The 72,089-nt window shown below is 37.8% G+C and overlaps 2 protein-coding genes across 2 annotated transcripts; one reads left to right on the plus strand and one right to left on the minus strand.

Moving 5' to 3' along the window:
• The first annotated feature begins 30,740 nt into the window (after positions 1-30,740).
• On the plus strand, positions 30,741-33,158 carry LOC107803603 (NADPH--cytochrome P450 reductase-like). Its single transcript, XM_075236841.1, has one exon. It carries the CDS (start codon positions 30,789-30,791, stop codon positions 32,847-32,849), a length of 2,061 nt encoding a protein of 686 aa, XP_075092942.1. The 5' UTR covers positions 30,741-30,788; the 3' UTR covers positions 32,850-33,158.
• A 5,495-nt stretch (positions 33,159-38,653) lies between these two features.
• LOC107810164 (DNA mismatch repair protein MSH7) lies at positions 38,654-54,392 on the minus strand. Its single transcript, XM_075236842.1, has 17 exons — positions 54,022-54,392; positions 52,671-53,223; positions 49,693-49,788; positions 49,524-49,579; positions 49,027-49,093; positions 48,410-48,505; positions 48,028-48,159; positions 47,863-47,896; positions 47,714-47,761; positions 45,601-45,800; positions 45,390-45,516; positions 45,004-45,281; positions 42,353-42,544; positions 40,985-41,398; positions 40,799-40,895; positions 39,939-40,066; positions 38,654-39,383 (listed from the first exon to the last, which is right to left on the minus strand). The coding sequence occupies exons 1-17, from the start codon at positions 54,282-54,284 to the stop codon at positions 38,901-38,903; spliced, it is 3,264 nt and encodes a 1,087-aa protein (XP_075092943.1). The 5' UTR covers positions 54,285-54,392; the 3' UTR covers positions 38,654-38,900.
• Positions 54,393-72,089: the final 17,697 nt, after the last annotated feature.

The raw sequence follows: 72,089 nt of genomic DNA on the forward strand, positions 1-72,089 counted from the left end.
AACCAGGCATACCCGTTCATATGCGTTTTTAGCCAATTTATTTTGAGCCTTGGCTAGTTCACTTTCTGCTTTGTTCAAATCGAAACTATAGTCACTTACTTCCTGCCTTAGGTTAGCTATGAGCTTTTCATCTCTATCACTTCGGACTGGATTTTTTGCCGCTACTTTCAATTTCTGAATTTGAGCTCGAAGGGCCTCATTTTCTTTGGCTAGCTTTTTCTTTTCTCCTTCGCCCGCCGCCACTTGCAAGCTATTCTCGAATTGAAGTTCTCTGACTTGCTTTTCCAATTTGCTTATGGTAGCCCTATACTCGTTTTCTTTGGTCAGCTAGTCCCATTGCACCTGAGCTCCGTCGGTGTATTGCTGTACATGGGGTCTCTTTGCGGGACTGTCAGGCTCATGTTGAACTCGGGATCTTTTACCATACCAAGAAATATAACTGGGCTCCACCTCGCCTATGGATAGGTCTCGTACTTGAGTGTTAGGCCCTAAGAATCTGCACTGATGCCAAACCCGACGCACTTTTTCTTCTGGGAAGGCCGCTTTTGGCATTAACTCAATGACTTGCTGACTCAGATCTTCATTGTGCGGGATGGTCTGGTATCGGCCTAACTGACGTAAGACTCTGTGCGGAGCATAAGTCTAGATACTCCGTAGACCCATCAACAGCAAAAAACACACCTCAGCCGACATATAGATTACTTCACTAACCGAAAGCCAACCAAATGTCCATTCGATCTTATTTGCGGTCAAAGATCTCAGATGAGCATGCCATGCTTTCGTACCATCTGGAAATTCATAACCCTCTACTCGCTTTTCATGTTTTTTGATGCACTCGAGGCCAGTCATACCGCAATTCAAGTATCCGGGACGGTGGCAAAGATGTTCCTCTATCCATATTTGTAACAGCATATTGCACCCTTCAAAGAACTTTGCTCCTTCTCGACAACGAGTAAGAGATCGGTAAATTTCTGCCAAGATCAACGGCACTATAGTCCCATTTTCCTTTTTCATCATAAAGTCAGCTATCCCTACTAGCCCCATCTCTATGTTCCCGTCTTTTCTCGGGCAAACCAAAATACCCAGGAACGCCACTATGAAAGCTAATCCTCTCCGAGCTTCCCACTTGTCTTGATTTCCAGCGTGAGTAAGACCGGTATCAGGCATTTCGAAGCTGTGGGGATTCCCGTAACGTCGATACAGAAAGTAGAAGGTACAAAATCCTTTGGCCAAATTTCTGTCTCGGATGTCCCGGCTGATGCTTAACAAGTCCAAAAATTTGTGAGGGGTCACTGTTCTTGGTGCTACCGGGTACTGACTTCTGAGATTCCCTTCGAACCCGGCATAGCCTGCTATCTCTTCCAGCGTAAGAGTTAACTCGAAATCCGCAAAGTGGAACACATTATGTGCTGGGTCCCAAAACGGTATCAAGGCCTCAATCACATCTTTTCTAGGCTTAACCTTCAAAAGCCCAATAAGACCGCCCAATGCTTTTGTCACAACTTTCCTGCTATCATCCCCCAAATCATGCCACCACATATGTAGCTCCAAAGGGATCTCTTCACGGACTGAGAAAGGTTCATTTTGATTTCTGCTCATCCTGCACATTTATTAATGTAATTTTAATTAAAAGAAAATTATGACTCATTTTGACTTAAGAGAAAAGACCGTTTTCAAAATTTTCCACAAAACATCCGGCCTTGCCAACACGGCCTTTCAGCACTTCAAAACGAATATTTTAAGGTTGTGTCAGCTAACCGGCCAAAACCTTTGAAAGTGACAAAAAGTGGTTATTCTGGCAAAAACAGCCTTCCGACGCCCTTTTAGGGACATTCGGTTATTTCTAACGAGAATGGCATCACCCTAATTATTTTCAAATTAAAGTAAAAACATTTCTGGCTATTTTCGCAAAAGGAAGTTGGACCTAATGAGGGTTGCCTACGTATCTCACACCCTATGAGAATCAAACTGGCGTATTCCGGGCAAATAAGACAAACTATTTTGAAAACAAGAGTCTCTCTTCTTCTTTTTTTATAAATAAAGCCATTTCTGAAAACAAAAACATTTTTTCTCTCATTAAAATAAAACAGGCTATTTTGAAAACAAAAGCCTTCTCTTTTCTTTTTGTTTTCTTTTCTTTCCCTTTTCATTTTCTTGAAAATTCGGCAGAGTTTCGACACTATTTGGACAATGGTTTTTCTTTTTTTTTCAATCCATTAGGCAAGCGCCTAGGGCTAGTTTTTTATTAAAAATAGAAAAGAAAATACAATAATTAGGAAATTATCATTGTCTTCCTTCAATGAAAGGAAATAGACTTTGCACTCTAATGTAACGTATTATCAAAATTGAGCATAATACTCCAATTGATATCACATTATGCCTACTAAAACTTTGTAGTTGTCAAAACAGTCCAAGTGAGTCCATGTCGACGTTGTATCTCCAGTCCAAAGCGTCCCAGTTCTAGAGTTAAATTTGATTTTCGTGAATAGACCCTTTTCAGCAACTTCACGTCGACTCCACCAACTTCATTGTTTGGTATTTGAACCCATGCTTCACATGCTTTTGCTCCTTTTGATACTTTTGTATTTCCAAAAAATAACCAGCATCTGTAGCATCTGATTCCCACACTTGATCATGTGATGTCCCCTTGAGATTCCCCCACTATTGAGGGGGCCAAGGTCCTTGGCATTTGCACCCAATGTAATGCACATGCCTACAATGTGCTTGTCTGCATTATCAACTTCATTATTTGGTATTTGAACTCATGCTTCACATGCTTTTGCTCTTTTTGAAACATGAGTTTGTATTTCCAAAAAATAACCAGCATCATGCTAATGTCTTGATGTCCTTTCCATGTGCTGCAAACTTTTCCATTGCATTTCCAAAGAATGAACTACGAGCAAATGCATGTCCCATTTTTTTTTTGTTGTCGAATCCACATGCGCATGCCTTCTTTCCCATGTGTATGCCAGTGTGCAAATCCTTTCGAAAACAGGCATGCATCCCTGTTGGAATTTAAACTGTCCTCCCAATTGTTGTAGCTCGTCGACCGAGTAATCTCCAGGACCCAAACATCTTGAAGCATTCATTCATATAGTAATGCTAGAAGCATGCGTGTATTCCATGTCTCTGATTACATCCAGTTTTGTTATCCCAATGCGCATGCCTTCATATTCTCTCAAGCTGTTGGACGCGTGCTTACAAAAAAAACTCAAATTTTGCTTCCAACGATGACTCCTCGATCCCTGTTGTTCCTTTTGTCTTGATGGAAAACAAGACATTCCCAAGTCATTGCCCATTGGCTTTCTGAAAGCATATGATAATATACTCGTAATGGCACATGCACGAGAGAAAAGATAGTTAGAAATACCAACCATTATATCCTCCTCCTTAGGATTTGAATATATTGGTCGATTAAGTTGACATGGCTCCTGCTCTTCCTTTTATCTTTGCTTCTTATCTCCTGTCCACCTTCACCCTTAGACTTGGACATTGCAGCTTATCTTCATTAACTAACCTCCTTCCATGTGCATCTAGATGCCAGAATTGTTGGCATTCTATTTCTCCATGATCTAAAGCATAATTAGCCAAGTGATCTACCAGCTTGTTGCCCTCCCTATGAATATGAGTAACTGTGTAATTGCCCCCATTCATTAGTTGCATAATTTCCTCTACCTGCTCAGATATGATCCATGGTGGTTTCCAGATCCCATCCATTATCTTTTTTAATAACATTGAGTCAGTTTGAAGCCATACATGAGAGTATTGATGAAATCTGCAGAACCTTAGTGCTTCTACCATGGCCTTCGCTTCAGCTACTGTGTTTGTTGTCTCCTCAATCTCCTTCCCTACTGACTTGACTATGTCACCATTTTCATCTCTTATACAAAAACCTATTGAGCTCCTGCCTGGATTTCCCCTCGATGCACATCCGTATTAACTTTTAGCCATCCTGCACTTGGAAATTCCCACATGACTTTGGTAACCTTAAGTTTAGGAGTGAAATTTTCCATCATAGCTAATAGATCTTGCCATTTGTGAGGTACCATATCCATCCCAGGCTTTCTCACTTTCACCAATGCTTGGAGATTTGATGAAACTTGATAAATCGCCCTGCTAGTTTTCACAGCATCACCATACTTCATACTATTTCTTCTTTTCCAAAGTTCCCAGACTACACATAAGGGGAGTGCTTGCATTATTGGTTTGAGCCTTAAGCACACATTTGCAGTCCAACATTTTGTGATTGCTTGGTGCAATGTTAATCCCTCCACAGCTATTCCTGCCCTCGATAGAAAATACTTCCAAGTTGTCCTTGCAGTTTCTGATCTAAAAAACAAGTGCTGAAGAGATTCCTCGTCAGGCTGTACACAACACCAACATTTTGATGGCATGCAGTAGCCTACCCTTTTCAAGAAATCATCTAAAGGTAGCTTTGTTTTCCACACTTTCCACATGAAAAATGCTATTTTAAAAGGTTGTCCCTTTACCCAAATCATCCTATAAGCTGTTCTTGGTTCGTCTCTTCTTCTCGTATACTCCCATGCTGACTTAACACTGAAATATCCTCTTGTTTCCAGCATCCAACAAGGCATGTCAAGAACCTGCTGAGGTGAAGGTGGTTTGATTTTCTCCAGAATGTGTATTGCTAAGTTTTCAGGAAGCATTTCAAATAGCCTGTCCACATCCCCCTCACCATCTAAGGTAACATCATGTACATTATGTACAGTTTCATCAATGGCAAAGTCCTAAGGAACTAAAAAATATAGTGCCCCAAGACCTGTCCAGTTTTCAAACCAAAATAGTGAGGATCCCTTTTTTGTTTGCCAAAAGATTTGATGTTTAATCAGAGCTCTGCATTCCAACATTTTTCTCCAAATGTGAGACCCCCTTTTCCATGGAACAATTACAGAATTCAATTTTTTACAGTATTTCTGACATACGAAAGAGCTCCATAGGCTTGGTTTTGTTCTGAAATTCCACCACAACTTGTTGAATAATGCCTTTGCTACATCATGCAGTGACCTGAAACCTATTCCTCCTTCCTCAACTGGCATGCATAAGGTATTCCATGAAGCCCAATGCCTACTAGTTCCTCCTACAGAGCTGCTCCAGAAAAACTGAGCAAACAATTTGTGCAACCTATTTATCACATAATTTGGAGGGTTTACAGCTGATAATAGATGCATAGGCATGCTTTGCAGTACATGGGATATGAGAACTGCCCTGCCCCCTACTGATAATAACTTACCCTGCCATGATTGCAGTTTGTCCATTACCTTAGTAATTAGGGGCTGATAGTATTCTAGCTTTCTCCTTGCATAAAATATAGGACAACCTAGATATATGATAGGAAAATCATTCCTATGAATGCATGTGATCCTTTCCACCTTGCTGACCACTTCCATGTCTGTTAAATGATACAGGTACACAGCTGATTTGGTCTTGTTAACAAGCTGCCCAGATGCAGCTTCATATGCATTCAGCACTTGCATAATCAGCATCAGAGATGTTTCATCTGAGGATGAGAAAATAATCATGTCATCTGCATATGCCAAATGATTGATCTTTGGACTCCACTTTGGCATCCCAAATCCACAAAAATACAGGTTAGTATGTAGTGCATTGAGACCCCTAGATAATGCTTCTGCTGCCAATATAAACAAAGTTGGAGATACAGGATCACCTTGTTTTACTCCCCTTGAGGACTTTAAAGAACCCATGAGCTTGACTATTGATTAGAATAGAATACCAATTGTTTGAAACTAATCCAAAGACAATCCCTATCAACCTTTCTATGAATCCCATCTTTCTCAGTACCTTGGTTAGGAATAGCCAAGATAATCTATCATAAGCTTTGGTCATATCTAGCTTCAGGATGACATTAGGTCCAGCCTTAGTTCTAAGCCTAATGTCGGTCACTATCTCCTGAGTTAGAAGGATGTTTTCTACAATATTCCTACCCTTAACAAAACCTGACTGTTCCTCCGATATCAGACTTGGGAGAAATTTCACTAGCCTTTCATGTACCACCCTCGATATAACCTTATTTGAAAAGTTACTGAGGCTTATTGGTCTTAAATCAGAAAAAGTGGTAACTTCTTTTTTCTTTGGTAGCAAAACTAGGTTGGTGTGTGTTACACACTTGGGTAGCTCCTGACCATTGAAAAGAGCCCTCACCATGTCATACAGGTCATCCCCTATTATGTCCCAACAAGAATGATAGAATTTGCTTGTCATACCATCTGGCCCCCCAGCACTATCACCATTAAGTCCGAGTACTGCCACTTTAACCTCCTCTTTTGTTGGTTGCTTAATCAATTCTGCATTCTGCTCAGTGTTAATCAGATTAGGAACATGCTCTACGATATCAAATGATGAAAGAGTAGTTGCTTCTGTGAACTGTTCCTCGTAGAATTTGATAGCCTCTTCTGCAATTTTTTTGTTCTTCTTCAATCCAGGTTCCTCCACTATTTTGAATTCTGTTAAGCTGAAGTCTTTTTCTCCTACCTCTCACTTGTGCGTGAAGAACTTAGTGTTCCTATCCCCTTCCTTGAACCAAGTCATGCCTGCCTTTTGTTTCCAATATTTCTCCTCTAGTGCAAGACATCTGATCAATTCTGCCTGAACCTTTTGTAGCCTTTCCCTGTTCATCCCTGTAGGATTTGATTCAAATTCTGCTTCATGAACCATCACTACCTCCTCCATGCTTGCTATCTTTTGGAAAATATCTCCAAATGTAGCCTTACTCCATAATGAAAGGGCCTTCTTTAATTTTTTTAACTTGTGATTAAAAAGAATATAAGGATTTGCACTGAAATCAGCAGTCCAATTCTCTTTCACCCCATCTTTAAAAGTTGCATGTTCCACCTAAAAATTCAAGAACTTAAAAGGGTTTTTTATTGGTGGAGTCTCAATATCACACTTCAGATACATTGGACTATGATCGGAACCAGTCTTTGACAAATGTTGCACCTCTATTCCTGGAAATGTTTGTTGGAACTGAAGATTGGCCAAGCATCTATCTAGCCTTTTGAATATACAGTCTTCCTCTGCTCTCCCATTCCACCATGTAAATATGCTACCTTTAAATCGAAGGTCGAAGAGATTGCAAGTGTTGACGCAGTGTCGAAAATCATCAATTTCACTCAATGACACAGGTAACCCACCAAACTTCTCTTCTCCGTCCCATATTACATTGAAATCTCCTCCTACAAGCCATGGTGCATCCATATCCCTTGTCATTGCATATAATGAATCCCATAATTCTATCCTCCCAATTGCATCACATTTAGCATATATCAATGTTAGGACAAACTCCACATGCGATTCAGTATGAAACAATCGTAGTGTTAATTGTTGCACCATATTGTACATAATAGTTACCTCGAATACCTCATCTATAAAACCCCAGATCTTGTTGGAAACATTTGAAATTGCTTGTGCAAGTCCTATCTTGTTTCTGTACCTTTCCAGTTTTTTTGCTTGTTGCTTTGGCTCCATTAATCCTACAAATTCATAGTGATTTTGCCTGTGCATTTTTGTCAACCTTTCAAAGGCATGCTGTGTGTTGACTGACCTTATATTCCAAATGAGAGCATTCATCACTGATTGTTTGATTTAGTTAGTGTTCTCCTTGTGTGCACCCCAGGTTTTGGGGTTGCAAAATTATCTTTTTGTTGCTTCTTCTTACCTTTTGCTGCTGATTTTGCCTTTTCCACTTGCGTAGGTGATAAGTCACCTTTCCTTGCAGCATTCATAAGGTGTTGGGTAGTTGATTCGTGATCCATGTCGTATCCTGATCTACCAGGTTCTTCTCCTTCTTCATTGTCTTCCTTCCCTCCTGATGTAGCTCCAAATGCATTCTTTTTAGGGACCAAGGCCTTCTCTTCTCCTCGTTTTAACAGCTGCAACTGCTTTTTCTCCAATGTAACAGTAACATTTACTATTTCTATTTTTTGTTTTGGATGTTTCTCCTTCTCTATTGTGTTGTGTCCTTGTGGGTCTTCTTGTGATTTCTGAAGTTTATCGTCTTCTGTTCCTCCAGGATCTCTTACCTTGGGGCCTCTTCCTTCATAGTTTCTAATTTCTGTGACTTCTGCTATCTGATAATTATTGTTGTGCTCAACAATTTCTGATCTTCCCATTATTAAAAAATTACCAGTTGTATTGTTGTCATTGGCATGGAGCTCTCCATTTACACTTTGCTCATTTACACTTTGCTCATCTTCTTCTTTGTCCTTCTCATTTGGTTCCTCATCAGCTTGTGCTCCTAGTGGTACTTCGTTCTCCTCTGAATCGTATTCCCTTTGTGCATCCCATAGCCTGCCTCCACAGCGTTGCACTCTTTCTTTAAATGTAGACAATTTTGACCCTTCTGCTTGAGAATTTGGAGTTTTATTAAGTTCCTTGTTCACTAATGTATCTTGTGATGGGATTTCCTGGCATGATGTATTGATCTTCACTATTCCATCTCCTGTTTTATCCTTGAAACTTCTTTCTACCCATTGTGCAGTATCGTTTTTTGCTTTTGATGCCTCATTTCTATTGACTAGACCATTAGTCGAACCAATCCCCGATGAGTTAAGATGAAAAGCTTGTGCTGCTGGATTTAGCTTTCCCTCATTATTGACCATATGTTTTGGTTTTTGCTTTGTAGATGCTTGGTTATGAACTGTTGGACTGTTTGTTGCTGCATTAGCTGCCACCATTGCCAATTGATTAACAGGTTCTTCCTCTTCATCCATCCCTTGTAATATTGCAAACTTGTTAGCTACTTGAACATGATCATTATCTTCATTGTCTACTGCCACCAATTCCTTACCACTGTTGCTTTGTGCTTCTGCTTGTCTATCTACAGTGCTTGTACCCTCCTTGTTCTTATTGTTTTCAAGTTTCTTAGCTGGTGCCATCTCCATTCCATTATTATTGAGACTAGTATTTTGATTTACTACATTTCTAACTTTGTTGTCCTTCACTTCCTTCCATTGCTCTTTTGCTGTAACATTCACATTACCCACGACCTTTCCACTAGATAAAATCATTATAGGCTGTGAGTTACCTATGTCCTGCTTCTTAGCTGTATCTGCTTGGTTAGCATTCTCCTTCTCCACATATAGTTCAGGGTGTATCCTCCAACATTCAAATTGATCATGCCTTTGAAGTTTACAATATCTGCAATATTTAGGCAGCATGTCATATTGAATTCTCATCCATTCAGTTCTTGTTGTTCCATTAGCTTCATTGAATATGTCCATCCTCACCTTTTTAGGCAAATATGCAAGTAGATCAACTAGTACCTTCACCCTAGCACAACTAGGTCTAGTTTTATTAATTGTTGCCATGTCTAGATGCATAGGTTTACCAACTGCTGTAGCTAGAGAAAATAGACATTCCTTCACAAAAAAGGTTGGCAATAGACCTGGGAATGAAATCCAAGCCATTGCCTTGGGTGTTTCTTCATCTGCTCTAAACTTTGAGTCGTAAATCAATGGCCTAAGCTGATATTGATAGTCATCCCTGTCCTTTATGTAATGAGTTTTTGATAAGAAATGAAGATAGTCCTGCCTTAACGTCATTCTAATCAAAATGTGCCTATCCCTTAGAAATCCAATGTTACACTCACCTTTAATTCCGCATTGAATTGGTATTAGCTTACGCAGTTGTTGAATTTCTGGGCTGCCATAAGAACATTTACCAACTATTGCATATTGTAATCCTTCGATGATATCCATCCTTTCTACTTTTGCTTCTGTGAACTGAATAACATGCTCTCCATTCAATATTGTAGATGGACGAATGGGAATTGGATCAACTTCCTGTTGCTTATGCATTGCAGCATTTAAAGTGCAAGGTTTCAAAATTTTGGAGTAATCCATCAGTTGTTTGTTGTTATTTGTGTTCTCTAATGTTTGTGCAATGTTTGGAGGAGGTTGGGTAGGCAGCGCAGCCATAAATGGTGGCTGGCCACCTGCTTGTGTGTTCATTACAGTTGTAATTCTTTAGCACTTTAATTACATGACAAAGGTGCAGCAGCTTTGCAAGAAAACGATGCTACTGTAATTCGAATTAGCTTCACGTTACTTACTGCTTATGGCTGTGAATCCAATTTCACAGTCCAAATTGTAAAAAACAGTAATTTCAATTTAAAATGAAGCTTAGAATTCAAACCAATCTTAGAAGAGAAGAGAACACTTTCACGTTATCAAAACAAGTTGTTGTGCTGAAAAGTAGCGCTGGAATTAGCTGAATCGCTAAAATTGAATGAATAACACTGTCTGCTACAGTAACTCGTGAAAATGAAATTAAGATCTAAAAAAATTGACTATAGATCTGGAGTTGAAACCAATTGGGTATTATTCGTAAGGAAATTATGTATCTTTTGACACCAAGTTTGGTTAGTTCCACCACCGGATGCCGGAGTTATGACCGGAAAATGATGATGAAATTACTATTCCTTCTCTTCCTAGAAAGAAGGCAGAGAGAATAGCAAGGGGGTTGCGGTTGATGGAGGACATTGGTTTTTCAGAACAGGCGATTAACTCTTTTTACCCCTCATACTGCTATTTCTCTTTCCTCGACTTTTCTCAATATTCATAAGCCAGTCAATATGCAAGTCCGAAGCAAATAAATGCACAAGTAGCAACTAGGATGCATCAGGATGGTCTTTTTGTTTCGGGTGCACCTGTCCTAGACAGACCCAACCCCTGTGTTGAGTCTCCAAAGTCAAAATGCACATGATGTAAACAAACGTTCCTACTAGGGATCCGGGATGAGGTCTTGTTATACTAGGTTTAAAACCTAGGGTTTATTGTTCTATACCTGGCTTACCCGAGCGGACAGCTCGAGCCGGGGGGGGCAGCGTACCGGGAATACAGAAGCTTCACCGGCTTTGCAACTTGTCTGAACCTCGTTCTAAATTTGGAATATGACTCTAACAGAAAAGAAGTCACACGAAGTGCACACTTCTTCATGATTTAGAGGACTCAGAGAGAAGGGGGATTTCGCAACAATTTATATACAGTTCACGGGATATCAAAGCGGTAAAAGTAATCTATTAGCACATAAGGCCCAAATAATGTAACAAAATCAGATAATGGATAAAGCCAACTATAACAATTATTCTAAGCTCGAATTCTTGAACCCTGAACCAAAGATTCTGGGTTCGATCCCCAGCAGAGTCACCAGAGCTGTCACACCTCCTTTTTACCTACACCCCGTAAAGGGCTATAATATAAAGGAGTTTTTCCAATTAAAGGACAATCGAAACAGAATTTATTGTTAAAAGATTCAGAGTCGCTACTTGGGAGATTTATGGTGTCCCAAGTCACTGGTTGAATCCCGAATCGAGGAAAATATGACTCTGTTTAACAGTCCGCGAACCGAAAATCCGGGTAAGGAATTTTGTTAACCCGCGAGAAGGTGTTAGGCATTCCCGAGTTCTGTGGTTCTAGCACGGTTGCTCGACTGTTATAATTGGCTTAATTATCTGATTTTAAGCAATTATGAACCTATGTGCAGATTTTAAACCCTTAACAACTTTTAATTATTTTTTAAAGAAGATTGAACGTCGTTTAAAACACGTCTTTGGATCGCGCCACATGAAATGCACCCGCAATCCTAAACATCTTTTATACAACGTTTTAAGATTGATTTGGGTCACATGAAATGCGCACCCGAGTTTAAGAAAGTAAAATTATTAAATAATGCGCCCTAAAGCAACTACGCGTTTTTAACTTTATGAGGGCCATGGAAAATTTGCTAAATGGCACGCCTCGAATTCTAAGGATTAAAATATAATCGGTTACACGAAGGCCATGCAATTGTCATTTCATTTGGGATGGCACACCTTAACTAATTAATGAGAGTAGGTAATTGATTAAAGGACATAAGGGAGGTTTACTCATTTTTTAGCCAATGTTTGAGTTAAACTTTAATACCTAATGAGCTAGCAATAGACAAAACCGATGCTAGATTGTTGAAGGGCTTGGACATGGCCGTAGCCCAACGACTGGCCGCCCAGCACGAGAGACAATTGGGCTCAATCCTGAAGCCCAGATCGATAATCTAATTGCAGAAGGTGAAATCAATCACAACTGGGCCAACGTTGGCAGCCCAATTTCAAGATCTAAAACTAATACTTGAAGTAAAATACATTGTTATGGAGATTTAGAGTTTGAACAAACACTAATGACCTTAAGCCAATGCAAAACACATTCCGGATGCTAACATACATGCTGAAATGAAGTTACAATTCCTGATTATCAACATCTCACATGCAAGTCGTTTCATCATTGAAAGCCACCAATTCGAATTTCCAGCAAGAAGAAAACACTTTAAAGTTTCAGAAAGACTTCATTTATTACTAATCAACAATTTAAAGTCACCAATGGACTTGGAGCTGCCTAACTCTAAACCTTGAAAAGAAAACAAACACAGGCTATTTCACTTAAATCAAGTAAGAGATTTTCCTGTATTGTAACATAGCATACTTCATGCTCAAAGAACAGCCAATCTTATGCATCTTAAAGTCATAATTACTACTAATCAACATTGAAACTAAACAGGGGCTTTATTAAAGTATTACAACCATTCAAATCAGCTATCAAAATACAGTAACATGCAATGAATTTGTTCAAACGCCTAAACCAAAATCTGGACGAGGTAAATAACCACAAGTTAATTAACAAGGGTCACATGAGTACAGAACCTAATAATCAGAAATAATCTACCATATAACATGGTATCATCAACATTCTCATTTCCATTTCAACATGTCATTTGAGGTCGAATGAGTACCAGGGAACAAGGGGAAAACAAGAAGGAGTAAGGATCAGTAGGCAGCAGCGACAGAACAGAGTCCCAAATTCAAACAGTAGGACAGTGAAACCAGCTCAAGAATAACCAATGAAAGAGTAACCTTGACCCAGAACTCAACCCCAGACTTTAAAAGAAGAACAAGTTCAAACCATCTCATACACCCATTGAACCAAAGATTGCCTTAAGCAAGTTGGAATTCAAACAAAATCAGAAATGTATTCAATGGAACAGTGACTTTTTTTTCAAATTTTAGCTATTCTCTTTTTCTGAGTTTCTTAGTTCTCTCCCCTCTACCTTGAATGGCAAGGAAAAGATGCCTTTATAGGCAAGCAAATAGGGCAGACCTAAGGAAATGTTTTTTGCCATTCAGTCCTTTTTTTAATTTTGCTTTTTGCTAACTAATCCTTACCTGATTTTCCTTTTTTGCTGAATTACCCTTAACGTGATTAACCAATTACCAAAACAGCCCCCACCCCAGATTCCTAGAAGCTTCCCCTTCTTGTTACAAAAGATTCCCCTTCCTCCATTTCCTAAACTATCCCCGAATGCCCTATTAATTTACTCTAGGAAACCAACTGGGTCAGACTGGCCCGATACTTAAACCAAATTTTGGGCTAAATTCTGACCCAATGACCCAAATCAACCCCTTTGGGGTGAGGTTTGCAATGGCTTCAAAGCCCAAACTAAATCAAATCAGTTAACAAACAGAAGGCAAACACTTGAAAGATTTCAATAATTAAAACCTACACTAGTCAACTGATCATTATACGCAAATAAGAAAGAAATTAGCCAAATCATTAAAATACCCCTAATTTAACTAGGCGACTAAACGAGAGATATGAATAAGAGAAGGACAATGAACGGAAGACCAATTCAAACTCGAAAGATTAATAGAGTTTCAGCCGAACTAGACTAAGCTAAAGAAAAAGGGGAAGGAGGAAGAGAACAAGACAGCAAAAAAAAGAAGAGAAGGCAAGAGAAGAAAGGAGCTTACCGATTCAGATTCGAAATCCATCGGAGATAAAAAGCCCTAACAAAGCTAAGGTCAATCGTTTGAATCCGAACTTCAAGACTCGACGAACAGTGCTTTAGGACCATGCATGTACTAGGTCCGATAAAGAAATGATTTCTGGACTTCAGGGGTCGATCTCAGATTTAGGATTCGAGCAGCTCCGGCAAGGTTCGAGGGAAACGGAGTGAGGATTTGATATGAGAGGGTCATGGTGGCTATGTGGTGTTAATTTGGGGTTGATTGGAAGCGTTAGGGTTTTGGTCATTCCTTTTGATTCAAGATTCGAGAGGTTGGGTTAGGATTTGAGGGTGGGGATTTGGAGGCTTGGAAAGAGAAGGAGGAGGGGAATCTATGGTGTTAATCTGACAGCGATTGGACCGACACCGCCGGCGGAGACAATTTCCGGCGGGCGGTTCAGGGCGGAGGCGACGAGGGATTTTCTGGGGTGTGTTGGGACGATGAGACCGGGGGGTAGGGTAGCGTTTGGACATATATATATTAAACCTTCCCCCAGTTCTGATCCATTGGATCAAGCAATATCAATGGCCTAGATCAATCTTAATGAAACGGCATCGTATGGTACTGGGGGGAAACCGACCGGGTCAAAACATGGGTTTGGGCCGGGTATTGGATGATTATTATTTGGGCTGGGAGGGTTGGATTGGGTTTGAGCCCAGATTTAGGTCTTCTTATTTCTTTCCTTTTCTTTTTCAATTTCACAATTCTTTTTCTTTTCCCAAAATTAATATAAACCCTAACTTAATTAACAATAATTTTTAACTAAATTAACCTACCCAATTAGATTAATCACTCATCATGGTATTTACAATAATTAATTAAATCCTAAATTTAAAGAAAAATTACACAATTCAAAATTAAAAAGTAAAAATGCAAAATGAATTAATTTTTGTGATTTTCATTTTTTATAAAACAAACTAATTTGCTAATTACTCTAAAAATATAAAATTAAATCCTAAATGCAGATGCAACATATTTTTTGTATTTTCCCTGAATTAAATAAAATAAACGTGCACAGACAAATGCAAATAATTAACAGAAAATGTCACGAAATCCAACAAAATTGCAAACGCTGAAAGAAATTATTTTGTTTTAAATTTGTTGGAGTAATTCATATAGGGCAAAAATCACGTGCTCACACATACTATATATAAAAACAAAAATTCAAGAAGCTGGTAAACATACTAATATAACACACCACATGAAAACAAACAAAATACCAATCTACCATATCCACAGTTATCCACAGTTATACAAGATCAACAGTTATACACGAAGCTACCCCCAACTAGAAATGTTGCAATTTCCCAATGCAACTAAACAAAATAGAGTAAATGGTGGAAAGTGCTCCATGAATACTGCATCAAGTGCTCGCCTCGCTATCCGACTCAGTCACATCCTCATCTCCTTCTTCTTCCTCGGACCAATGAACTGGAGCATCATCATCATCTTCCGGCTAGGTCGATAGCATTGGGTCTTGAGGCTTTGGAACTTTCCACAATCCCTTCACACCCTTCCACACGCGGGTGAATAATTTTTCTCTCTTCTTCTCCCTTTTCTTCATCTTGGTATGTGCATTTGCCAGTTTGTATTGAGAACTACTCAAATTACTGTGCGCCATGGCCAAATTAGTGTATGCCTTCTCCAGCTTCTTAAGGTGATCCCCTGCTTCTTATGATCATCAAGATAATTTTGAAACTCTTTCTTTGAAATGTATGTAGCCGGTCCCTCAGATGTTTCCCCAGGTCCCTGTGGAAGGCCAACTACTAGGTCACGAATCAGCCGCATTTCCTTAGAAAGCATAGCAAATGGCCCTCCTTCAGAAGATGATGGTTTTCTACCCTAATCGGTTTGAGAATAAGATCCCAACTTTCTCTTTTTGCTCTTGACGGCGCCGCGCTCTTCTCTTTTCTTCAATGGTTGAATAGGCTTTTCCGGATCAATCCAGTTGTCTCCCGAAGCCTCCTGAACTCCAGCAAGTTGGCACAACTCAGTGATAAGAGATGGGAATATCAGTGATTGACCCCTAAGAGTCAGATACTCCATCAGTTCACTTATGAACATTTCACCCACATTGAGCCAAATACCATCAAGAATGGAAACTATCATTTAAGGTCTCGTCGCTGGTACATTCCATACATTCCCTACAGGGGAGATGTGATTGCATATGATGTTCAGCCATATTTTTGCTTCGGTAGTGAATTCTTTGGATGTGATCCCTCTCTTCTCAACTGTCCATGGAACATCTACACCCGGGCACAATTTAGAGACTAACCCTCTCCTGAGGCACAATCTTTTGCACGAAATTGGGACATATTATGGTCATGCAGATGATAGACTTGGTTCGCAACTTCATCTTTGAAATGTACCATTTTGCTGCGAATCCTCATCTTTGGCTTCTTTAATATGATAGATGGAAGATTTGCATAGAATTCCCTCACCCATTGGTCATTGGATCTGCAAGGTTAAAGGGCAAAACAGTTCCATCCCATGCCTACAAGCCTCTAATGGAACTCGAGAAGACGTTCCGATTTGGTAGAACTTTCTTTGAAATCAGCTCAGCATAGTATCGTTCCTGGCATTCCAATGATAAGAACCGATGTTGGTCATAGTTATCCTCCTCTTCCAAAGGATTGTCATTCGGGGATTCGTCGGAGTTAGAGCTCATTTTCAACTTAGGTACCTATAAACAAAGGATTGGAGTGAAAACATAGTATGGCTATGAAAAACATTGCAAAATTATTCAAATATGGTCAAGAAATGATTGGACAGTCGAAACCCAGCCTTAGAGAAAAATTCAGGATTTCAAGTCTGTAACTCACAGCTCTCTGATGGCGCAATTGCAACATTTTCTTCGCGATTGCGAAGGCAACAGAGTTCGCAACTGCGGTCAATTTTTTGCAATTGTGAAGGCAACAAGAAACCCAAGAGATTGAAATTGCGATAAATTCGTCGCAATTGCGAAGGTGGCTAGAGCTGAGAGTTACCACCTCTTCTCAAATGCAAAGCTTGCAAATGCAAATAGGCCATCGCAATTGTGATCGCGTCGTCCCCAGCCAATCTTCTCTCAGAGAACAGTCCCAAACCTCTGACTCTTGGGGGTCAATCACTGATGTTCCCATCTCTCATCACCGAGCTATGCTAACTTGCTAGAGTTCAGGAGGCTCTGGGAGACAACTGGATTGATCCGGAAAAGCCTATTCTACCATTGAAGAAAAAAGAGAGGGCGGCACCGTTAAGAGCAAAAAAAAAATGGCATCCTCTGAAAAAGAACCGTGGTATAAAGAAAACCAAGTATATCGCCACCAAAATAAAACATACTATTTTAAAAAGAATTAAGAAGCTAATGAACATCAGGTCAATAAAACATACTATATATAAAAACAAAAATTCAAGAAGATGGTAAACATACTAATATAACACATCACATGAAAACAAAAAAAATACCAATCTACCATATTCACAGTTATCCACAGTTATACAAGATCAACAGTTATACACGAAGCCACCCCCAACTAGAAATGTTGCAATTTCCCCAATGCAACTAAACAAAATATAGTAAAATGGTGGAAAGTGCTCCCTGAATACTACATCAAGTGCTCGACTCGCTGTCGGACTCAGTCATATCTTCCTCCCTTTCTTCTTCCTCGGACCAATGAACTGGAGCATCATCATCATCTTCCGGATCGGTCGATGGCATTGGGTCTTGAAGCTTTGTAACTTTCCACAACCCCTTCACACCCTTCAACATGCAGGTGAAGAATTTATCTCTCTTCTTCTCCCTTTTCTTCAACTTGGTATGTGCATTTGCTAGTTTGTCATGAGAACTGCTCAAATTACTGTGCACCGTGGCCAAATCAGTGTATGCCTTCTCCAGCTTCTTAAGGTGATCCCCCTGCTTATTTTAATCATCAAGATAATTTTGAAACTCTTTCATTGAAATTAATACAGCGGGTCCCTCAGATGTTTCCCCAGGTACCTGTGGAATGCCAACTACTAGGTCACGAATCTGTCACATTTACTCAGAAAGCATAGCAAATGGTCCTCCTTCAAAATATGATGGTTGGCTACCCTAATCAGTTTGAGAAGAAGATCCCAACTTTCTCTTTTTGCTCTTGACGGCGCCGCGCTTTTCTCTTTTCTTCAATGGTTGAATAGGCTTTTCTGGATCAATCCAGTTGTCTCCCGGAGCCTCCTGAACTCCAGCAAGTTGGCACAGCTTGGTGATGAGAGATGGAAACATCAGTGATTGACCCCCAAGAGTCAGATACTCCCTCAGGTCACTTATGAAAATTTCACCCACGTTGAGCCGAATACCATCAAGAACGGAGGCTATCATTTAAGCTCTCGTCACTAGTACATTTCATACATTCCCTGCAGGGGAGATGTGACTGCATATGATAGCCAGCCATATTTTTGCTTTGGTAGTGAATTCTTTGGATGTGATCCCTCTCTTCACAGATGCCCATAGAACATCTACACCCGGGCACAATTTTGAGACCAACCACTCTCCTGAGGCACAATCTTTTACACGGAATGGGGCCATGTCATGGTCATGCAGATGATAGACTTGGTTCACAGCTTCAGCTTCGAAATGTGCCATTTTGCCGCGAATCCTCATCTTTGGCTTCTTTAACCTGATGGCTGGAAGATTCTCATAGAATTTCCTCACGCATTGCTCATTGGCTCTGCAAGGTTAAGGCGTAAAATAGTTCCATCCCATGTATACAAGCCTCTGATGGAACTCGAGAAGACGTTCCAGGACTTTATCCAGCGTTATACCCCTTTCCGGTAGAACTTTCTTTGAAATCAGCTCAGTGTAGTACCGTTCCTAGAATTCCAATGACAAGAACCGGTGTTGGTCATAATTCTCCTCTGCATCCAAAGGGTTGTCATTCGGGATTCATTAGAGTTAGAGCTCATTTTCAGCTTACGATACCTGTAAATAAAGGATTGAAGTGAAAACATGGTATGGCTATAAAAACATTGCAAAATGATTCAAATATGGTCAAGAAATGATTGGACAGTCAAAACCCATCCTTAAAAAATATTTTAGGATTTCAAGTCTGTAACTCACAACTCTCTAATGGCGCAATTGTGACATTTTCTTCGCAATTGCGAAGGCAACAGAGTTAGCAATTGTGGTCAATTCTTCGCAATTGCGAAGGCAACAAGAAACCCAAGAGATCGCAATTGTGAAGGTGGCTAGAGTTGAGAGTTTTCGCAATTGCGACCACCTCTTCGCAAATGCGAAGAGGCCTTCGCAATTTCGATCTCGTCATCCCCAGTCAATCTTCTCTGAGAGAACAGTCCCAAGCCCCAAAAAACGTTTTGAACAAAAGCAAACTTTTAGATAACCCAATCAATTTTAAGCACAAAATCATGCAATAGACTTCACACACAACCATGAATTGAAAAAAAATTCAATGATTTAGCCAAGAATCTCATTTGGTCCTTTCATCAATCACATAGAAAGCACACACAATAACTTCTATTTTCACAAAGCCATGGGTACTCAGACTTCCCCATTTTTCAAGCAAAGAAATAGGCTCACACTCTCAACCAACCTCACCCAGAAATGAAAACACAGTTTCTGTTGTTTCCAAACTATTTTTTGCACAGAAAAGGAAATTTTAGTTAAGCCCTAGTATTTGGTAGCACATGGAGAGAAGAAGACGAAGTAATAGACAGTAAGAGCACAAATATTGAGCCTTCATACCTTGATGCTTGCAATTAGGAGTGAAAAATTGTGGACTTTGAGAGTTAGGAGAGTGATGAAGATGAAGGTCGTGTATCTTTTAAAGAGCCTCAAATTTTCTAAGTTTTGTTCAAAATGAAACACATACCCGTTTAAGCCCTCTGATGTCGCATTTGTGACCCGCTTTTCGCAATTGCAAACTTTGAAGTTTCAACAGTGGTCGCAAATGTTACACTTTCCTCGATATTACAAAGGTCTCAAATTCACAAATGTGAACATTGCTTCTATAATTTCAGCAGCTACTAGTTTTGGCTCTTCGGACCACTCCGACCAGCTCAAATCAACTCAAAAAATTCTAAAACTTGGCAGATTAGTGAAAAATAATATACTAAGCTATTCTAAAAAAATCAAAAATGACCAAAAAAATTTAAAAACGATGGGTTGCCTCCTACCAAGCGTCGCATTTAACGTCGTGGCACAACGCGGATAAACTTTACCACTTTTCTCACCACTTGGACGATATGAATTGGACACCCAACTTGGAATCAAGCTTGTGACCACGAGCGGTTGGGGTGGTAAGTTGATGATCAAGCCAAACTTTAATTTTTTTCGTTTCGCATTTCTTGGCTCTCATGTGAGGAATGTCATTTTTCCTTCTTGTTACCTCAAATTGTAAGATGTATGGCCTTTGTCTTTCCTCCTCACAATCCCTGATTGACTCGTGTAGTTCAATTCCCATATCACCACATAATTCAAATGTTGAAAAATGCTTGAAATGTGACATCAAACCTCCAAAGTACAATTCTTCCCGGATTTTGACATCCTCTTTTTCCCCCGGACTAGAGTCAATCTCAACCATATTTTCAGTTACACCGGTTGACTCTAATTCCATATTTTTCTCGGCATCACTAACAAGCATGGAGTCAGTTGGCGGATGTTCAATTCTTGATTCCTCAAAATAAATCTCACTTTCTTTCTCGAAGTCGGACTCTTCTTGACCTCTTTCCACACTCTCAAGTTGGTGGGCATAGTGAGCCTCAACCAATATTTTCATTTGATCTTCCAAAGTGTGGATATTCTCATCATTTTGAGTCAAGACTTGCTTCAAGTCCTCGAATGCAAAGTTGTGTTTCTCTTCATTTTCAAGAATGGCCTCCAACATAAGCATTATCCTCTTATTTTGAGCATTTGAGAGTTCTTCTTGATTTGGATCAAGTGCCAAAGAAGAATTTTCGGCTTCAACCTCTAAGGAAGGTTCTTGGCTATCATTCACTTTTGAGGCTTTTTGGACCTCTAAAGCTTCAATCATTTCTCCCATTTGTAAGTTCAACCTTTCAAGCGTCAAGTCATTTTGGAGACTATTTTCCAAAAGCTCCTCCAAGGCACTTTGCTCTTTGTTTCCTCCTTCAAGTAGGCATTATAACATGAGCTTGAACTCTCCATTTTGACCATGCTCAATTTCTTCCACCTCCCTATTCCTATAATTTTTATCACAAAAAGTAGAATCATCATAGCGGGGCAATGGGGAAGGGAAGGACAAATAAGCACAATTATCCCAATGAACATTTTGCCGACCACACTTATCACAAATACTCATGGGTTTGAGATTATGCGCACAATCCGCCCCCCGGGAGAATTTAAATAATTTTGCCACGAGTGTGGTCCTCCACAATAAGGACAAGGATTATCAAAGTATAAACAACTACCATCCGACCAATCTTCATTATATGATGCCATTTTTCAAAAAAATAAGAAAATAAACAAGAAACAAACAAGAAAAATAGACCAAGGTAAGAAAGATAATTACACCGATATTCACAAGTTTGGACCAAAACACTTACGCTTGTTTCTCAAACAACCTAAATACGCCAAATTATTCCCTGGCAATGGCACCAATTTTGATGACATCCAATTCCACTACTAAAAAGTAAATGGATACGGTCGCATGCGATATAATTTACCCAACTATGAGTCGGGGTCAAATCCCACAAAGAACAATATGTAGGCGACTAGGCTTGTAAGTAGAATTATCACTTATTATGCAATACCAAACACTTAGAATGGTTTTTGAAAATATTCATAACTAAATGCAAAAATGTAAACTAACCTAGAAATCAAATAAAATGATCAATTGCTATAAGTGTGGATACACGGGGAATTACACTCAAGTAATGATCAAATGTATTTCATGATTTTACAAACATGAGCGAGTTTATGTTAATTTGCCTCGGGTAATAATTCTATACTAGCTTCTTTCGAAGACTAACAAGACTTTCTAATTGAATTATCCCTAAAACAATTAAGAGATTAAGCACACCCGATTATGACTACAAGTAGTTCAATCCTATCCCTAGTTAGAATCTATAAAATGAGAGTTAAAGCCTCAATTTCTTGTTATTTAATCTTTTCCAACCCCAAATAATCTTTTCCAAAATTAATTTGAAGTTAATGAGCAAATACTAGGGTTAGCTAATCCCTTTGGAAACATTAAAGAACAAGAATAATTAAAGATACAATAACTCACTTCACAATAAATAAAACTCATTCAATACATAAGCACAATAAGATATTTAATCCACACTTTAAACATGAATATTCCCATAAACAAGATTCAAGTATTGGAATAAATATTAGACACTTAGATATACAATACAAAGCAAGAAAATGAAGAAATGAACATAAATGGGTAAGAAATTCTCAACCAAAAGCTTCAAATCTTCAAGACCCAAGTGTGTGCAAGAACCGTAGCTTCCAAAATTTGTTTTTCTCTAGTCTAAGGATTGAAACTACGCCAAAGATATGCCAAAGATATTTTACAAATGAGCTAAGTCGGGTATTAAATTGTTTGGGGCCAAAATATATGAAATTACAGAAGTACCCAGAGCTGAAGCGCGATCTTCGCATTTGCAAACCAAAGTTCGCATTTGCGAACATTTACTTTCCTGTTGACCTTCACATTTGTGATCAAGACTTTGCATTTGCAAAGGTTGACTGTCTGGTTTGACTTTGCATTTGTGAAGTCCTTCTTCGCATTTGCGAACATAGCTTGACTGGCTTGACTTCGCATTTGCGAAGCCTTTTCTCGCATTTGCGACGACTCCTTTGTTCGTATTTCCCAGGTCTATGTTGCAATTGTGACATCTGAGGCCATTTTTCAGATGTTCTTCTTTTTAGCTTTTTTTTTTACTCGTTTTCACTTGGTTTCTTCAAGATCACTTCTAAATCACATAGAACCTGTAATATAGAAGTAAATGACATTAAACATATGATTTTATCACTCAAACATAGCAAATATCTAAGCTTAAAGACATAATACGTTGGTAAAACACCAACTTATCACCTATCAATGGGTCCAGCAAGGTTAATAAACATGATATCTCCTCTATCCCCTCATATTACATGGCTTGATTATTCTGAGTTCCTGTATTGGCATGTTGATGTTCTCATTACTTGTATGCACCTATAACTGATTTCATTGAGTACTCTTGAGCCTGTTAAAAGTATATGACAGTATATTACATGCTTGTGTGTGAGCTATGATCTCCCTTGGTGCTATCTCTAGTATTCTGAGCAATTATCTACAAAAAATGTACGTGTTTTTGTGTCATTGTTATGTTATATTGGAATTTATATTGAGTGCCTCATTAGCATTTAAACCAGTATGGAAGAGTAAGTGTGAGTATTTAAGGGTATTTAGGAGTAAAATTTAGATCGTGGTTGAGATACTCTCCCTGACACAAGTACTGCTCGGGGTCCTTGAGACTCTTATGAACTTTGAAGTGTCAGGGATCCAAAGGGTGTCTTGGCCATGAATGGAATTTTACCTTTAGCCTTTAATTATTGATATTTTCTAATCTCCTTATGTTTAGTGTTAAATGGAAGAAAAGGCTTCATTGTAAATTGCTTTACTCTATTTGACTTTACATTAATTTCACTTACATTCTTAATTAATGCATGTTATAGTTCTGTCTTGGGCCTTACATTGATGTTATTTGCATTTAAGTGTTGTATTGGACCAGATGTCTAATGGGTTTCTTCTTATTTTTATATATGTGTCTGAATTGGGCCTGCCGAGTTCTCAAAGAACTCAGGCCCAACTTCTAGCCTGAACTTGGAGTCATCAGAGCTGCTACCATGAGTCCATTTCCTTTCCTCTATCGCTCTTGTAAGTTGATGTTGTTCTTATATGTATACAACACTGATGATATTTGATTGAATGTATTATTTTATCTCTTTAAGTTACATTGATAACCTAGGCAAGCCCTAAAAACGTAGGTAAAGATAAAAGAAGTACTGTAACTTAGTAATAAATAATTCTAATTTGTTAATCACTTTTATTATTCAGTTCTCACTCTTACTCTTACTAACAATTTTCATGAAGCTTTTGGGAATTAAAACATATTTGCAAAGTCAACAGCCTCTCTTTCTAAAACAAGAAGAAAACTGAAAATCGGAAAATAATTTCCAAAGTCAGGCCTTTTTCTACAAATCAAGCAAACATTGTCGCAAACCAAGGATCTTTCAAACAATTCTTCTTCAAATTTGAGTATAAGATTTGAAACCAATTTCCAAGGTATATCTGAACCTCATTTCCCTAATAATCTTTACTTTACACAAATAGTCGTTTTGTTTCGAAAGTCAAAAGTTCTAAACCTAAACCCATTTTATTAGTAAGTGTTATAAATCCATTTTCCCTAAACACTCTTTCAATTGTATAGACGTTTTCAAAGGCTTTTCTTTAAAATAAAACCTACACTTTTCCAAGGTATATGTACTACTTCTCTTTCAAAATTGATAAGTTTACAAAGCATAATATAAGGTAAGCCATACACTTTTAAGCACTAACTAAGTAATATGTAGACATTTAATTCCCCAAACCTAGTCTAAGTCCTATGGAGCTACCTTATGTAGATTCTAGAGGGTGCCAAACATCTTCCCCTAGAAAAATAAGAACCATTACCCAAATGATACCGGTTAGCAAACCAATAGGATAGTGATCTTAACAATTGAATAGGTACCCTAGTATACCTTTAAATATTAAGTGGCGACTCTCTTTTATCATCAACAGGGAAACCACTAGTTGAATCTTGTTTTGACTCGTGCAAAATAGGGTGCAACAGCATGTTTTTCCTCTCAGTAGGGATCATGATTGTTGTGATGAGACAAATCATTAAATCTTGTCTCATACCGGGTGATTGTTTTACCACCCTGCTAAAGATGATCAAACTAATTGAGTATTTCATCTCTGTAAGTGAGCAGAATGAACTTCTCCAAGAAAAGCTGTAAAAATTGAGTCCAATTTCTGGTCTATCCAACTCAAACGTTTGCCACCACCTTTTTGCCAAATGCTACATCTGGAAAATAGTGAAGTCCATCCCATTGTACTCAACCAGTCCCAAATTGCACAAGATCTCATAACATCGGTCAAAGAACTCTCGGTGTCCTCTAGAGGCATACCGATGAAATGAGAAGGGAACAATTTTTGATACTTGTCCATCCTCTTTTGTGTCATGACCCCGGTTCGCCCTACGTGAACCATCATGACGGAACCTTATCTCTACGACTAGGTAATCCTAATTTGCGGAAGAAAAACCAAAATTTGCGGAAGTAAACAATTTAAAATAGAAATAAAGTAGTAATAGTGTTTAAATGTGCCGCTCGGCATACACCATGTTTAACTCTCAATACCAAACATAAAACCAAGACCCGGAAACCCATGAATCACAAGCTAAGATCAATACTACATAGCTCTAACTCCGGAATGTCTAATAAGAACAGGAAGGTACAGAAGGGCTAAATACTAAAAGCAGGAATAGAAAGGGACTTCTCGGTCTGGGGATGCGGCAGATGTACCACGAAGTCTCTAGAGTGGTCGCCTCCCTCAAGGATAGTAAACCTGATCAGCGGTACCTGGATCTGCACATGAAAAACATGAGCAGAATAGGCATGAGTACACCACAGCGGTACTTAGTAAGTGCCAAGCCTAACCTCGGTCGGGTAGTGACGAGGATGGTCAGGGCCCTATTGAGGTTAAATACAATATAAGGGTTAACAGTATGGAATAAAACAGTATAAATAAGTGCAACGGTAAGAAATAACATAGAATTGAAAGAACCCACAACAACTAGAACAGGGATAAACAAACCACGAAAAGAAATACAGCTCAACACAGAGATAACAACTAGGGCACCTTCCAGGATACCATCCTATGATCCCAATTACAACTATCTAGTGGATCTCCCGGGATACCGTCTCGTAGTCCATCATATATATGTCTGAAGGATCTCCCGGGATCCCGTCCCGTAGTCCAACTATCAATGCGTAGGGGATCTACCGGAAATCTCGATCCGTAGTCCCCAAATATAAATACCCAATACTGGGGGAATTCACCGGATGCATTCCCGTAGTTCCATATAACTGTGCAGGGGGATCTATCGGGAATCTAACCCGCAGTCCCAAAGTAAATGTGTAGGGGGGTCTATCAGGAATCTAACCTGCAGTCCCAAAGTAAACAGACAAGGGGGAGCTACCGAAATCCCACATCTGTAGTCCCAATGTAAATACACAGCGACCACAAGAAAATATTCAGTGAAGGGAATTTCATATTAAGGCAACAGATAATTTTAGCCTAGCATGCTGCACAAAGGTCAGGTAAACAGATTGAACAATTAAAGTAATTAAATCACTTAGACATGCTTTTCGAAGCTAACAACAGGCTTAACAGTGCAAGTAATAAAAGCAGGAAAAGAAACATGCTAATGAATACTTTAAGAAAATCGGGTTTACAACAATTTGCACAAGTGCGCGCTCGTCACCTCACGCACAAGGCAATTCAGTTACCAAATATACCAATCCTAAGGGGAAGGTCCCCCACACAAGGTTAGACAAGCCACTAACCTCGAACCGGCTCAAAGTCAACCTGAAACCACGCTCTTGCCATGAGTACTCGACTCCAAATGGCCCAAATCTATTCAATTCAATCGCATAATGTAAATAACACTTCAAGTAACTGATTCTACAATTAAATTCTAAGTTAATATGCGAAATTATGTAAAATGACCAAAATGCCCCTCGGGCCCATATCTCGGAATCGGGTGAAATTTATATTTTCAGAAACCTAGTACTCTCACGAGTCTATACATAATAAGAACACTGAAATCAGAGTCCAAATGACCCCTCAAATCCTCATTTAAAGGCCTCTTAAACTCAAGCCTTAATTACCCATTTTCCCGAATTTCTCACCACTAATTAGGTCTTTAATCACATAAAAATGAGTTATGAAGTCAAGGATGTTACCTCCAGGTAATTCCCCTTTGTTTTTCTCAAAAATCTCTCTTAAAAGCTTCAAACCCGGATGAAAATGGTGAAAGCATCCCTCAAATTCGTGAAGGTAACTATTTATATGTTCTGCCCAGCGATTTCTGCATTTGCGACCCTGGGACCGCATCTGCGGTCCCGCTTCTGTGAAAACTACGTCGCATCTGCGACTTTCATTTAAATACCAGAAACAGCATTTGCGATTACCTTTTCGCAGATACGACATCGCTTCTGCGGTGTGACTTCCGCATCTGCGGAACCTGAAGTAAAGGCAAAAATCCGCTTCTACGGTCCCTCAACCGCTTCTGCGGCGCCGCATCTGCGGTCCCCAAACCGCAGATGCGAAAATACCAGAAGCAGCAAAAATAGAGCAACTACAACATTTTCTAAATTTTCTCGTTAACCCTCCGAAATCACCCCGAGGCCCCCTGGACCTCAACCAAAGGCATCAACATATCCTAAAACCTTATTCAAACTTGTACCAATCCTTAAAACACCTAAAACAACGTCGAAACCTCGAATTAACCAAGGATTTAAGCCTAAGAACTCCAAATTTCTCAAAATATGCTTTCCATCAAAAAGTCTATCAACCCTCGTCCGAATGACCTAAAATTTTGCACACACGTAACATTCAACCCTACAGAGCTACTCCAACTTTCGGAATTCCATTTCGACCCTCGGGATCAAAATCTCACTATCGAACCAGAAACTCCAAAAATCCAACCTTCGGCATTTCAAGCCTAAATTACCTACGGACCTCCAAATCACCATCCGAACATGCCCCTAAACCCAAAATCACCCAACGGAGCTAACAGAACCATCGGATTTCCGAGGCCGTCTTTACATTGTTCCAACTACGGTCAACTTTCCAACACTTAAGCTCTCATTTAGGGACTAAGTATCCCAAAACTCTCCGAAACTTAAAATCCAACATCCCGGCAACTCAAAATAGCAGAAATAAACTTGGGGAAAGCAGTTAATAGGGGATCGGGGCGTTAATTCTTAAGACGACCAATCGGGTCATCACATTTTGCTCATTAGCAGACATCGCAGGCCTAATCACATGCTCAGCTTCAGCGTCGGAAGTCACTGGGGTCTAAACTCCTCCATCTGTCTGAGAACTTTTTGAGGCCATAGGGACAACTCTATCCTGGACCATACTATCAATAAAGCTCACTATCTTGATTGTGGGCTCCTAAAGAGCTGGTGCATAAACAAGCTAAGTCCCTCTGGAATGTGATCTGGTACTGGTACCTCAACTTGCTCATCAATAGATCCACCTCTCGGTCCACGGGTGGTTTGATAATACTGCCTTCGGGCATGCACGAGCTTCAGTGGATGCTCCATCAATAGGTGCAACTAGGTGGCCTTTAGTTGGTGCCTAGATCTACGTCGGGGCCCACTTTTCCTGGCTCTGGCCGGAGGTATTAGCTTTCTGCCATCCGTTATTGTAGTTGAACGTGTCTTCACCATTTGTGAGAGAATAGAAAAAGAGAAATTCAAATTTTCAGACAGATCAACCGCACGATAAGGAATGAAAAGAAAGGGAAGCTTCCTAAAAGCCTTATAGCCTCTCGAAGATAAGTATAAACATCTCCATACCGATCCTCAAGACTCTACCAAACTTACTCATGACTCGTGAGACCCTTGGAACCTAGATCTTTAATACTAACTTGTCACAACCCAAAATCACAACCAACGGGTTGTGATGGCGCCTAACACCACTTGCTAGGCAAGCCAACACTTAACAATAATAAAAGAAGCAAAACTAAACGTTTAATAGCATAATATCATAAATAAAGAGTGAAAGCTCCTAAATCAAATATTAAGTCTAAAACCATCACAACTATCTACATAACTCCCCGAGACTGGTATCACTGAGTACATGAGTTCTAAAGAGTGCTAAATACAAAGTTTGAAATAATACAATATTGTCTTATACAAATAAACAGTAGTATAGATAATTAAGGTGACTCCAGAGTCTACGATCGGATATATGACACTACCTCAAGTCTCCTAAGTATCCAAGCTAAGCACCTCTAGGGACTCCATTGATACCAGCGCCTGAATATGCATGAGTACAACCGATGCAATGTACTCAGTAAGTGTCAATCATAACCTCGATGAGGTAGTAATGAGGCACAGATAAGACACCTACTATATAAACCTATATAGTTAATAAGTAAGAGAAATAACAAAAACAAAAGTAACAAGAATAAATACGAGAAATAGTAAAATAATCCTACTAAAATAAATAACGAACATGTTACTCAAATATCACAACCAAACCTTTCTCAACAGCTCGAACCCAAGATTTCAAAATATAGTCAAAATCCCCAAAAAAATCTCTTTAAATCTCATGATTTACATGTTAAATCTCATAAATAATCATGTTATATAATCAAAAATACTTACGCAATAGTTTGGTATGAAATCTCTCCTCAAAATCGCCTCCCACCGAGTCTAGGGCTCAAAAATATTATAATGAAGCTAAGTCCCGAAATACCCAGCTATAAACAAGCTACGGATGTCGCATTTGCGACCTTGAGTTTGCAAATGCAAACATCGCAAATGCGACCCTTGACTCGCAAATGTGGAAGCTGACCAACCCAGGCAATGCCGCAAATATGACTATAACCTCGCAAAAGCAAGGTCTGCCATTATCGAAAATGCGATCAGTGAGTCTGCAAATGCGATTAGTGATATCACAAATGCAAACTCTCCAGCCCTAATCACCTCAAAAATACAGTCCCTCCTCGCAAATGCAAGGTCTAAAAATGCGAAAAAAATTCTCTCGTTTGCGAGACCTACAACATCAACCAAAAATCCAGCAAAAATACTCTGAAATGCATCTAAAAATCGTTCGAGCACCCGAGGCTCCTCGCCAAACATCCATACAAGTACATAAACATCATACAAACTCCCCCGCGATCTTGGATCACCGAAATAATATATGAAACCACGGATCGAACACCAATATATATGGAAATCACCATGAAACTCAAGAACTTCTAAAAAATACAACCACACGTTTGATTCCTATCGAACCAATTCGGAATGACGCCAAACTTTGCCGACAAGTTCCAAATGATAAAACAAACTTATTCCAAGTCCCAAAACTAAGATTCGAATCCGATAACCATAAAGTTAAACCATGGTCAAATATAGGATATTTTTAAACCTTCAAATTGCTAACTTTCGCCAAAATATGCCAAACCAACCTAGAAACTTTCGAATTCAATTTTGGGCATACGTCTAAGTCTAAAATCACCATGAGGACCTAACGGAACCATTAAAACATCGATCCAAGATCAAATACGCAAAAAGTCATACTTGATCAACTCTTCCAACTAAAAGCTTCTAAAATAAAAATCATTCTTTCAAATCAATATAAATTGTAGGAGATTGGCTTAGATCCTACAAAAAAAGTGAAAATATAATTCTAAAATGACTAATATTCAATTAATATATTATAACAAAGACCTTTATTTATAAAAACAATATAGGGAGCTATCATTTGTTAGAAGATGTAACGACCCGCCCAGTAGTTTTGAGCTTTAGCGCTCCATTCGGTGGTTTGAGACTTTGAGTAGCTTCATATGACGTATTATGACTTGTGTTTATGGTCAATTTTTATTTTTGAGTGGTTCTAGATAGATTTGGAAGAATGACTCTCAATTTGGAAGATTTAATTTGGAAGAGCTAACCAAGGTTTGACTTTTTGAAAACGGACTCAGAATCGGGTTTTGATGGTTCTGATAGGTTTGTATAGTGATTTTGGACTTGTACATATGTTTGAATTTGGTTTTGGAAGTTCCTAGAAGAACTCGACATTGTTTGTCAAAAGTGGGCAATTTGAAGAACTTAAGAGCTCTTCCTCCTCCGTCTCCTCCGCCGTCCTCCTCCATTAAAAACCCTACAAGTATGGAGTCGAGTTCGGAGCTGGTGAGATCGATTGAATCGGAGTTAGGAGTGTCGTTGGGGAGCGATACGGTGTTGGTGCTACTGACGATGTCGTTTGCTGTCATCGTTGGGTTAGTGGTGTTGTTTTTGAAGAGATCAAGTGATCGGAGTAAAGAAGTGAAGCCTATCATGTTCCCCAAGTCCTTACACGTGGAGCCGGAGGAGGAGATTGAGCTGGAACCTGGAAAAGTTAAGGTCACCGTATTTTTCGGTACTCAAACTGGTACTGCTGAGGGTTTTGCCAAGGCTTTATCAGAGGAGATAAAAGCAAGATATGAGAAGGCAGTAGTAAAAGTTATGGACATGGATGATTATGCTGCCGATGATGATCTGTATAAGGAGAAACTAAAGAAAGAAATAGTAGCATTTTTCATGGTGGCAACCTATGGGGATGGCGAGCCCACTGATAATGCTGCAAGGTTTTACAAGTGGTTCACTGAGGGACAAGAACGGGGCACGTGGCTGCAGCACCTTACCTATGGAGTTTTTGGCTTGGGTAATCGCCAATATGAACATTTTAACAAGATTGGGAAGGTGATAGATGAACAATTAAGTGAACAAGGTGCAAAACGTATTGTGCTTGTTGGCCTTGGTGATGATGATCAGTGCATTGAAGATGATTTTGCTGCCTGGCGAGAACAACTGTGGCCTGAATTAGATCAAATACTTAGAGATGAGGATGATGCAAATTCTGCAGCCACTCCATATACAGCTGCAATTCCTGAATATCGTTTGGTTATCCATGATACCGCTGCGAGTCATGATGATAAGCATGCCAGCATGGCTAATGGAAATACCTTGTATGACATCCATCATCCATGCCAAGTAAATGTTGTTGTTCAAAGGGAGCTTCACACACCCGAATCTGATCGCTCATGTATACACTTGGAGTTTGATATATTTGGCACTGGGATTTCCTATGAAACAGGAGATATTGTGGGTGTTTATGCTGAAAATCCTGAAGAAATTGTTGAGGAAGCTGCGAGATTGCTCGGGCAGTCATTAGACTTAATATTCTCTATTCATACTGACAAGGAGGACGGTACAGCTCTTGGAGGCTCGTTGCCCCCACCTTTCCCTGGTCCTTGCACACTGCGTGCTGCACTTGCACGTTTTGCAGATCTTCTGAATCCTCCGCGGAAGGCTACTTTGGTTGCATTGGTTGCCCATGCAGCTGAACCTAGTGAAGCAGAAAAGCTCAAGTTCTTGGCATCTCCACAGGGCAAGGATGAGTATTCTGCATGGGTTGTTGCAAGTCAAAGAAGTCTTCTTGAAGTAATGGCTGAGTTCCCTTCGGCAAAGCCTCCCCTAGGTGTATTTTTTGCAGCGGTTGCCCCTCGTTTACAGCCTCGTTACTATTCAATCTCGTCATCTCCTCGATTTTCTCCTGCTATAATCCATGTGACCTGTGCACTAGTCTATGGTCCAACTCCCACTGGCCGAATTCACAAAGGAGTGTGTTCGACTTGGATGAAGAATGCAGTTCCATTGGAAAAAAGTCAAAATTGCAGCTCTGCTCCAATCTGCATTAGGCCATCTAATTTCAAGTTACCGGTTGACCCTTCAGTTCCAATTGTCATGGTAGGACCTGGTACTGGTTTGGCACCATTTAGGGGATTCCTGCAAGAAAGAGCAGCATTGAAGGAAGATGGGGCTCAACTTGGTCTTGCTTTGTTGTTTTTTGGTTGTAGGAATCGTAGAATGGATTTTATTTATGAGGAGGAGCTTCTGAGTTTTGTGGATCAAGGTGTAATATCAGAGCTGATTATTGCATTTTCAAGGGAAGGACCCCAGAAAGAGTATGTTCAACATAAAATGCTGGAAAAGGCTTCCCATGTTTGGAGTTTAATATCCCAGGAGGGATATCTATATGTATGTGGGGATGCGAAAGGGATGGCCAGGGATGTACATCGTACGCTCCATACCATAGTCCAGGAGCAGGATAAGGTCGACTCAACCAAAGCTGAGGCTATTGTGAAGAAACTCCAAATGGATGGAAGATATCTCAGGGATGTGTGGTGATCATATTAAGGCCAGCACGTTTGGTCCCATTTGTTTACTTTTAGCAAAGCTTGGTAAGGTCCTCCTCTCAGTTGCTTTGAGTTCCAGCAGCTAAAAAGATTATTACAGTCAATAGCCAAGGTCTGGATTCACTGCAACATCTAAGTTTTGTCTACTAAATTGGTTATTACTCTTTCATTGGAGCAGATATAATAACTTTAAAGTTCTGATTAATTTTTTATAAGAGATTCAGGACTGATACAAAAATTGTTATATTTAGTTGGTTAAAACAATCCCAAATCATGTTGTAATATGTATGGAAGACTTTTTTAAGAATAGCTGTATAAATGAAGGGCGGGTAAAAAAAAAGAACTTAAGAGTTCATAAGTTTGACCAAGAGTTAACTTTAATGTTATTGGACTCCAGTTGGTGTTCCGAGACATATTATAGTTGAATTGAAGTTGTGTGCAATGTTTGGAAGTAATCCAAAGCGTGTAAGTGTTATTCGGGCACTCTTTTGAAAGAATGAAGATTTAACAACTTAAGAAAAATTCTATTCTGTGAGCCTCAATTCTTTATAGTGATATTCCCGTGGGTGTTTTGAGCCTTTGGATAAGTTTGAATAATGTATTTGTACTTTTTGGTAGATGGGGTCCCGAGAGGCTCGGGTATATTTTGGATCATTGACTGAGAGACTAGTTAAGTTAAGGATTTAGAGTTTGACCACGGTCGATATCGGGTCAAGACGATCTCTTTTCGGTGTTTTGGGTACGCGAGCATGTTTGTAGCGTGTTTTATGATTGAAATGCATATATGGTTTATGTTCGGCAGGTTCTGAATGAGTCTTGGGTGCTAAAAGGGGGATTTTGCAATTGCTGATTTTCTAGTGAATAATTCCGAAAATACAGGTTCTGTCCTTGAAATTTTTAGACTTCCTTTAAAACTTCAAAACATCATATATCCCTTATTTTAAGGTCAAATTGGGTGATTCAAAAGGCTATATTGGGTGTAATATTGCAAGAATTATGTTGGGCTTATCAAATGTGAGTTTCAGGATCGTCTAGCAACTAATTCGGGCTGGGACAACTGTTATATTATTTTTTTTACTTATTCCGAGATTTAGTTACTTTTTCTCACAAAGTTTTAGAGCTCAAGAAGAGGTGACTTTTTAGGAAGTTTTCACCTAATTCATTAGGGTAAGTAAACCTAACTCGAATTTATGATTATAGCATAAATCTATCATTAATTTTGGCTCTAAATCAAGGAATCTTAAAGAAGAAAAAAGGATTTTGGCTTGAAGGATAAGAAAGTGTATTTTAGGGGTTTTGGCAAAACTTTTCTAAAGTGAAAAATGGAGATTTAAACCCTGATTTGGAGTTGATTTTGGATAAAACTTGTATATTTAGACTCGTATTAGAATGGATGTTCGAGATTTGTGAGTTTTTTCGGGTTTTGGGGTGCGGGTCGGGTTAACTTTTGGGTTGACTTTATGTATTTGCATGAAGATCGAAGTTGTATTGTTTGGGATTGTTTCCTATGGCTTTGTTTGGTATTATTGAGTTGTTGTTTTTTTACTAGATTCGGGCCTTTCAAAGGTCGATTCGCATGGAAAGGCATTTTTAGAGTATTGATCTGGCTTGTCTGAGGTAAGTATCTTGTATAATCTTGCTGAGGAAATAACCCTTAGGATATGACTTTATTTGCCTAATTAAAATGTATTAAAAGCGACGTATATGCGAGGTGACGAGCGTATATATGGTTGCTATGTATGATTTTTACCAGAATAGTTTTTAGGTTGTACTACGCCTTGATTTGGATAGTGTGATTCTTGATATCATGCTCTACATATTTGTATGACTACATGAACTCCGTGAATCATGCTAGAGATCATGTGTAGGAGTTGATTCCATGTTAAGCATAATATTTTTTGTTGTATGGCGTACCCGCTTAACTTGAGTTGTTATAAAATACTTCGCACAAGCATAAACTGTATCATATTATTTGTCAATCCATGAGTACGTAATTTGATATTCGTTGAGGGTATACATGTACTTTTGTATATGTTTTTTTGTGATGGATTGGATTGACAGCACGTGAGTTATCCGTGCGCCATTATGGTTATGGCACGTGAGTTGTCCGCACGGCACGTGAGTTGTCCATGCATGGTGTGGATAAGGATTCATCCCCCGAAGGTCAGCCTATCATATTTCTCTCTTGATGGTGTACATGCGGGTTGTAGAAACCGACGGGTTTTTGGTTGACGTGAAACATGGTAAAATGTTCATTGGTTGGACTTTGCATCTCTTCTCTATTTGCAAACTCCTTGGATGTATACATGATTTTTCTGCATATCTTCTATATATGGATCCGTGTAACTTGACTTGTTTAGTCATGGATATCTTCTCTATATGCAATTGTTGATGGATTATCTGATATTCCAAGCATATCTTTTCTATACACAACTGTTGACGGACTATCTGAAATTTCATGCATATTTTCTTTATATGCAACTGTGGAAGGATCATTTGATATTTTACGCATATCTTCTCTATATGCAAGCTTGAGGATTTAATAATGTTATACGCATATCTTCTCCATATGCAAGCTTGAGGATTTAATAATGTTATACGCATATCTTCTCCATATGTCGAGTAGTTTAACTATAACAGTACTTGTGCATATCTTCTATATATGCAATTATTGATGTGTTATCTGATATCAAATGCATATCTTCTTTATACGTTGAATTGTTAAGAGACTTACGTACATCCTCTCTATGTGCACTGTTTGATGGTACTGTATTTCATGTTTAGACTTCGATACTGTTGTTGGGTATACGTATATGTTATGAGTTGTACAGGTGTTATATAGTGAGTATCCTTGACCTGAGACCTCGTCACTATTTTACTAAGGTTAGTCAGGATACTTACTAAGTACATAGGGTCGGTTGTACTCATACTATGCTCCTGCACCTTGCATGTAGACCTTGGAGTTGAGCTGTTGTGGATGGCAGAAGCTGGAATTGAAGATGTAACTATTTCTCGGATATAACTACCACTTGTTCTAGGTAGTTTAGAATTTTTACTTCTCTTCGTGTATCTGCCAAGTGGATATTGTATTTATTTTTGTACCAAATTTGTAAACCTAAATTTTAATGGCTCTTGACTTGTACTACCAATCCGTGGAAAAATTATATCAAATTCAGCTATCTTGTTTCATGTTATTAATGATCTTTCATTTGAGTTATATTATTCATTGCTTGGCTTACCTAGCAGGTTGGATTAGGTGCTATCACGACTTGGTGAGATTTTGGGTCGTGACAGAATATTTTTTAAAAAGAAAAAAGAAATGGCAACTCATCTGTAATACATGTTATACATTTTCTCCTGCATTATTACAAAGTTTGGCCTTTAAAATTTTCATACTACGTGTAATTTTTATATGGTCAAAATAGATTAAAGTTATGGATAGTCAAATATGGGCTACATTTTAATAATAAAAGTTGATGGTAGGCTATAGTTACGTATTTTAGTCACTTATTGCACTCTAATTCATTGCACTATACTTGTGTTGAGCATTAATTGGCAGTGTTTTGCATTTATTGTGTGTTTTGTTCCTTCTAGGAGTGATTTTGAGCTATGTAGATGTTGTGGAGTTAATTCAAGCTATTTGGAGATTTGAAGTCTGAGTAAAAGCCCAGGGGATCAAGCCGGGATCGTATTCGGGGGTCGAGGACCAAGTATGGACGTCAAAACGCAAGCAAAAAGTCGTACTCTGAGAAAACCCTATAGCTGCGGCGCGTGGGGCACCGCGACTGTATGAAAGCTGCATGTTGCAAAAGTGTCAAGCCTCTTAAGATCTCCACTGCTGGCCCGCATGGTGCGTCGACCCATACAACGTGCCTGTGTAGTTTTTCCATAGTAATTGTCCTATTTCGGCTAGAAGAAGGTGGTTTCATCTGGGCACGACCCTACTTGGTGTAAATACATGGAAAAACGTTATTTTATGGACTTTTGACATATTTTAGACCTAAGGAGGCTAAGGAGGAGTTGGAAGAACACGAGCACAAGGAATTCATTATTCATTTCTCACTTAAGACCCAAGTTTGGATCATTTTATATTTTCCTATACTTTAAATATATTTGTGATGAATTGCTCCATGGTTATGGAGTAGTTCTCTTTAGGGTTTGATGGATTTGGTGTATTGATGATTTTTAGTGGATTATAACTCTAGTTTTATGTATTGAATCGTTTTGAATGATTTAATTGTTGCATCTATATTCACTTGTTTATGTGATCGAGAGAGGCATAACTTGTGATATCTTTGCATTATTGTCGGTTGAGTTCATTAATTCTTCTTAGTATTCGAAAGAGGCTAGTTGAATCATTGATTAAACATAGTTAGGAGGATAATCGAGTGAGGTTCTCTTAAAGACCAATCCACTACGCATTCTTGCATATCTTCACTGAGTTTAAATTGGTTCATCTTGTAAGGTTGAGACTTAATCGAGAGAGGAGTTTCTGCAGAACGCTTGAACTAATAATTGAGTGAATTCGAGAGATTCACTTGAACATTAGAAGTTAGTTATCTAGAGTTAGATCCCAAATAATTATCTCGCACCTATTCCATCAAAACCCTATTTTCTCCCACTAATAACCTTCTTTGCTTACTCATTGTTACGATTGTCACTAGTCAATAACTTTAGACTTTTAGTTAATTTTAGTGCTTAATCGTATAAATCTCAATTGTTGATAATCTTCGATTAGCGAGCATATTTAAGTGTGTGTTTTGCGCTCGTCAGAAGTATATTTTTCAAGAAAATAATAATATAAGTTCACATACATACAATAGTTTAAATATTTATTTTGAAAGAAACGTGTATATTGAATGGAACTTTGAATTGCTTTATCAATTTTATGTGTGTACCTAATTTGTATGCCAACATATAATAAGCAAATATGTTATGAACGAATTGTTTTCAATATAAGGTAAAATTATAATTGACTTTAATGTCCTATTTATTTAGTACTTTCTACCTAGTTTAGTAAGAAAAGATTTAATAACGAAAACTCTTGATGATTTCAAAGATTGTGAAATCTATTTTTGAGGGGTAAAAAAAGAAAACGATATCTCGCTAAGGATCATCGTGTTTTTAATATAGTATAGACAGATTAATATTTCTAGCCAGAATAAGCTTGATCCTTAAAGGTCTGATTAATTATTAGACATTAAATAATAGAAAGGATAACTCCAAGCTCCCTCTAGATTTGGCTTTGTAACACTAATCTCCCTTATGATTAATTATATTATGCGTACCGCCCTTATTTTAATTTCTTTGTAGTAAATTTTTAACCTATTTGTCATTAGTGTAAGCAAATTGGTATGTTACTAATTTACCGTTTCAAATGTAATATTTTGTTTAATTAATTTTATAAACATCTTTCTTTCCTTTACGATCGCATAAGAGTTTTTGAAATTCCTTTCAGATATAGTACTTTTTTAGAATTCTCATCGCGACACAGTTTCCATTCCTCTAGATGATCTAAGAGGACTCTATTGGTCTTTGCCTCTTTGGGTTGCTACGTTCTGATGACGAGAAGCGACTGTCAAATCAAAAAACAGGTCTTTGACACCTTCATTAATATGCTTATCAACCAGTATTTCAATGAGTCATCATTGTTTATATTAATGATAAATAGGTATAGGCAAAGTTATTCTCTGTTACTTGCCTAGTGCTGGAAGCAATAACAATTGAAGGATGACTATGTTCAATTAATTTGTTAACATTTTATTCACTCCATATTAACTCTTCATCAAGCAACTATAACGGCAAAGATTCTCTTGGAGTAAAGGACAATTTTACAACATTGCAGTTTCTCTTGCCTCTTTCCATAAAGCAAAAAATTTACTAACCTTGCTACTCTTATAGAACAGACAATATACTACAAACTTCTCTCGACCAAAAAAAAAAAAGAAATACAAACTTCAACAATAACTTTCCTACCTTCCAGTTAGTATCATAATTTCATCGGCATTTCCCACTGAAGAGTTTCACGAATATACAAGATAACTCAGAGACTAACATCTTCAGCTAGTGGATCTATCAGCTTTAGTTCATGCCACAAGCAATACAATGTATCAAATAGGTCATCGTTAACTTCACCATCTGTCTTTGAGATTCCTAGAAGTGTCTTGAACCATTCTTCGTGCAGTGTTGAAAAGCAAGCTCTTTGTTCACATGACCTAAAACTTTCTCCGATCATTTTCTTCATGACTTGCCCTGCATTGGATGCGGATTCAACCACAATTTTCGGGATTCCAGCCATGAGTGCTACTTGCATTCCATAGCTCTCTGGGCATGCTCCAGAGGCTAGACGGTAAAGGAACACCAGCTCTTGCTCTGTTGGAGATGAACTTTGAGATTTCAACTTGAAAGAGCAGGCCATGTGTTGTAATGTCACATTAGGATGAGAAGCAAACTCTTTAGAGAGTGGATGATAATGTGTGGCAAACAGTAAGCGGCAGTTCACCGTCTCTATAAGGTGTCGGAATACCTGGACAGAACTTGTAACTTGTCAAAAACTTCACCTCACAGCTTGAATGTATGGAACAAAACCAAAGATGCCATGACCAAAATGACTCAAAAGACAAGCAAGATTCCCTTTCAATAACGCATAGTAACCTTAAAGGCATTGGCCGAGCCCCAACAAGTTTTGCTCAATTTCTTAGCTACAATAGCTCCATTCTTTATCTTGTGATCTTATACCTTAGGAACAGGTCACATGCATAAAAAGATAATTCAGATGGCAAAAAAATGCTTCAGTAATTTCAGATAAAGTAATATGGTATGTCATGCCACGTCTTTAGGTAATACTTTGCCCGAGTAACTCAACGAAGCTCGATGTATTGTACTAGAAAGCTGTTAAACTATAATTGTGTATTACACTTTAGGCACTTATCATGGCATTACACCAGTTGACTGGGAAAGACAGATCAAGCATCATGTAAACTAATGCAAAAAGACTCCCAGAATCTGTCTATCAAGAAAACAGAACTCTTGCATGCAGCTAATCAAATCATACAATAAAAGAAAATAATGGGGAACTTACAGCATATGCAATAGCATATCCATCAAAAGTGCTTGTTCCTCTGCCCAATTCATCCAGAAGAACAAGGGAATTGCATGTAGCATTTTGAAGAACTGACGCGGTTTCTGTGCACTCAATAAAGAAGGTACCTGTAAAAAGTAAAAATAAGAATGAATACCTGTGAAAATGAAAATTAATTTTTAAAATGCATGTGGGGCATAGATGTTTCTGCTTTGAGCTTTACACATGGTCAATTTTTCTTTGTAATGCACTAAGAAGAGGACAGAAATTGTGAAACCACAAATATCTGCTGCCATTGATCTAAAATTCATCTTTATTCCGAGAGTGAAGAAGTTTACTGTCCAAGCCAAGTCCACTGCTATGGACTTCGACTCATACCTAAAGAATGTGATAAAGCAGGAACTATATTTCTCACAAGAAGTCCACCTGTTGCATCATAGCTGAAGCCTGAAGTAATCAAATTCATATAGTCCAAGTGCTAAAATATTCAGTGCTCGTTATGATAATGATGATGATTGTAAAGAACATCAACAACGATGGTTCAATTTGTGCTATTCTTATGTCAAGTAGAAAAGTCCAGGCACTCTTTTATCATTGTTATGATAATAAGATATTCCACAAGCATAGTCACTACAGTGAAGACTATCACTTGAATATCCCAAAAGAAGTCAATTATAGGCCTCTTCCGGTCCAAACTAAATTGCCCTTTTCCTCTTCTCTTTTATCTTTCTGACTTTTATTCCTTTCTGACAGTGGTCTAGACTTTTCCGAAGAATGAAAGACTACATAGATAGTAAAAAGGAGGTAAAGAGGGGAGGAAGATAGTTCAAATAATAAGCTCTCTTTTGATTAAAACTTACTTTCACCAGTCATGATTCGATCAGTTGCTCCAAGACGTGTAAAGATGATGTCCACAAGTGAAAGCACACATATTTCTCCAGGCACATAGCAACCCAACTGCAGTGAAATTGATATCTTTAAACTCCAGAAGCCAAGTACCATCTAAATGAATGTATGATCTCTTCCAAACATAGAGAAGAATGAACCTGAGCCATTATGACGGCCAGACAAGTGGCACGTAAAAGAGTTGACTTTCCTCCCATATTTGGTCCAGTCAACAGTAAAGTACGAGGATGGCAGATATTCGTATTCCCTCCAAGATGGAGATCATTAGGAACAGGCAGTCCCCCACTTTCAGCAAGAGCATATGGATGCCAAAGCCCCTTGATGTTTAGTATTGGCCCACCAGTCTCTCTACAGAAATTTGTTGGCTTTGAAAGAGGCAAGATCACTGGTCTACACATAATTCCAGAGGAAAATTTTGCAGTAATGGAAAATGATCTTAACACATCAACACAACTTATGGCATAAATGACTTGAGACCACTCAGTAGCCTTCTCAACAAATAACTCCATCAAAATGGATAGTGTTTCAGCATCAAAATCAGTAGCATTATGATCCTGTCACAGCACAGGAAAAAGGAATTACTGACACAGCCCTCTGCAGGATGAGATGAGGTTTAGTAAAACAGAAGGTTCACAAAGGGACATACTGAAACCGTTAGTATAATTAGGTTTATAATGCATACAACTATTGCTAAGCATCAAACTGAAGTACGAGATCATGACACAGGGATGAATGAGGTAGCTGCATCGATGACCTGATAGGTAAACTTGTTACTTCTTTTTTCTCTTTTGGAAGCGGGGAGGGGGAGGGAAGGGAGGGGGAGGGGGATGTAGAGGTTGTGTCCAGCTGTGGGGAAAGGAAGCAGTTGTTTACAGTACCAAAATGATGTGTTTACATCAAAGCAGCACTGTTATATGTACACCCTAAAGAGAACCTAACGAGTCCATAACATGTCTCCAATCAAGAAACGATTTAAAAATCAAGCACAAACTATTTGATTATAGAAAACAAGAAATAAAGTTGGGAACTACTGAGTAAAAGCAGATATAAGGGTCAATCTTACACTATGTTTCCCTAAGTCCTCAAACACCTGATTCTTTCCAAACAATAAAGGACTGCCAATGTAACAGTTCCTTCAAGCACAATCGGAAAAACTTGAAAATGCAGATTTAGGAAAACTGTGACTGGATTAATGGCCAGACTCTAACACACATGATTAGACAATCAACTAGCAAGCACATTCTTCTCTTTTTCCTTTTTTCTTTTTTCTTTTTTCTTTTTTTAAGAGGGTAAGGGCGGCCCATACTCCCCGTGAGTGTTGAACCTGTACGCCAACTAGAGTCGGACCAGAAGCCTGCAGGGGATTTCTCTGATACTTTAAAAAGATGAAAATATAGATGAAAAAATAACGAGCACACTCCCATCAATTTGAATATTAAAGAGGTCGAATATAATGGTCCAAAACAATCTTGACAAGAAAAGAGCCAAAAGAATCTTGTATCACAAACCTGAAAATTGGGGAAGTCACTCTTGATTGCCGCTTCAAATTGGCCGAGGAACTTATCAAGCCCATCGTCACCATCTAGAACAGGCAAGGATACCACTTTAGCCAAGGAAGAGGTCAGATGTTCCTTCTGCAACAACCTTAACAAATCTAGCCCAATCCGTAGCCCTTTAACAAGCAACCCAAACACTTTAACCTGTAGTAATAAGAAGAAAACCTTGAGTGAAACAGAGGTTATATACTACATCAATAGAGCTGAAAGGTCATTCCCATGGGCTGAACCAGAAAATTCTTCATGGAGAACAAAAGTACTATGAAATGAGTCGTGCAAAAGCACGTCCAACATAAATAAATAGTCGTTGTAAAGAAGCATATGAATTTTTGGATTTCCAACATTAAAAAGAGAAGTAAGCAATTAGATACCTACCTACATCATTGGGCTTGCAAAAAAAACTCAGGTAATGCTCAAAGAAGAAATAGTTAGAGCAACTTCATTATTAGCTTACGAATGTAGAGCAAGAAGAAGAAAAAGTAGAAGTGAAAATGAAGACACTTGCTGTAGTCAATAATTTTGTCATTATATATTACCACCCACGGCTGTGGTAGGACATTTAATAGGATTATGAACTTTTTCCAGTTTCAAGTACCAAAAGGTCATTTAGGAAACACTTTCATTATAATAGTCAGGAAAGAAAATATGCCCACAGCATGAAAATAAATGGGGCATAAGATGATTTGGATAATTTGAGGTAAAGCACGGCTAGACCAAAGAAATTAGCAGTTGGAGCAAATGAATAAATTTGAGAATTTTTAAAGGTAACAACAAAATTGCCTCCTACCTTAGCTAAGAAGATCTATGGAAATCTGTAGGTGGAGGAAAAAGGATATCCATTGAACCAGGAAAAGTGCCAAGAAAAGTCATTTGGTGGATGCTTGGATACAAAGAAATTATCAAACATATAAACACCATAAAGGATATGCAACTAAGAGTAGGTAGAAGAGTGGGAAAACTGGAAGGATATAGAGAAGTTACCCGTTGAGCCCCTACTAGTTGTAAATTAATTATGGATTCTAACCGATAAAATAATATACAGGATGAAGGTCCATATTTCGTGTTATTTGCACATAATATTGTTTTAAATTGAAGAAGCTAGTGAGAGACACAAGGAGTCAGCCAAAAGCTCAACCTGAAGCCCTCTAGAGAGTAAGAGGTTTAAAATAAGTATAAGTAATGGATTTTATATATATATATATACATACACACACACAGAGAGCAATTTTTACCCCTATAGGAAAAATGAGGGTGAAACAGTGGTGCCCAAATGCAGACAAATTATATGAAGGCTCAGTTTTTCAGGAGAATGGCATGATAGATGAGACATCACATTGATCTAAATTACGACAGCTGAAATCAAGGAGAGCTGTAAAAGTGCACAGCAGGAACAGGAAAAGAAGATACCTAATAAAGCAAAAGCACAACTATACTACAATTATGAGATGACAATATCATATAGGAGGGAACGTTGGGCCTCTAAGGTCCAACACATGTACAAAGTGTCACAGAAATGTGAATGTTAAAGTTAATGCATGGTCAACACAATATTGGACAAGATAAAAAAATAGAATATATCTGATAGAGGGTGTAAGTAGAGCATAAAGAGGATAAAATGAGAGGTTTGACTGTGTCATGATGACCTCCAAATATGACAGTCTATAGGTGCAACACTATCATGATTGAAGATGTAAATGTAGACGAGGCAGACCTAAATACACATGAACGAAAATTGTCACAAAGGACCTACAGTCTCTCAGAGCCGAGGGTCTATCGGAAACAGCCTCTCTATCTTTATAAGGTAGGGGTAAGGTCTGCGTACACACTACCCTCCCCAGACCCCATTTATGGGATTACACTGGGTTCGTTGTTGTTGTTGACCTACAGTCTCTCAGAATGACTGCAGACTTAGCTAAGAACTCAACACGATATAAACAAAGGATAATCATTGTTGTTAACTTAGGTCATGTGTTTGCCAAGATTCTTTTCGGTATAGTCAAAGACTTGTGCGTCAATGCAAGAATAATTGGGAGATCTAGAGAACCTCTAGTTTTGTGGAACCCGCAATTTTATCTTAAGAAATGACTTATTTATTTTTTCCATGAAATGGGATCAAAAAAGAGCGAATGAATATAGAGAATCCATACGGCTGACTAAGCTAGTCTGGAATTAACGCATTGTTGATTGATGATTTAGAATAGTGGTTCTTGGACAAACAACCATCAGAGTAATAAACAACCATCAGAGTAACAAACAACCCCTTGAAATAAAATTTAACCGGAAACTACCATCTGAATAGAACAATCAATAACTATTCTGCGTATAGCTCATTTGTCTAGGAAGTAGGAAAGGTGTGAAAATGACACACAATGTCATCCAATGCGCAATAACGAGATAGTCTATTATTCGTCTGGTAAGTAAAAAAGGTGTGAAAATGGAAATAGATGCTCAGCTACTATATTGGCTAGTCTTTCTTACTGGAAGCAGATTGAACTATTGTGGTGTAACCACACAAACTAGTAATTCAGGTAGTGAGAGCATCTTTTGGCACATAACTGCACCAAGACTAAGCAAACCAAATTGAGATGTCAAACAGGACTTACTCGCTGCTTCAATATTTTGGCACCAATCAAGGGCAGTAGGAGTGCTTCAGAAGATTGAATGCTAGCCTTAACCCGTCCAAACAACCTATCCAAATCTGGAAGCTTGCGAAGATATTGAGCAGCGGATAATGTAGCCTCTGAATTTTCAACAAGTCTGTCAATCACATCAAGCCTATGGTTGATTTTCTCCACATCTTTGAGGGGATGACAAACCCAATTTCTCAAAAGCCGCTTCCCAGGTGAAGTAACACAATTGTCAAGATACTTGTATAAAGTACCTGAAAACAATAAATAATCACTCACAGTTAGAATAGAAGAAAATATAATTGCCACAATTGCCCCTTAGAATGAGTACAAAGCTTGATTTGACAAAATATTGTACTTGCCTGATGGACTCCCATCGGCATTATTGTTGAAGATCTCAAGATTGACAAGTGTTTGTCCATCCATTTTGAGGCAACCCCTATAGACTTCATATGATAGAATATCGCCATTACGTAAGACCTCATCTAACTGTTAATGACAGAATGAAACAATCACCAAAATAATACCATTAAATATTGCATACAGAAGATAGGTCACGGTTCTGAGACTTACCATCAATCGCTCTAAATGATTGACAAGACTCCCAAGAGCACATAAAGCAACATCATGGCTCGTTACTCCATCAAAGGTGTGGTCCCACTTATTACAAGATCCTTTAAAGTAACCTTTCAAGTCAAGGAAATTTTTCACTTCTGCAGGATCAACAAAATCAGCACCTGGCTGGACTGGGGACAGGAGTGGCACTGCAGGACCTAATTGGACAAAGGATACTCATCAAGAGATCTAAGAAAGTGACAGCTCCATCCATTTCTATTTCAACCATCCAATTTTGGTTCTATGTGTAACATCTTCATATATCATTCAAATTCTCCCGGAGGCTGGAAAAACAAATGTAGTATCTGAATAGTTTACGTTTATGAATCACAATCCCGTCTAATCTCACAACAACTTCACTCTTCTTGTGCTGACTAAACTTGCAGCGCATATATTCAGTCTTACTTCTACTTATCCTAAAACCCTTACTCACTAGTTCACTTCTCTATAGTTCAAGCTTTCGGTTGACACCCTTGTCGTTTTCGTCAATTAGCACATTATCATTAGCGAATAGTATACCATGGGATCTCATCTTGTATTGTGTGGTTAGCTATTCAACAACTAGGTTAAACAAGTAGAGGCTCAATGCTGATCCCGGGTGTAAACCCACAGTTATGGAAAAACTCCTTTGTATCTCCTACTAGTGACTGCCCCTTTATGCATGTCCTTTGTGACATTTATATATTTAATATGAAACAAAAAGAAAACATGGGCCCATTATAAAACATGCTTCCCATTATAAAACATGCTTTAATCAGATGGAAATGGATGAACATTCAAGATTAGTGCACATTGAGAACCATAAGATAGACTAGCTGCAACTTGCGTGTGCCAATGATGCTGTCCAAGAAGCATGTACATCCTAAGATAGACGACTTACTGAAGACCTGGATTTGTGATCATGACAGTGGTGTATTTTAATTTTAAGTATTAACTATGACAGCGGAGGCTTGGAATAATACTGCATGCACTATACAAACCTTATCACAACAGTACCAAATTGGGCCTTCTTTTGTTTTTTTGATAAGGATCAATTTGGGCCTTCTTAGCAACTTTTCTTCTCGTTGAACACTACCAGGGCTTGTAATATTGTTATTTATCTCAAGAAAAGCAAAAGGGGTAAAACTTTAAAGCAGCTGAAACTATTGATAGAGAAATTGGATGATGAGCTACTCTCAGCTAGCAAATTCCCCTAAAATGTGCAAGTTAAAGAAAGAAGAGAAACAAGAAATTGCAAAGAAGAATGAATAGATTAGTTCAACTTAGGAGCAGATAAGCTCGAGAGAATGAAATGTACACGAAGACGAGAGTGTGATTTCTTGTCTATGGATTTTCTAGAAAAAAGGTGACAATTGGCTTTAAATCTTCAACCATTTTGGGTGGAAATGATTGAAACAACAATCTGTTATAATTCCTTTGGGCTCGTGAATCTTCTTTCCATGAAACACAATCGGATGATAACAGAAAAGAACCTTTAATCTTCTATATATCACAATTACTGTCAGAAGAAACAGTGTGTGAAGAAAGGGGGCAGGTCTAATGTTATTCCTCTCTATAAATTCTAGAAAAGAGGACAACATGTCCCACAATGATATCACTCGGCAAAACTTGACAAAAGTGGACAGTCTCTCAAACAAACTAAGAAAGTTATCCTTTCTCAATTTCTCTCCACCAGGTCATATCTCATAGGCAATACAAGACCTTAGTTATAGCATTAAAGTTGCTCACTGCTAACTAATCTCATTCCAACTACAGAAAAAACAATACTGCAGGTCCCACTAATGACCACTTAAGAATTATAATATTTTGCAAAACTCATCTTCTTTAGAGAATTTGTCGCAACTTACTATAAATAATGGCCAAATAAAGACCACCATACATGGCTTTCAGGGAAAAAGTTAAATGGAACAATATGAAGATCCAGGCTTTCACACTGAACTGCCCGAACAAAGAAACAGCTTTGTGACATGAAGGCAGGACATAATGCCTTGGATAATCAGGAGAGAATTATCACAATCACAGCCATTTCATGATACAGTAAGCAACAATTTAAGAAACAAGCAAATATCACCTGTTAATGAGTATTTTTTCAGAGCTTTTTGAGCATCCTTTGACAAACCTGTTAAAATAGAAGTGCGAGACGAGGAAGTCAGACTCAATATATTTATTTCCAAAGAACAAAAATAATCCTTCCAAAGTCTAATTTAAAAAAAGCTTTACCCCTAGCATTGTGTATAACTTCCTTCGGTGACACCTACAGATGCGACAGAGCAACATAAAATAATCAAGCAAACGAATCGCATATTTGTTAAGTTACTCAAAGAAAGATACTAGATCTTCTATTAAGTTACTCAAAGAAAGATATTAGATCTTAAAGTGTCGTACTTGCATCAGCAAAGCCCCCAAAGCTGCACAAGATGCATCATCACTTATGGAACCAACCCAAACTTTCAGAGCAGCACAATCGACAAAAGCAAAGCCAAAAGCGGTTGAACCATTCTCTTGCTCATTGCAAGTCTAGATGTAACAGTGCAAGAAGCCAATAAATCCTCTGCCTCAGTTTGAAGTCTCATTTTGTAGCACAAAGATGACCATATGGACACTAAAAATTTTAAAGCTTTTTCTTAAAAATTTGGGGAGAGAACAGAAGCAGCATAAGATTGCATGAAGCATTGTTCTGCTCATATAATAGATAACTCTACTGGCATGTAGAATTAACAGAACTGTATCATGCCAATGGCCTCAATTTATATAAAAAGCTGCTAACCTCCTTAACTGCAAGAAGATGAACTGCATCAGGCCCAATATTACCCTCACTTGTGGTAGAAGGAGTGAGTACATGAACTAGTTTTCTGCGAATAACCTGAAACCAATATTCTCATCATCAAATCACTCAATGCCATGATGAACAAAGAGTTGATAGTGCTCATTTTAGAGATGCAGAAGAAATTTATGAGTGCCCAACAAAAAGATTCATAAAAATGTATACATCCAGAATTTTTCGAAGCATTAATTGCTTCTATTTATCTTCTGTTGCTTTATTATCACATTTATAACAGTTAAATGACTATCACTAACCTCACATAGCCCTAAGCGCTGCAAATATTTTTAAAGAACTAGGTAATTTATGAATGCTCAACCAAACTATATATATGTATCCAGAATTTTTCAAAGCATTAATTGCTTCTATGTATCTTATGTTGTTTATTATCACATTTAGAACAGTTAAAGGACCATCACTAACCTCACACAGCCCTAAGCATTACAACTGTTTTTAAAGAACTAGGTTAACTCAACGACTTGAAAGCAAGCATTACAACTGTTTTTAAAGAACTAGGTTAAGTCAATGCCTTCATGCTTTCACAAAATTCATGCTGCACTTACAGAAGTAGAGCCTCTAGATTTTGCTTGCTCAGATGTTTCCAACTGTTCCATCCGTCCTACTTTGTACCTTCAAAGTAGTTAGATAAACTCAAGATAAATGAAAAGATACCTAATAAGATACTAAACAAGTATTACCAACAAGGTGGTCAGTTGCAAATTGCTACTAACATGAGTCATAAGCCATGCAGAGAAAAGGTGACATAGTAATGAACTGTTAAAAAATGATTAAGATGAAGCAAATCAGAAATTCCAATTACTGATAAACTCGTACAGTCATTAGAAAGTAGGAAATTGGAAATCGCCAGCAGCAAAAGCTTTTAGCCTGTTTCCTTGATAAAAGATACATATCTGGAAAATGAAACTTCTAACTCTTTTTTTATAACCGTGGTGTTTCGGCCAGCTTGTGCACACCTCGACTATATCTTGCTACCTCCAAGTAACTCTATCCACCATGGCTTGGACAGATAGGAAGAAATAATGAGACTTCTAACTCTTACCCTCGCGCTAGGAGCTTCTGAACAGCTTCATCTATCCCACTTTCAGATATGCCAACCTGACAGAAAAGCAAGAAAATAAGTCTATGGATCAGATTCAGAAGATTAAACTAGACCGAAAATTACCAAAACTACCTTTTCAGATATCCCAAGTGACTTACTTATAGCATACCTGTCTACATTTTCCCACGCCACTTTGTGTCATTTTCCAATCGAGCTCCTTGTGACCAATTTCAGCATCTAGCTCATACAGCTCATAAAATTTTCCCTTTTAAAGCATTAATATTTTAGAGAAAACTATATCAGATAAGAAGCCTTGTGCATGATTTTTTCGAAATGAAAGAAAATAAAAGAATACATTTACTGCAGAATTGAAAATCAAACAAAGACAAACCATAACTTCAATGAAAGCAAATATTTTCTTTTCCTCACGTCTAACCATATATAGGGTATCCTAGCACTTATTGTCCAAGTATCTTCACCTAAATTGCCCTTTAACTATTAGCAGTAGATCCAGATTACATTCCAAATACTCATTTCATTCCTTGTTCTTCTCCAAAAGGAATTGCAAAATGTATAGAACGATTCAAACATGCATTGTCTAAGCCAGCAACGACAAACAAATAGGCGTATCCCAAAGGTTTTCACAAGTAATCCTCCCATATTATTGGCTGGAAAATCCACAACATCTAACAAATATTTACTTATGCTATCAATAGTGAGGCCTCTTTTTTCCAATAGGTCCTATCAATAGTAAGGTCATTGCTAACCAGTGTTGTTAAAAACGAGCGCGAAGCGAGGCCTTGGGCGCGTCTGTGATGCGAAGGGTAGCAGGTTCAATAAAGCAATGGCTTCTGCAAAATAAAGCGAGAAGCGTAAAAGCGACAGTAGCGACAGAAGCGAGCGCTTCTACATATTAAGGGCGCTCTCTTTTTTTAAAAGACCATCGATCAGCACTTTTCAACAGAGAACAACAGGCGACTAGGGTTCCATTTTCTGCACTTTTCAACCTCAAGTTCATCAAGGTCAAGCCCAGGTATGTGATATCTGCTTCCGCCTCCTCCTTCTTCTTCTTCTTTCACTGTTTCAATCCCAAAATAGCAGCGAAATGCTGGCAAATTTTTTTTCCCCTTTAGTTCTTCTTCTTCTTCTTTTTCTTTCACTGTTTCAGTGATAAATTACAGCGAAATGCTGCCCAATTTTTTCTTTGTCCCTAGTTGATGAAGAAGAAGTTGAAGAAGATGATGAGCAATATAATAATGATAGTGGAATACAAGAATTTGACAATCTTGTAGAAGAATAGGATGCTCATTTTGTGCTTTAATTGATACTACTCTTTAGTTTTTAGTTTTTACATTGAAGTATTGAACATTTGCTTACAGTTACATGTGTTGTCTATGCACTATTTATTTTAATATTTTTTTTATAAATTCCGCTTCACTTCAAAAAAGCGGGCGCTTCGCTTCTCGCTTCTTGCTTTAAGCGAAAAGGGGCTTGTCGCTTTTTCTGGCTTCACGCTCTTCATAACACTGTTGCTAACCATCTAATAATAAATTTTCAGCAATTAATGTCTTTAAATTTAAGAAACCAACATCGCAAGAAAATTATCTGTCCAATCTTAATAGCACGACCCTGAAAACCTTGTAACTTCCATTTAAGCAGTGTGTTATCCAAAAACCTGGTATTTTATGGTATTCAAAGTTTAAATCAGGATATCTCAGTAGTATGGTTAATACTCTTAATATGTGAAAACAAAGATTTTCAAAATAGTAAAGTAACTTTTCTGCAGCAAATAACGCAGAGGAAAAAGAAACGTGCATCAGATAACTAACAGCAAGAGGCAACAGTTTAGTAAATTAGGAACTCTTTCCACGATAAGATTTCATACTGTCACTCTTTTTACAAGGTAAACAGAGACCTGGAGAAATGTATGATACATATATATAACCTACAGAAAAAGAGAAGACCTAAAATTGTAGATCGAGAAACTTGAAAGCCAAGAAAACAAAGCAATGCTTAACGGATAAAATTACAGCAAGAGAAAGAACAAGAAAACAATCTGCATTTCCTAGAAAAATCCTAGAAGCTATACCATCTAGCAATATCTTGTTAGAAAATTAACCTTAGAGTAAATTGAGATGGATCTTCTACAAAGAATACAGTGAGTCAAATATTTAGAGTTTGGATCAAAACTTTAGAAAAAAAAATGAAAAAACAAAACCACGGCTTCTGTGTTCTAATAGTTCAAAAAAGTTTACTTTCCGTGGATTCTACATGAAGAACAAACTTAAAAGATTATTATCAAGTGGTCACTACCAAATTCATGATACCTAAAACATGGATTTTTGGGTAATCCTTGCCAATGGCACAATTAATAAGAGGATACTCTTAAGACACTGTCTGAAGGTCCCCCCCCCCCCCCACACACACACACACACAAAAAATAACCAGGGAAGTTTTTGTCAAAAACAGGAAAGTGTTTTGTGAAAATTTTACAAACATTTTCCTCATTCTAATAAATTGATACCGAAATACATATGTGAAACAATACTTATGCAAATATTAAACCTAAAACAAACCTTATCCAAACAATTATCCGGAACAAACTAATGCATGACATAAATATTAGAGAAGCAAAGAATTGTATATTATTCAGTAAATATGACTGTGCAGTGCATAACTGTCCACTCATATATAACAAAAGATATCAAAAGAACAAGAAATAGAATTTCCCTAATGGATTTAAAACTTCAAATTTTTTCCAAGGATATAGTCCAAGGAATGTAACAAGTGTTACCAAATCCTATCATAATGATACAGAAGAATGTACGTTATTAGGTAAAACATGGTTATTTTCCAAGTTCCATGTAGAAGCCTTTAGGTAATCCAGCTACTCAATATTCACAAGCCTAGCCATCTGGATCGTTACTCTTTCCAGTTGTCTAATAGCCCAATTTATTAAATATGATGAAGTACAATCAGCATGTTAAACTGTCTAAAAGCAAAAGCTCATAGCTCAAAAGCTTGTTGCACTAGAAAGAAAAAGAATGAACTGGCATACGATTACGGTGCAAAGTCACTTTTTCCAGTAAATTGATGACACAAAGCGGCTGGAAGGGAGAATATACAAGATGGTAAAGTAGAACTAACCACTTTAAAGAAAAGCAGAATGTCCATGTATTTGCATTTGACATCCCAATACTGCTTCTGAGAAGCAGACATTTTTCTCAACGCATCAGGAGGAATAAACAGTGTCCGCTTGTCATAGAGTGAGTCCCCTGCCATTCTACCATTCGCATCCTTGATTTGAGATGGATGAAGCCACTCAAACTTGCTAGTCATTTCAAACTCTGCTTCAAGGTTCTTCCTTCCAATATTCAAACCCTCAAGACTCTTAATCCTCTTGCTTGTGTTCAATGAAGAGCAATCACTCCTATCCCCTGAGGTACGCATGTCATCTTGGACTCTTTTTAACCCAGGTACAAAAGGTTGCATACTTGGTGTTTCCGGCCCAAAACCATGATCATCACCTTGTATAAGAGATACTGATCCTTTACCCTCTTGATTACTATTTCGATTAGAACTAACAGAACTTCTATTAGAGCCTAACCGCAAGGAAACAGAAGGATTCCCCAGTGTTTCTGATCCTTCATTTTTTGTACAAAGAGAGGGGATCCCAAAAGAATCATTCTTCGCTAGATCCCTGTACACAATATCAAAAAGTAGTTAATATCACACATCATGTCGCAAGACAGTATGAATATTCTGTGCACACAATATAACCAAAAGGCGGTTAACATTTCAACTGTACATAATAAATAGCCATCAAAATAAGCAAGGAAGCAGTGAGCATTCGATCACCCACAAGAAGAAAAGAAACAGAACCAAACTCTAACACCATGCTTATTGCGACACCTAAAAAAGATAGAACAGTAAAACTTAACCACACCACCTTTAACATAAACATGGTTGCTAATGGGACATAATAGTTTAAAATGTAAACCCTCTATTTCAATGGCAAAGGAGCAACAAAAAGGAATACACCAAGTCAGCAAATTCACATAATTTTGACAAGGCTTATATCAATTAAAAAGAAAAAGCCAATTTACAAAATAGTAGGAAACAAAGCCATGTGTGAGAGAGAGTAGCTCTAATAAAGTAGAGAAAGGGAATAATTAAGACTTTGTACTAGTGCTAACACCTTCAACTGTAACATAGCAGGTCAAAATTGCAACGGAGCAGTGAGCAACAACTGAACATAGCTACACCACCTTTAACATAAACTGGATTGGTAATGGACTATAGTAGTATCAAATGTAAGTTCCGAATAGCAGTAAGTTAGTAGTAATAACGTAATTTATTTTTGACAGTATAGTAATAAAGTGCAATTTACAGTATAGTAAGTATGAATAAGACCATGCAGTAATAGATACCGATATTTAAAATTGTAAGCAATGAAATTTCATTAAAAAAATAAGAACATCTCGAAATTAAGAGATACCGATCAATGCGTGGTTTTTCTCTGATAAACTTGTGCCTAATAGAAGAGAAAGCAGAAGACTTATTTCCATCATGGCCGCTGTTGAAGGGGAGAACCTGACGTGGCAGCTTCTCAGGAGGAGTTTCAGTTCCCAAAATGTCCGGAATATTTTTGGTAAGAGGGACTGCATTTTGATTTGGAAGTTTGAGTTTGTTATTGCCGGAGCTTTGGTCCTCCGATGAAGGTCTCTTGAGGAAGGAAAGCATAGATTTCTGCCGCTGCATTTCCGATTGTTGGAAAGAAGTGGGAGAAGGGAAGAGGGGAAAAAAGAGAGGCGAATTGGCGCCAAAGGATTTTTGGGCTTTTGGAAATTGGAGTAAAATTTTGCAAGGGGGGAGGCTTAAAATGAGGAATTATTACCTTGGCTACTGTGAAAGTCCGGTGGCTTACTCACCGTTGGATTAGATTAACATTTAACGACGTTACTTGACTAGGGTGGTATCTGTGTACCACTCTATGAATTGTTGGTTTTGCATTTGTTGGTTTTGCATTTTACCATACTATTTGGGAGAAATTCAAAAATAATCAGATTTACTACTAGTCCTTTAAAAATAACCCATTTTCAAGATTAATCGAAATTTAGCCATTTTTCATGTAAAAATAAATTTGAGCGAAAACAATGTTCAAAACCCGAAAAATACGCCAGTATATTATGCTAGAGTTCCAGCATAAGTGTACTTGAACTCCAGCATATTATACTGGAGTTCCAGGATAAGTATGCTGGAACTCCAGCATAATATAATGGAGTTCCAGCAAGTATACCGGTCCAGCATAATATATTGGAGTTTGGAGCACCGGTGCTCCAGTCTCCAGTATATTATACTTGAGCCAGCAAAGTATATCGGTCCAGCATAATATACTGGAGTTCATACACAGGTGCACTGAACTCCAGTATATTATGTTGCACCGGTCTCTATTACAGCAAAATAGTGACTATTTTTTATTGACTTGGTAAATGCTAGCTATTTTTGAACGACCAGTCCGAAAATTGACTATATCGTGTTATTTTTACTACTATTTGGTATGATTCAATACATTACCGGTCATGTGTACAATAAAAAATTAAGGCTCTTGGCCCATTTATATTACTTTACTAGTAAATCTAGTTAGTCTTAAAATATCAATGAATTTAAAAAGTCTCATAAACATCAATAAAATTACACATAAATTAGCAACTAATAACTGTAGTGTATAGTCAATGGTAACTTATTATAGCATGTTACTTTCTTAGATTAATACATTATATGTTAATTTAAACAGTCTACAAATTGTCAATGTCTGATTAATGTCTTGTTAGTTACATCCCAAATGACAAAATTGAATATAACGTTTGTTGGAACAAACTTCATAATGCATGTCAAGCTTTAAGACGACGGTGATAGAGGTTTTATTCTTTTTTTTCGCTTCTTTTGACTGTAACTGATTTTGGTTTCGTCTGCTCTTTTTCTCTCTTAACACCAAATGCAAAAAAAAAAAAAAAAAAAAAACTATCGTAGTATTATGAATGGAAATTAACAAAAAAAAAAGAATTTTGAGAAAAGAAATAGAGTGTTGTTGATGGTTAATAATACAAAGGAAGGAACTCTTCCTTCTCTCTAGGAAGAAGGGTGAATAGTAAATCCGTTACTATTCATCGGCCATAACTTCGGAATCTAGCAGTGGATTTTCGCAAACTTGGTATCAAAAGATTCATTTTCTCTTTGCGCACAATCCCCAATTGGTTTCACCCTCAAATCCCTAGCCAATTGTTACAGATCTACAAATTGGTTCGTCCATTACTGTAGCAAAATAGTGTATCTGGGCAGCTTCTTCTTTTCTGTGCGATGTAGTGTTGAAACTTTTGCGTAATAGAGCCCTTCCATGGCAGCCAACGTCTCTCCCCAGCCAAAGGCTGTGGGAGAGTAGAATCCAAACTCAAAGTTCCTACGATTCAATTTTCCATGGATGAACGTGAAGAATTTGCAAAGGAGGAAGGATTACATCAAGCAGTGATGATAAAACTGTCCAGCGACGCACCAAATTTACAGATATTAAAGAGTATTCTGCCAAAAATCTTTGGTATCAAAGGTAATTGCTTGTTCGGTTCTTTGGCTCCACGACAAATTTTAATTCGTTGTGATCAATATGAAGATTATGTTGCTTGTTTGGCAAGAGCTGTAAACTATTTTCAACATAATGGAAGGGAGCATCAATATAGAGTTTTCCTATGGAGTGTTGGATATAATCCAAACTAGGAAACTTCGAAGGTGGCTATTTGGATTTCTTTGCCGAATTTGTCGCCTGAACTGTTTGCTCGTAAGCCTTTATTGTCCATTGTGGCTGCTATTGGAAAACCAATCGCAATTGATAAGGCAACACAAGTTAGATCTCGTCCTAGCACGGCAAGAGTCAAGGTTATCATTGATTTACTTGACAAACTTCCTGAAAAGATCAGGCTTCAATATCTTGATGTTAAAACTGGTAAGATTGTTGAGGATTACTAGGAAATTATCTATGATAATTTGCCTTCGTATTGCGGCCATTGTAAGCATCAATGACACGAAGAAAATCAATGTCGGGGCTTAAAAGGAAAGGCAGTTCAAGCAGCTCGTGTTTGTGATGATAATGAGCATCAAATAGTTGAAAAATTGCAGGGTGATGCAAGAGATTTTTTGAATGCTAAGAGAGCTGGGCAACAACTTATAGAAGGATCAGAAAATGATAAGAATGCTAGGCAGCAGGTGTGTGATGATTTGAGTAAAAGGGCAGATGCAACAGGTGTTAGAGGTGTTGTGCAAGTAGAAAAAACTGATGTTAATATCCCTGATGGTGCACAGATTCTCAGCAATTCTGGGATCTCAAAGAGTGTCGCTATTGTTCCTGTCGATCGTGCCTTAGCTAGGATATCTCAAGCTATGTCTGTAGAAGCAGGAAATAAGGTGTTCAAAGATCGAGGGAATGGCAGTAGTATAGGGACAGTAGCGGGTGGTGATCGACCTATTAATGGTACAGGTGAACAAGCTGATAATACAGCAGGATACAAAGCTATTATTGTGAATGAGGAGGGGCAGGAACATGTAAGTACTGAGGCCTTGGAGTGTGCTGATTCTACGGCCTGTAAGGCTGTGAATATGAAAAATTCAGTTGCAGGTGTACAAGCTAATACTGGAGCTTTGAAACCTACAGCTCCTTTGAAACATACTGCTAGGACTCTGGAAAATAGTAATGATCGAGTTGTTACTTCAAAAAAAACTGGTGTGGAAACTACTATTGAGGTAAATCATGTAAATGTTATGGAGTTGGAATATGCAGCTTCAACAGGGTATAAAGTGGTGAATGTACAAACTAAACAACTTCAAGTCTCAGTTGCGGGGATGGCTAATACTACTGCTGATCGAGAAACCAAGGCCACAAATAATGCAACAGATGTAGTAGTAGGACATGTTGTGCAATCTGGAATTGAAGCAGTTGCTATATGTTCAACGTTGGAGTCTACTGTTGTATTGACTGCATCGGGGGATCGACATTTGGTTGGGGCTCCTAAAACTACAGCTGTATTTGTTAATTTTGCTGAAAAACCAATAGGTAACGTGCAGAAAGAAAGGTATATGGTTGGGCAACAGGAAAACCAAGGAACTTCTACACAAAATAATATGCAATAGGAGTTTTTGGATGGCTAACATTGCTAATAACCAACTAAAGGTAGCAGGGGAAGGACATAGTGGTGTAGGTGCACATTCGGAGTCTACTACTGCATTGAAAACAACTGTTGATCGTGTTGCTGCACTGGTTGAACCAGTTGAGAAATCAACAGCAGCAGGTACAACTCCTGTAGATGTATCTACTGCTGTTTTAGTTCTAGCTGAAATTGTTTCAACACCTACTGATGCTGGACAAGATACAAAGGAAGCTGGGTAGCAAATTAGTAAGAATAACTGGACAACGGTTTCCAGCAAAAAAGGCACTCCAAATAGAAAAAAAATGATTCAGGTTGAGCAGATTTTGAGAAATTGTGTGAATCCTTTCAATGCACTAGCCAACGTGAATGACTACCATGAGAAGATTGGGAACACAATATCCTTAAATGATGGTTCTTTTAACCAACAAATAGTCCCAATTGATAGCTCTTTCCTTAAATGATGGTTCATATCCTTAAATGATGGTTCTTTCCGGAGAGCGACAAAATGCTATAAATAGCAGTGTAGTAGAAGTGTCAAAGGGCGAGCTTGTACCAAGGTCCAGCACTCTTACGATTCTTTTTTCCAGTTCCCAAGTGGAAAACATTATCAAACAGGCCCAGGCAGAAATGGTAATGAACACCACATTGGTTAAACAACCAATGGTGACTTTGAACACATCCGTGTTTGATGTCCCTTCTCAGTCAGTAGAGTCTTTTGGGGAGCTCAAAGGTGAATCTGGGCAGCTTGTCCTGTCAACTGGGAACAACAATGAGGTTATCCAACAAAAGGTAAAGGAAATGGCTATCAATTCTAAGTTGTGGCGTGAACAACGAGAGGAGGAGGATGAAGAGGATTGGGGTGATGGGTTTGCTGGCTATTCTTCTGAAGAAGGTGAGCAGGAGGTTGATCAGGAGAGTGCAAGTGAGGAGATCGACCCTACAGTAAAGCCAAAACCTCATGAGGCAACAACATCAAGTCCCACGACCAAATTGAACATTCATGCTCCTATTTTCATCCCCAGAAATTCTCCTACTGCTGTTATGCCAGATGCAGCAGCTAGAAGGTTGGTTAGCGCTGCGTAAACATGTGCCAAGCAGACCACTCCAGGTGTTAATACAAGTCAAATTGTGATTACACCAACACTTAAAATGCAGCAGCAACAAAATGATCTGCACACCTCAACTAGTATGCATACTGGTGATCGCACAGCAGCAACAAAACCAAATTCTGGGCAGCAGCAACTCACAACAACTACTCCAATTATTTCGGTTGATAAGAGACAACTACTGGATGCAATTGTAAGTACTGCTCCTCTACGTTCTTTAAGTCATACAGTCTCTCGCACTGGTCGTGGGAATGTGAGCAGGAACAAATCACAAAAACAACAACAAAGTACGACAAATATGGTTCCTGCATAAGCTGGAAATACATTGATGACTCAAGTTGTTTCTCAACACATGCCAAATCCAATTTTGGTAGGTAGAGATATATATGAAGAAGGGGAGGAAGATGATATCTTAAATCAATGCCGGGCAGAGGCATCAAGAAAAGGTGACCTATCACCTATGCATAGTGGAAAAATAAAAAAGGCACATACAAGGAAAAATAGTTGGGACGACAAGGTCAGTGATTTTTTAAATGTTAGGCGACCTCCAATGAGAGTTGCCAAACAAAAGAAGGCTGCCCTAACTACCTCAACGAGGTCCAACCGTTCAAAAAAGAAATGATGATTTTTGAATACTTTTTGAACACGGTTGAGGAAAACAACAAAGAACTGTAAATTGAAGATTTTACATGTTTGGAAAAGAAGGGACATGAACCAAATTTGTACTTCATTCTATTATACCACTTTATTAGTATTCTCATTTGAAATATCATCACAGAGTATGTTATAAACTCTGTGATGATCATTGAATATTTGGTACTCTCCAGTTCTTATTTTTTACATGCGTGCTAGTAGGTGAGGCCTTTTCATTGCCTCAATAGGATAAGTAAGGTAAGGTTTAGCCCGGTTTGAGTTGCCTTTGTCCTATGCCTTTGGAAAAATATCCACACGGCTATGAGATTATATGCCTCGTGAGACTTTGCCGGTAGCTACACCATGAATCCTCTACATGAGGCTGCCATCATAACGCAATGTGAGGCGCAGAGGAGTGATTATATAGCCAAGACATATTGGTAACAATATCGGTGCTATTGTCCCCCTTATTTGTACTGTTCCTAATTGTTGTATTTTCTGTTATTTTTTTATTATTAATAAAAAAATAGCCATAGGCGCTTGCCTAGCGGATTGCTGGAAAAAAAATTAGAGTGTTGAAAAGAAACATATTTACTTAACCCATTTGAAGAGAATTTAAAGAGTAATGAGGATTAAAAGGAAATAGAATCAAGACAAAAAAAAATTAGAAATAGGAAAACTGAAAAGAGTTTTTAAAAAAATTAAATGATAATAAATCTGTTTCTTCCTAGAATTTTTTGGACCTATGCGTAAAATAAAGCAAGTTTTCACTATTCCATACATTTGATATAACAGCAAAGTTAATAAGCAAAAACTAAAAAATTATTATAACAATTTGCTTGGTAAAGATGAGTAAGAGGAGAAAAACTATACGTTCGGCTTAGTCTAAAGTACACGGGTAATCTGTAAAGCAATTTGAAATAGATCTTCCACGTTGTTATGTACTGATCTTTTGCCGTAGAATTGAGATTGAAAGTATCCTATCAATCAAATAAGTTAGCATCTTTCCACGTCCCATAAGTATGATCAAACTTGTATACTTCAAAATAAAAATAAAAATTAAATAGATTTTTTATCACCCCATATCGAGCTTCGAAAAAAGAAATTCTATTATCAATTAAATTGACCCGCATCAATGTTACGATCCAAATCGAAAGACCGCGACGGACACCTGGTGCCTAACTCAACCGAGTACCAACGTAGCTTATCCTTCTTATCATACTATCATGGGTAAATAAGCTGTAAAGGTCGTCATGAGATAACCAAAATTAAACATAAGAGGATACTCGATATAGGACGACTCAACATGGTATACAAACTTATACATGTAACATGCGGGCCTATAAGAACCGAAATGATTATTTGTACACTCAAAACATAGGCCGACAAGGCCATACAATCATCCATATACATGGCATATGTCTACAAGTCTCTAACAGTGCATAAATGTCATAAAGGCCGGGACAGGGCCCCGTCATACCAATCAATACATGTCCAAAGCATACTGATCAAATAAGCAACTCTGGAGCTAGTAGAGTGCACCAACACCTTTCACTGAACTGATAGCCTACTAGGAGAACTGTCAACCTGTCTATCGGGACATGCGGGTATGAAACGCAGTGTCCCAAGGCAAAAGGGACGTCGGTACAAATAAAGTACCGAGTATGCAATGCATGAAATCAGTATATAAAAGACATGAAAGAAACATGGAGTAAAGGACTCGACTTGTAAGTCTAAATAACTCGGTGCATCATGAAACCTTTATAGCAACATGTATATGCGTATAAATTCCATATCATGCATGGGTATATGCGTACATAACATCCTCAAGCCTCTGGGGGTATCATGTCATATCATATCAGCCTTAGTTGGGGAAATCATCAACGTATATCAACTGATCAGGTGGTGGTGCATATATAACGTCGTAATCTTTTTTCATATGCCATATACATAAAATATACACATATATAACGTCATCTGGTAATGGGTCAATGTACATGTATAAATGAATGTAATGCATAAGGAAGTAAGTCGATAAGATATCTCGGAATGTATTAAGTTCAATATGCCTTCGGTTAATATCATGAAATAAACTTTATCAACTTATGTATTTTCTGAGACCCATGAACAAACGATATAATAATAGGACACATGGAGAATCAAGAACATAGGCACCCCTAGTATTTTTAAGAATAGAGTCATTTGTGAAAGTTATGCGTTTGCTAGTTTCATTTGTATCATATTGATCATACCAAAGTGGAAGAAGGGACATCCTTAACATACCTTATCATAGTATGTCCAAGACTACGTTGAACTCGTCTTGTATCACTTTAATCTACAACAACGATAATAATACTATCGTTAAGCTACAAATGATGCAACTATTGTACAACAAATGACAAGCTTATTTTATATTAAAACAAACAACATCTCCCCTGTTTTCCTTGCTTCCCCTAAGTCCATCAAAACAATAAGAACACATACCTTCAACAATATACCTTCAGCACCACAACATACCCAACAGTCTAACAACACCAATTAATCTACACAACAACAAGTACACAAATATCACCAACAAAGCAACTATTTAACACCACGAGCAGAAAGCTTGGATTGGAATCAAATCCCAACTTTTTTTCCCATCTCCCCCGTACTTACTGTCACGCCCCAAACCTGGGAGCCGTGGCTGGCACCCGGTGCCGTTCTGGCCCGAGCGAACCATTCTATAACTCATGATCGTTCGACCAAAACTAGAACATACAAAAGTCGAGTTAGCTGGACGCATTCCTTTTGTAACTATTATGGGACCATATGGCCACAACTCATAATGTACAGTTGTAAGTGGTAAACACTATATCACTAAGCCATTTTTCTTAAAACATGAATACATGTGGGCCGTCATGGCCTCTGACATACTATACAAAATGAACCTCTGTCTACAAAGCCTCCAAGATTATTTGATATCAAATGGGACAAGGTACCAGCCTACCCATAAGTCTGTAGCAAAACTTTGACACGATGACTCATAGACTCGACTGCACTCCGAATGAGGTGGAGTCTCACTGATCATTTGTTGAATGTCAATCTCGTCTATTATGAGGGCTCGTCAAACTGATTATCTATACATGCAGACATGAATGCAGTGTCCCCAACAAAAGGACGTCAGTACGAATAATGTACTAAGTATGTAGGGCAGAACTGAAATATAACAATAAGTTAACATTAATTAAAGACGTATAAGAATCAACTTGAATCTCTGAAGTGCCACCATATATGCATATTTATTATACTTATATATACAATGCTTCACTTTAAGACTATTATCCATATCGTATGATGTATGACTGCCCAAACGACCGTAGCGCGATGGTAAATGCATGACTGCCCGACCGGCCGTATGTCGGTGGTAAATGTGTAACTACCCAACCGGCCGTAGCAGGGTTGTAAATGCATAACTACCCGACCGGCCATAGCTCGGTGGTAAATGTGTAATTGCCCAACCGGCTGTAGCACGATGGTAAATGCATGACTGCCGATCAGCCGTAGCTCGGTGGTAAATGTATAACTGCCCAACCGGCCGTAGCTCAGTGGTAAATGCATGACTGCCCGATCGGCCGTAGATCGGTGGTAAATAATGATGCATATAATACCATTATAAATATTAACATATTTACCAAATACGTCAATAGAGAACTAGATACATACTTTGACATGCTTGAATATCACTTTACAAAAATGAATAACATAGACATCCTTAACTGCTAAGAGTAGAAACACTTGTGAAATAGCATTACGTTTACGTATCGTTACTTGGATCATGCCAAAAGAAAGAAGGGATAGACTTAACATACCTGAGCCGATTCTCCAGACAATCCCTCTAACACATGTCTTTTGTGAAAAACATGTAACGGTGGATCAAAGTAGGGAAAATCCATATGATATTCTTGAGAAAGGTTGCATCGTACTCCCTTAGAATTGCAAAATATCACATTGATTTAAATTGTTGAAGATCTTCGTTGCTTATGTGATATATGCAGATACATATTAGAATGACTCACGTTACTTTATTCATGACTCTTAAATTTGAGATGTCTTATATATGGATGTGGGCCCCACTTAATAAGGCTTACTTTAGCCACCAAATATCTCTTAAAATGCCATCTAATAATGCAAGTAAAGAATCACCAGATTGGCTTTGAGTTGCTGCCACTTTTTTGGCTTATTAAGCTTATCTATAAATTCCCTTGTTAATCTCTCACTAGCCAATAATTAACCAATTATCCACATACTTAAGAATTACCTCAAATTACTTAAAATACGACTTACTTTTAACACACTTAATACATCTTTACTATCATAGTCATGTGATATATTACTAGTCCATAAATACGGGGTATTATAGCTTGAGTCGTATTTCATCTCCAAATGTCAAACTTCGACCAACCTCATTTTCTTCGACACGTTTACCCTCTCATCTTCGCGACTTTACTTATCACTTATTATAAATATCATAAGCACTTATAACCTCAAAAATAGTTTTGTCATTGAACTTAATTATCTATGACAAATCCAATGTAGAAAAGTACGGGATGTAACATCTTTCCCCCCTTTAGAAATATTCGTCCTCGAATGTTAATTCTTATAGATTTACAAAATTTTCACTAGGGTCTCCTTTGTAAACTAAACTAAAACCCAACCTCTATCTGAAATCTAGACTATTCACAACCTTTTGTACTTGTGTATCTCGTATCTTCTTCACCTTTATCTTACTTACCTTTCAATATCACATCGTATCTTCTGTTTCTTTCATAACCTCCCTTACACATGGGTGGAAATTACACCTTAAAGCTCTGTTGTAATACTTGCACCTCTGGTGCATACAAAATCTGGCGAAAGCTTTATACTGACTTCTTATGATTCAGCTCTATGGCACGTTCTAAAAACAAAAGAAGGGTAATATTTCCTAAATGCCTTATAGCCTCTCAATTATAAATGTGGCACACAACACACTCATAAGTGAGACTCTACTAGGCACGGCTTTTTAGACTTCCTAGGACACAACCCGCTCTGATACCACTTTGTTACACCCCAAACCTGGGGAGGCGTGGCTGGCACCCGGTGCCATGCTGGCCCGAGCGAACCACTTTGTAACTCATGATCGTTCGACCAAAACTATAACATACATAGGTCGAATTAGATGGACTCATTCCTTTTGTAACTATTATGGGCCCACATGGCCACAACTCATAATGTACAACTATATGTGGAAAATATTGTATCACTGAGCCATTTTTCGTAAAACATGAATACATATGGGCCTTCAAGGCCTCTGACATACTATACAAAATGAACCTCTATCTACAAAGCCTCTAGATTATTTGATATCAAATGGGACAGGGTACCGGACTACCAATAAGTCTGTAGCAAAACTCTGACACGATGACTCATAGACTTGGCTGCACTCCGAATGAGGTGGTCTTACTGATCATTCGCTGAATGCCAATCCCGTCTACTATGACAGCTCATCAAAATGATTATCTATACGTGCAGGCATGAATGCAGCGTCCCTACAAAAAGGACGTCAGTATGAATAATGTACTGAGTATGTAAGGCAGAACTGAAACATAACAATAAGTCAATTTTAATTAAAGACGTATAAGAATCAACCTAAATCTCTGAAGTGCCACCGTATATCCTTACTTACTTAGTATACATATATATATAATGCTTCCCTTTGAGACTATTATCCATATCGTATAATGCATGACTGCCCAACTGATCAGTAGTAACTGTCTGACCGGCCGTAGTGCTGTGGTAAATGCATGACTGCCCGACCGGTCATAGCTCGGTGGTAAATGTATAACTGCCCAACCGGCTGTAGCACGGTGGTAAATGCATGACTGCCTGACCGGTTGTAGCTCGGTGGTAAATGTATAACTACCCAACCAGCCGTAGCGCGGTAGTAAATGCATGGTTGCCCGACCGACCGTAGCTCGATGGTAAATGTATAACTGCCCAACCGGCCGTAGATCGGTGGTGAATGCATGACTGTCCGACCAGCCGTAGCTCGGTGGTAAATAATGATGCATATAATACCACTATCAACATTAACATCTTTATCAAATACCTCAATAAGGAACTAGATACATACTTAGACATGCTTGAATATCACTTTACAAAAATGAATAACATAGACATCCTTAACTGCTAAGAGTAGAAACACTTATGAAATAGCATTATGTTTATGTATCGTTACTTGGATCATGCCAAAAGAAAGAAGGGATAGCTTTAACATACATGAGCCGATTCTCCTGACAATCCCTCTAGCACATGTCTTGTGCAAAAAACATATAACAGTGGATCAAAGTAGGGGAAAATCCGTATGATATTCTTGAGAAAGGTTGCACCGTACTCCCTTAGAATTGCAAAATCTCACGTTGCTTTGAATTGTAAAAGATCTTTGTTGCTTGTGTGATATATGCAGATGCATAATAGAATGACTCACGTTACTTTATTCATGACTCTTAAATTTGAGATGCTTATATATGGATGTGGTCCCCACTTAATAAGGCTTACTTTAGCCACCAAATATCTCTTAAAATGCCACCTAACAATGCAAGTAAAGAGTCAGTAAATTGGCTTTGAGTTGCTGTCACGTTTTTGGCTTATTAAGCTTATCCAATAACTTAATTAAGGTTATCCACAAATTCTTTAATTAATTTTTCAATCTCCCACTAATCAATAATTAACCAATTATCTAAATAATTAAGAATTATCTCAAATTACTTAAAATACTACTTACTTTTAACACACTTAGTACATCTTTACTATCATAGTCATGTGGTATATTACTAGTCCATAAATACGGTATATTATAGCTTGAACCATATTTCATCTCCAAATGTTAAATTTCGACCAACCTCATTTTCGTCAACTCGTTTACCCTCTCATCTTCACGACTTTACCTATCACTTATTATAAATATCATAAGCACTTATAACCTCAAAAATACTCTTGTCATTGAACTTATGTCAATTATCTATGACAAATCCAATGTAGAAAAGTACGGGATGTAACACTTACAACACCATAAACGGGTTCAGCATATAAACATATATATATTGATATGACATTCCAACCTTATATCTATCATAAAAGTAATATCAAACAATCCAAGAAGATATCACAATAACATGGACAACTTCTAGGTATTGTGTGACTGTTTTTTCTCCTATTTATAACATCATCAACATATTCGATATAATAACAATAAGAACATTATAACCAAGCTATTCCCCATTGTTTTCAGCCATATAAAGTCATATCCACAACTCCAGTCCAGTAAGAGACAACTACTTCTTATACAACTTCAAGTTCTATCTTGTAATTCTTCATCCAAATAACTTAACCAACATATAGATAAGCTTAATCCCAAGAAATAGGGTGTTATACATACCTTAAATAATGTAAACAAACTCGTATCAAAGCTTCCCTTAGCTTACAAGCACCCTTAAATACATCACAACACCATAGAGACTCTCTTCTTCACTTAGGTTAACTTTTGAGGCTAGGTTTAGGTAAAACCACCTTGGATTCAACTTGGAACCTTGGAGAACTGTTAGGAAAGTGTTGAGAGAGTTTAGGAAATAGGAACTGTGCTTGCTCAAAAACGACCAAAAAATGAGCCGTCCAACCCCTTTAAAATGTTCAAGTGTCATCCACTGCTTAAGCGGGTCCCATTGAGAGCTGCTTGTGCAGTATCACGAAAACATGAATATCTCTCTACTCAGATATCGTATCGATGAACGGTTGAATGCGATAGAAACTATACTCATAGATATTCAATTGGGTAGGTGGATCATCCCATAATTTCAAGTACATTGGGAGAAAATCTTAGCAAATTTGACCTAATTTTCAGCACATTTATGAATCTAACTTGTGATGACCTTTGCCAGCTTTTGTTCCACAACTCGCTTGACTTCACCACGTAATACGACTATCATACGACTAAAATAACTTATAACATAACTACCTTGTCATGTTAAGCACCCTAGTATCACCCCAAAATACATGTTATTATATGCCCAATTTGTCGACATTCGACGAAACTTATTTTCTTCAATTTGTTTAGTTTCTAAGACTTTCAACCCTCTTGGTACTTGCTAGCCATTATCTTAACGATTTGTAACATCTAAGGTAACATGATTAAATTACTTTATGTACCTTCAAAGACGATCTCGTTTCTAAGCATGCATCAATTAACTTACAACGTACTCTCATGTACGAAAACATGGGGGTGTAACAATCAATTAATTTATTTATTCAATTTTCACCTTATTATACTCGTATATTCTATAAAATATCATAAGAATATTAAATCACTTATTCAATAACCTCATCTCTAAAATTCAAGGTTTTATGAGAAAAAATATTTTAAACTTGAAAGGAAAGCACAAGCAAGAGGAATGTATTTGCTTAGTTCCATTGTGAATTGCTTAGAGAGAGGATCAAACGTATCATGTTATCATGACACAAAGTGAAAATCAACAGAATCATTGCATATATCTATAACCAGGAAAAACAAATATCAGAATCTTTACTCCAAACCAGATACATTCTTTGAACGGTAACAACAGTATATAAGGAAAAGACAAGTCAAATAGGTATCAAATATAAGCATTTAATAAGTGAAATTATGTAAAGTAGAGACATGTAGCAAGTAAAGGCATATAGTAAGGGAATGCACGTAGTAAACGAAGACACATAATGGGTTAAAGCATCTAATAAGTAAAGCACGTAACAATTAAGTGCATGTAACATATAAAGACTAGTAACAAGTAAAGACATGAATTAGGTAAGGACATGTAGCAGTAGTAACTCAAGTAAAAGCTTAGATGTAAACGATAACATATAAGTTAGGAACAAAGCTATGATAGTTGTTGATACCCAATTTTTTCCTATACTTGTTTTAAAATGCATATATATCTTTAAAATCATGCATTAGCAACAGTTGGTATTTTTCCACAATTTCTGCATTTGTTAAATTAATTTGTTTAGTATTTTACCTTTAATAAATAATTGTAAAATTGCATCACAAATGAATTTAGAACATGTCTTGATTAAATATTACTATTATGGTCTTATTGAGTCCAAACTATTTCATAAATAGCCAATTTGGCACCTTTTGGCTATAATTGAATAACTTTGCAACTATAGCCCATGCGTATATTTTTTTTATTACTTTACCAAAAAATAGTCCTTTGTATTATTAAATACTAAATAACTATATTTAAAACATTTCTATGCATGAAGTTCATTTTTTATAATTAGTAGTTATTTTAAAAATTATTTTAATCAATTGTTTAGGGTATTTAACAAATAGCCTCTTTTATTTCAATTTTAACCTAAAATCTACCAGCCCAAATACCCTTATAAGTCAGCCCAAAAGACCCTAAGTCCAAACCCCTTGCCTACCCAACCCAGTTCTTGTTGGATCCTGGTCGTTGATCATTTTTTATCAACGGCCCACAACCTTCCTACCATAATTAAACCCTAATGACCCCCTTACACCCTCTCATTTCTCTCCTCTCACCCGTTATCAACCACTTCTCCTCATCTCAAATGCTCTCTAATCTTAACCATAACTCACCCTCGCCGTCACTCATCCACCGCCATCCATGGTGGTTTCTCACCACCCCAGGCCTCTAATGGTGTCTACTATGCTGGGTACTTCCGTCTCTAAGGTCCTCAAGGGACCAGGGTTAGTCCGCTTACGCCTTTGGTTCTTTCTCGCCTGTTTCAGGCCATTCCGGTTCGATTTCGAGTAAGAATTTCTTATTTTTATCTTGAACTTATGGAGTTCTAAGCTTATGTCTCCATCTCTGTATTATTTCTTAAAACCCTAATTTCGTTCTTTGAACTTCTCAGATCTGTATAGATCTGAGATGGATTGAACTTATTTCACTTATTTTTAATGAAAATCTTCTGGTTTTACGAGTGGATTTCCATTTTTCTTAAATTAGAGTTTCCTGAAAATCCTTTTCTCCAGAACATTTTCTGACTTTGGATGTTTGATCCTTTATTCTTATGTGCTTTTGACCGTTTATGTTGAGTTTGCCTCAACCCTAACTAGTTTATGCTGAAACCCCATTTTTTGATATTTTTTGCTTTGATTCTGAGTTTGACCGTATTACTCGTGCACCGTTTTTGTTCTATGTTTTGATTCTTATGATTTTCCTTTAGCTTAATTCTATATCTTGCAATCTTTACCCTAATATGTTTCTATTAGAGTTTATGATTCGATTCTCGACTGATTCTATGTGTTTATACTTGTCCTACTTGTTTATTCATGGAAACCTATATTATTCTCCCTTAAATCAGTATAATTTGTTTGAATTTGACTCACTGATTTGCTCTATTAAGACCTATGTGTTGATTTTGATTATTTCCCTATTTTTACACCTTCTAATTATTTTTCTTACCTTATTAGAATCAACTATGATACTTACAGATTCCTTAAAATGATTTTCTTAATTAAACCCCTGTTATTTACCCCTAATTGCCCATTATGTGCTTAAGTTTTACTCGATTTTCTTTCCTTAAATAATGTCCTGCCTTTTACCGTTGGTTGATTACCCCTTAATTAGGGGAGACCTTATTGATTTTATGCATGATTGATTCTGTAAATCTTCCTAATTGCTGAACAATTGATCTTTTACCTTATTCTGTTTAATTCCTAACTACTATATATACTCTCCTTTATTCTCACTTCTGGACACAAACATTAGTTCACCACTGCACTTACGCTCTAAAAGCTCTCTCTGTTCTTCTCTGTTACTTGTGATATTCCTTGGCCTAGCCGGCTGAAAGCCAGGCTAACCATTACACAACCTTTGCTCTACATTTTGTATTCTTCTTCCTAGCTGGTATGCCCCTGATTAATTTTTGAAATCTAAACCTTATGTGCCCTAGTTCATCAATTGTGAGTTATATTCTTATTCTTATTTACTGCTTTGTTTAACATGCCCAATCCCGTCTTGTTCAATATGTGATAATTGTATGTCTGCTGCTTTACCTAGCATATCTCAATCTTGTTTGCTCATTAGCATGTCCAAACTACATTGCCTATTTACTGTTTCACCAAGCATGTCTGAACCTTGTTTTGTTCAATCTGTGATTAGTATGTCTAATGACCTGTCTACTACTTTATCTAGCATGCCTCACCCTGTTTTGTTCTATATGTGATTATCATCTCTAAATTATGAGTGCTTGTGTGATGTTTGCCTAGCCTGTTCATTTAAGTCCTTGCCTACTCTGCTTTACTAATGAGATCATGCTAAGTCATCTAGTCTCTCAAGGCAACTCTATTTGTGTGTTTGGTCATGTCCAAGGTTTATGTGTTCTCAACATTTCTTTGCTGTAATCTCTGCTCTATGTCTCAATCACCTACCCTTGTAACTAACTTATTAATTCTACAAACTCTTGAGAATTTTGTGCAACTAGTTGCTTATGTGCTCCACTATACACCAAGGTATATTCTATGTGTCCTCAACCCCTCTCTCCCTGTGTGGAATCTGTTTGCCAAGTGTTTCTGAATCTGGTTGTTCTATGATTTATGTTATGATTTCAAAGTGTTTTCATACTTTTCTCAAGTTGTTTTACCACCAAACTAGTTCTGGTTTTCAGAAAATCTCTCACTCCTAAGAGTCCTCTTTATACTGTTTACCAAAACCTTTTCAAAATTATGTCAAGCACTCTCACTTACTCTTAGGTTATTAAGTCTCGCCTCTCTGGTATGTACTTACTCTGGCATATCAGGGCTGGTTCTTCCACACTGCATATAATCAGTCTTTATTTGAGAAAGCTTGGGTGTGAGCACTACCTAGGATCCTTGAGGGAACTCTGACACACTTGGACACAAATGTGGCAATGAAATCTTGGGCATTTGAGAGTCTCAATATTGTACGGTGGGCCGGGCTGGGACCGGAATCAGACCGGGCCCGCAGTCCTAACGGGCTAAACGGTCCTGGTGGGCCGGTCCCTAATGGTGCAAAAAGCCTGTGGCGGGCCGGGTATGGTAAAAAAGTCCACGAGCCCGGGACCGCTAAGCTCGGGGCCGGTTGGCGGGCCTGGGCTGGTCTTACCGGGCCTAACGACTACTTTTTTTTTAAAAAAAAAAAGTAGCAACGGTCAAAAATTAAAATTATAGCTGTTGGGCTGCAATTTTGACTATTTGGAAGTTTAAAAAATAGTCATTTGGCCTCCAAACTTTATATAATTATATTTTTTCCCAATTCTCAACTATAAATACCCCCTCATTCTTTCATTTTTACTCACCAATTCATCAATCTCTCTCAATCTCTCTACTATAATTGCTTATTTTATTGTTGAAATTTCGTGAAAAATTGTGAAGTTGGTGAATTGAAGTATTCAAGTCTTCAACGATTTTCAATTTTCAAGAAGTTGTTCGGCAATTCGGTAAACGCGTTCCAACTCTTAAGTTTTAATATTATAGTTTTGTTAGTTTTATTTAGTATAATTAAAATTAATATGGCATTTTCTTTGAAAAATATTTTTGGTGGTAAGGGTAAAGCTAAAATTGGTGAAAGTAGTGACCAACCTACTACCCTTCC

The sequence above is a fragment of the Nicotiana tabacum genome, chromosome 18 (genome assembly GCF_000715075.1).
Source record: "Nicotiana tabacum cultivar K326 chromosome 18, ASM71507v2, whole genome shotgun sequence".
NCBI classification, from domain to species: domain Eukaryota; kingdom Viridiplantae; phylum Streptophyta; class Magnoliopsida; order Solanales; family Solanaceae; genus Nicotiana; species Nicotiana tabacum.

Coding starts and splice junctions, on each gene's coding strand:
- LOC107803603 (XM_075236841.1), top strand. CDS start 30,789: ATGGAGTCGAGTTCGGAGCTGGTGAGATCGATTGAATCGGAGTTAGGA.
- LOC107810164 (XM_075236842.1), bottom strand. CDS start 54,284: ATGCAGCGGCAGAAATCTATGCTTTCCTTCCTCAAGAGACCTTCATCG. Junction 48,160..48,409: donor ATCTTCTTGCAGTTAAGGAG/GTTAGCAGCTTT, acceptor TGTTACATCTAG/ACTTGCAATGAGCAAGAGAA. Junction 47,897..48,027: donor TGGGGGCTTTGCTGATGCAA/GTACGACACTTT, acceptor TCGCATCTGTAG/GTGTCACCGAAGGAAGTTAT.